Genomic DNA, 72089 nt, shown 5'->3' with positions numbered 1-72089 from the left:
TTGGGGCTAAAGATAGGGTTAGGGTTTGGATTACATTTACGGTTGGGAATAGAGTTGGGTGTGTCTGGGTTAGAGGAGTGGTTAGGGTTACTGTTGGGATTAGGGTAAGGGGTGTGTTTGGATTAGGGTTTCAGTTATAATTGGGGGGTTTCCACTGTTTAGGCACATCAGGGGCTCTCCAAACGGGATATGGCATCCGATCTGAATTCCAGCCAATTCTGCGTTGAAAAAGGAAAACAGTGCTCCTTCCCTTCAGAGCTCTCCCGTGTGCCCAAACAGGGGTTTACCCCAACATATGGGGTATCAGCGTACTCAGGACAAATTGGACATCAGCTTCTGGGGTCCAATTTCTCCTGCTACCCTTGGGAAAATACAAAACTGGGGGCCAAAAAATAAGTTTTGTGGGAAAAAAAGGATTTTTTATTTTCACGGCTCTGCGTTGTAAACTGTAGTGAAACACTTGGGGGTTCAAAGTTCTCACAACACATCTAGATAAGTTCCTTGGGGGGTCTAGTTTCCGATATGGGGTCATTTGTGGGGGGTTTGTACTGTTTGGGTACATCAGGGGCTCTGCAAATGCAACGTGACGCCTGCAGACCAATCCATTTAAGTCTGCATTCCAAATGGCGCTCCTTCCCTTCCGAGCTTTGTCATGCGCCCAAACAGTGGTTCCCCCCCACATATGGGGTATCAGCGTACTCAGGACAAATTGGACATCATCTTTTGGGGTCCAATTTCTCCTGCTACCCTTGGGAAAATACAAAACTGGGGGCCAAAAAATAAGTTTTGTGGGAAAAAAAAGATTTTTTATTTTCACGGCTCTGCGTTGTAAACTGTAGTGAAACACTTGGGGGTTCAAAGTTCTCACAACACATCTCGATAAGTTCCTTGGGGGGTCTAGTTTCCGATATGGGGTAATTTGTGGGGGGTTTGTACTGTTTGGGTACATCAGGGGCTCTGCAAATGCAGCGTGACACCTGCAGACCAATCCATTTAAGTCTGCATTCCAAATGGCGCTCCTTCCCTTCCGAGCTGTCATGCGCCCAAACAGTGGTTCCCCCCCACATATGGGGTATCAGTGTACTCAGGACAAATTGGACAACAACTTTTGGGGTCCAATTTATCCTGATACTCTTGTGAAAATACAAAACTGGGGGCTAAAAAATCATTTTTGTGAAAAAAAAAAGAATTTTTATTTTCACGGCTCTGCGTTATAAACTGTAGTGAAACACTTGGGGGTTCAAAGCTCTCAAAACACATCTAGATAAGTTCCTTAGGGGGTCTACTTTCCAAAATGGTGTCACTTGCGGGGTTTTTTAATGTTTAGGCACATCAGGGGCTCTCCAAACGCAAACAGTGCTTTACCCCCACATATGGGGTATCGTCGTACTCAGGACAAATTGCACAACAACTTTTGTGGTCTAATTTCTTCTCTTACCCTTGGGGAAGTAAAAAAATGGGGGCGAAAAGATCATTTTTGTGAAAAAATATGATTTGGTATTTTTACGGCTCTGCATTATAAACTTCTGTGAAGCACTTGTTGGGTCAAAGTGCTCAACACACATCTAGACAAGTTCCTTTAGGGGTCTACTTTCCAAAATGGTGTCACTTGTGGGGGGTTTCAATGTTTAGGCACATCAGGGGCTCTCCAAACGCAACATGGCGTCCCATCTCAATTCCAGTCAATTTTGCATTGAAAAGTCAAATGGCTCTCCTTCCCTTCCAAGCTCTGCCATGCGCCCAAACAGTGGTTTACCCCCACATATGGGGTATCAGCGTACTCAGGACAAATTGTACAACAAATTTTGGGGTCTATTTTCTCCTGTTACCCTTGGTAAAATAAAACAAATTGGAGCTGAAATAAATTTTGTGTGAAAAAAAGTTAAATGTTTATTTTTATTTAAACATTCCAAAAATTCCTGTGAAACACCTGAAGGGTTAATAAACTTCTTGAAAGTGGTTTTGAGTACCTTGAGGGGTGCAGTTTTTAGAATGGTGTCACACTTGGGTATTTTCTATCATTTAGACCCCTCAAAATGACTTCAAATGAGATGTGGTCCCTAAAAAAAAATGGTGTTTTTTGGCCATCCTAGTCCCCAGACCTGAATATCATTGAACATCTGTGGGATCATTTGAAGAGGGCTGTCCATGCTCGGCGACCATCAAACTTAACTGAACTGGAATTGTTTTGTAAATAGGAATGGTCAAAAATACCTTCATCCAGGATCCAGGAACTCATTAAAAGCTACAGGAAGCGACTACAGGCTGTTATTTTTGCAAAAGGAGGATCTACTAAATATTAATGTCACTTTTCTGGTGAGGTGCCCATACTTATGCACCTGTCAAATTGTGTTTGAATGCAGATTGCACATTTTCTGTTAGTACAATAAACCTCATTTCAAGGCAGAAACATTACTGTGTTCAACAGTTATTAGATATATGAAACTGAAATAGCTGTTGCAAAAAAAACAATTTTTATAAAACATTAAGCTTAAGATTAATAGAGGTGCCCAAACTTTTTCATATAGCTGTATGTGCTGTTTTATAAATAAAAGTATTATTAATATTAATGAACAATAATGAGTTATTGAAAATTGTGATTAAATTCTTAACAATCTGATGCAACAAACCTTCAACAAATCCGATGCATTTGGAATTATCTGACAGATGAAATTCGTTTTTTGGCTGGCATAAGCAGTTGGACATTCTTTTTTTAACGTTTTTCTTTAATTAATGGGCCCAAAAGACAACTACAGTTTGAATGTTTTCTATTGGTGCGAAAAGATAAATATTTCAAAATCTTATGTAAATCTAAAGCATATTAGATTTAATTTGTGATAAAATTAGACTTAAAATCATAAATATTGCACAACATTTCATAATACAGAAATTTAGTTTTATTTTGTTGGTACGAGAATGGTTTCCTTACCCCCTTCCCAACATTTACAAGATATAGATGTCATGGTTGGGAAGTACCTCCAAACCAAAGCAGTATACATACGTCATGGCGATCTCCGACACACAGAAGGCTGTGCACGGGCGATTGCCGCCATGTGTCAGCTAATTCTGACCGCTGACAATCAGCAGTGCCAGGAGCTGTGCCCGGACTGGATTGACTGATGTAAAGATGAGCTGTTCAGTAGTTTTCCCCACACATGGACTATCTGTGTACTCAGGAGAAGCTGCACAACAAATTTTGGGGTCCATTTTCTCCAGTTACCCTTATGAAAAATGAAAAAATTGGGGCTAAAAGAGCATTTTTATGGGAAAAATTTGATTTTTTTTTTATTTTCACGGCTCTATGTTATAAAGTTCTGTGAAGCACCTGGGGTTTCAATGCGCTCACCACACATCTAGATGAGTTCTCTGAGGGGTCACATTTCCAAAATAGTGTCACTTGTGGGGGTTTCTACTTTTTAGGCACATCAGGGGCTCTGCAAATGCGACATGACTTCCGCTAATTATTCCAGCTAATTTTACATTCAAACAAATTTTGGGGTCCATGTTCTCCTGTTACCCTTGTGAAAATAAAAAAATTTGGGTCTCAAATTAAAGTTTTGTGAAAAAAATGTAAATGTTAATTTTTTCTTTCACAATCCATTAATTCCTCTGAAGCACCTGAAGGATTAATTAACTTCTTGAATGTGGTTTTGAGAACCTTTTGGAATACAGTTTTTAGAATGGTGTCACTTTTGGATATTTTCTGTCATATAGACCCCTCAAAGTCACTTCAAATGTAATGTGGTCCCTAAAAAAATGGTTTTGTAAATTTTGTTGCAAAAGTGAGAAATCGCTAGTCAACTTTTAACTCTTATAACTTCCTAACGAAAAAAAATAGTTTCAAAAATTGTGTAAGTTTGACAATTTTCACCAAATTTCCATTTTTTTCTAATAAACGCGAGTCATATTGAACAAATTTTATCACTATCATGAATTAGTATATGTCACAAAACAGTCTCATAATCAGTGTGATTGGTAGAAGCATTCCAGAGTTATTACCTCATAAAGTGACACTGGTCAGAATTGAAAAATTAGGCTTTGTCACGAAGGTGAAAACAGGCTCGGACGTAAAGGGTTAAAGGAAACCTCTCATGTCCCCAAACACTGTTAACATGCAGATATGGGGTCAATTGCGTTCTAAAGCTCTACCACTGAAGTACTGTAAATCCTGCTACCAAGAGGTAATTAACTCTATCCCTCCCAATTTTTTTACCTTAAAAAAGGTGCCAGTCCAGCATCAAAACGCGCTGTTGTAATAAAAACCTTCATTTTACACTATATCGCCACTACCAGGACTCCTTGTTCTTCTGTAGATTGAAGGTAGTTCTTAAAGGCAATCTTTCACCAGGTTCTTGCTACCCCTTCTGAGAGCAGCTTATATACACGTCATCCCTCGACCTTACCCCCACTGTACTACAGAACGCCACTGACTGTCTGTCTGCAGTCTCCAACATTATGTCCGCTCTATCTGAAACTCAACATCTTGAAAACTGAGCTTCTTCTGCTCCCGCCATTTACTAACCTCCCTAAACCTGACATTTCCCTCTCCGTGGGTGGCACCATAATAACACCCCGGCAGCAGGCGCGCTGTCTGGGTGTTACGTTTGACACCAATCTCTTCTTCACATCCCATATACAATCCCTTGCCCGCTCGTGCCGCTGACACCTAAAGAACATCTCTAGAATCCGCCCTCTTCTCACCATGGAAACAACAAAACCCCTCACTGTCGCATTGATCCACTCCTGCCTGGACTACTGCAGCGCTCTATTAATTGGCCACCCTGTTACTCGACTTTCCCCTCTCCAGTTCATACTTAATGCAGCAGCCAGGGTCATCCCTCTGGCTAATCAGCACTCGGACGTGTCCGCTCTTCGCCAGTCATTACACTGGCTGCCCATTCATTATAGAATCCAATTCAAAGTACTTGTTCTCACCCACAAAGCTCTCCACAGTGCGGCACCCCCTTACATCTCCTCCCTCATTTCTGTCTATTGGCCTAACCCAACCACTGCGCTCTGCAATGACTTTCGACTAACCTCTGCACTAATCCGTACCTCTCACTCCCGACTATAAGACTTCTCCTGTGCTGTGCCAATCCTCTGGCATGCTCTACCCCAACAAATTAGGACCATCCACAATTTGCATAGTTTTAGACACTCCCTCAAAACGCATTTGTTCAGAGTGACCTATCACGTTCACTAATCTAAATCATTTTATGTCTAAGTGTGCATGTGTAGCCCATTCACCAGCTCCATCTATCCCTCAAGATGGCTGGACCATCATTGTATATACACCATTATAAATACACACCTGTACTTTGTATCTCCCCCACCTCATTGTAGATTGTAGGCTCTCACAAGCTTATTTTGCTTTAATGATTGTATTGCTAACATTGTTACTTATGACTTGTGTTTTGAAACTGTTAAACTTTAAAGTGCTGTGTAATATGTTGGTGCTATCTAAATAAAGATTATTATTATTATTATTTTTGGGGCAGACATTCTGATTCTAGTAATGTATCACTTACTTCACTGGGTGCTACAGTTTTGATTAAAGGGAATCTGTCACTCCAAAAATCGTATATGAGATAAGGCCACGGGCATCAGGGGCTTATCTACAGCATTCTATAATGCTGTAGATAAGCCCCCACTGTAACCTGAGAGGTAAGAAAAAGACGTTAGATTATACTCACCTGGGTGGGAGGTCCAGCTGCAATCCGGTCCGATGGGTGTCGCGGTCCGGGTTCAGCGCCTCCTATCTTCATGCGATGACCTCCTCTTCTTGTCTTCCTGCCGTGGCTCCGGCGCAGGCGTACTTTGACCTGTTGAGGACAGAGCAAAGTACTGCAGTGCGCAGGCACTGGTAAAGTCAGAGAGGCCCGGCGCCTGCGCACTGGATATAATATAACCTGTTTTTCTTACCTTTCAGAATACATCGGGGGCTTATCTACAGCATTACAGAATGCTGTAGATAAGCCCCTGATGCCGGTGGCCTTATCTCATATATGATTTTTGGGGTGACAGATTCCCTCTAAAAACTGTTTTATAATAAGGTCTTAAAGTGCTTTGGAATTAATGGTGCTACATAAGTGAGTAAAATAAATAAATAAAATCTGCTGAAGATCTACCAGTTCTCTGAATGATGAGTTCGGTATAAGCCTGCCCCCACGGGCGTAACTACAACAGGTGCAGGGGTTGCAATTGCACCCGGGCCCTGGAGCCTAGGGGGCCCTAAAAGTTCCTTTGGCCTATAGAAAAAAACTATTGCTATTAAAGATTTAAAATATTTGGGGGCCCTGTTGAAGCTTTCACATCGGGGCCCATGAGTTTCAAGTTACGCCACTGCCTGCCCCCATCACAGATTGGCAGCTTTATGTGTAGATTGTGCATAAGCAGAAAGCTGCCAATCAGTGGTGAGGATGGGGTTGGACAACCTGGCAGCAGGTTAAGTAGTCCCCTACTGATAATCTCATGCTGATAATTGATTTTATAGAAACTACACTAAAGGTACCTTCACACTAAACGATATCGCTAGCGATCCGTGACGTTGCAGCGTCCTGGCTAAGCGATATCGTTGAGTTTGACACGCAGCAGCGATCAGGATCCCGCTGTGATATCGCTGGTCGTTTAGGAAAGTTCAGAACTTTATTTGGTCGTCAGATCGCCGTGTATCGTTGTGTTTGACAGCAAAAGCAACGATGCCAGCGATGTTTTACAATGGTAACCAAGGTAAATATCGGGTTACTAAGCGCAGGGCTGCGCTTAGTAACCCGATGTTTACCCTGGTTACCATCGTAAAAGTAAAAAAACAAACAGTACATACTCACCTTCTGATGTCCGTCACATCCCTCGCCGTCCGCTTCCTGCACTGACTGAGCGCCGGCCGTAAAGTGAAAGCAGAGCACAGCGGTGACGTCACCGCTCTGCTGTTAGGGCCGGCGCTCAGTCAGTGCAGGGAAGCGGACGCCGGGGGACGCGAAGGTGAGTATGTACTGTTTTTTTTTTTTACATTTTACACTGATAACCAGGGTAAACATCGGGTTACTAAGCGCGGTCCTGCGCTTAGTAACCCGATGTTTACCCTGGTTACCCGTGGACTTCGGCATCGTTGGTCGCTGGAGAGCGGTCTGTGTGACAGCTCTCCAGCGACCAAACAGCGACGCTGCAGCGATCGGGATCGCTGTCTGTATCGCTGCAGCGTCGTTTAGTGTGAAGGTACCTTAAGCAGCCTAGTAATTGACACATCACTGTAATCGGGGTCTCTATCTCTACATCATGCTGTGCTCAGATTAGGTAGCAAAACCTGTTGATAAATTCCATTTAATAACATTGGCACTATGAATCCGTATTATCAATTAACATATACATTCTGATGCTACTTTATTACAATCATTTATTATTTCTATTGGATTGCTGAATCTGTCTCAAACATTCTATCTTAATCTGATATTCTAAAGCACACATATTGCTGTATCATATTTAGCAGGGCATAAATCTCACAATATATGATATAACGAACAATTTAAGTTGTCATCTAGCAGAGGAATAGACAGCTCAAATCCTATAGGTTAAAATGTGGTGTCTTGTGAATGCAGAGGTTTGATGTTCATTACAGTTGCACGAACACATCACATGACTTTCCTGTAGTCTGCAGTCTCCGCAGAGCTCTCCTGAGGGATGCAATGAAGTGCTGGTAGAATTTTAGCAAGCTCGACCCTGGCTAATGCACAAAACCCTTCTTTGTAATGCCTCTGTGCTTCACTAATCCTAATGTAAAATTAGAGAGTGACTATAAGAGGAATACAAACAATACCCATAACGGGACACATAAAAGGAAAGCATATAATGACAATTCATAATTAGAGCATGGTTCAAATGTAATTAGGCTTTTTTTTAATACGGTTTATTGCTATGATGCTGATAAATCCCCAGAAATACAAGTGAAAATATTTAATACTTTGTTATGAGTTGTCAGATGGGTGTTTAAATACTGTAGGTGTCCTCATAGAGCAACATTGAATTTTAAAGGGAATCTGTCAGCAGGTTTTTGGTACCTCATCTGACAGCAGCCTGATGTAGGCAAAGAGAAGCTGATTCTAATGATGTATCACTTTTACATTACTGGATGCAGCCACTCTGACACATTATGACACAATCAGGATTCTTAGATATAGCAATGCAGCTGTCATGGGGAAACCGCAAGAAAATGGGATCAGACGATGGTAGCATCTGGTGACACATACACCTGCGGTAGTTACAACGGATTCACCGTTCAATTAGCAGTTCTGGCTTTCCTTGCTCTGGCGCTGCAAGGGTTAAACTTTTATTTGGAGTTCTGTGTCTTGGGTGATATCAGCTGTTATGAGTTTGATACTCCCACCATTTATAAGAACCCTCCTCCTTGCTTCTGACCTTGCCAGTGATAGTTCATTCTGCTTGGTTTGGTGTTGGAGGAGCAGTTTGTGTTTGGAGTAGGAGTTTAGAGAGTTATTCTGGAGATTGCTTAGTGGATTTGGTTTGAGTGCTCATCCTTATCCTCACTAGTGATAAGCAAACCTTTAGGCTATGTGCACACGTTCAGGATTTCTTGCAGAAATTTCCTGAGCAAAACAGGACATTTTCTGCATGAAATCCGCATGCGTTTTTACCACGTTTTTGGTGCGTTTTTTTGCGGATTTTTCTGGAGGTTCCCAATGCAATAATATAGTGGGAAATCCGCAAAAAATCCGCAAAATTAATGAACATGCTGCGTTTATTACCGCAATGCGTTTTTTTCGCGAAAAAAAAACGCATCATGTGCACAAAAATTGTGGAATGCATTCTAAATGGGATGCATAATGTATGTGTTTTTCTTCGCGTTTTTATAGCGAAAAAATGCAAAAAATCTGCAGCGTGTGCACAGCCTTAAAGTTCAGTTCGGTTCGCTAAACACTTTGTCAAACATACCCGAACCCCATTGAATTCAATTGGGGGCAAAACAAAACGCATAGACAACATCTTTAAAGGGGCCAAAAAGCTGCCAAAACAGCTCAAATTAGGGGCAGACACCAGGAAAACTGGCATCAATTGATCCAGAGTACAAATAGTAGACTTGCACAGCATGGATGCATGGTACAGGGCCTGGGACAGAGCTTGGATCAGTATTTCTAGCTTAAACATTGATCAGTAACAGGTGGATGAGTGACAGGTGTAGGCCTGGTGCTCTAAGTGTCCTGCTAAATTCAGGTAACACACATGAAGGACACTCAACTTGGAGTCCAAACATTTCCAAAAATTAGGGGCAGATACCAGGAAAAGTGGCATCAATTGACCCACAGTAGGAATTTGATAATGACACAGCAGCATTTAGGCTGGGATCACATTAGCGTTTCTGTGCGCTGTGTATGATCCGCATGCGTCATGCGTACATATCTTTAACATGGTGTATGCAGGGACATACGTACGCATGCGTCGTTTTGCATTGTGTGCCGGTGTCCGGCGAAAGCAACATGTTGCATTTTTTGAGGCGTCAAATACTGTGCAATCATCCGTATGCGGACGATTGCGGATGATTGTGTAAAAAAAAAAGCATCACTGTCTATGGGAACGCACTGGTACGCAAGGACATGCGTACGCATGCGTTCGATACGCAATGCGTACTTCACACTAATCATGTCCAGGAAATTATGTTAACACCTACAAAATCACTGATGTATAAAAGTGGGTCAGGAGACAGGTAAGTCCATTACTCTCAAGACTCTGGATGGAAGCACAAGACTGTGGACAAGACTCTGGATGTAAATATAGAAGCTTTGAAAATGTCTGTTTCTCTTTGCAGTCTGTACTTTGTACTATTTTTTTTCCTGTTCCTTGTCGACTGTTTTTTGCTCCGGTCCTGTTGCTGCCGTCCTGTGTACTCTGTACTAATATTTTTATTTTCCTTGTAGACTGTTTGCCGCTGTCGTCCTGGTGCTGCTGCTGTCCTGGTTCTGCTGCTGTCCTGGTGCTGCTGCAGTCCTGGTGCTGCCGTCTTGGTGCTGCCTGACTGTTGTGCTGTTGGACTAATGCCTGTAATGTAAGTATTGTTGTCCATTGTTCTTTTTTGTTGTGCTACATTGTGTTTGGCTCTTAGCAAGTTACATTTTTCTTATCTGTTCTTTTCTCTAGTGTTTCACTTGACTGTTGCCTGCTCTTCCAACAAGTCCTCCACTGAAGCTTCCGAAAGTGGACATGACACAGATTATGTAATCACATTTGATTTACTGATTGGTATGTATTGACTGTCAATACTAGACATGTGTTAAATCATCTATCTTCTTTACAGGTACCTGACAGTGCAGAAGGGCAGGAGCAGTCTAGTGGAAATGATTCTTCCCAGGGTCGTTGGCCTCAAGTTGCTGAGGAGGAAAGACGGGGTGTAAGTAGCCTTTATCTGAGTTGTAATTGAATTTGCTTTCAGTTTAACTTACGATATATTGTGTTTCATCTATAGGTTCCACAATGTGAGGAAGGACAACCGGGTATTGATAATGAAGTCCTTATTCATAGTAACATGGTAACATAGTTAGCAAGGCCGAAAAAAGACATTTGTCCATCCAGTTCAGCCTATATTCCATCAGAATAAATTCCCAGATCTACTTCCTTCTAAAGAATCTAATAACTGTAAGATACAAGGATGACATCCAGGCCTCTCTTGAACACCTCAACTGAGTTAGCCATCACCACCTCCTCAGGCAAGGAATTCCAAATTCTCACTGCCCTAACAGTAAAGAATCCTCTTCTATGCGAGCAGCGTTGTAGGACCCCAGTAATAGGAATCATTCCAACTCAGCCTTGATCCGACGACTCTGGGAAGAAGTGGCCAGATCGCTGTTGGATGATTGGGACTATGCAAGGCCACAAGTCAGAAAAGATTTTCGTAAGTATTGCAATGTGGTCTTTTACCCGTCGGTTTTGCTGTAAATGTTGGTATCTTTTTGCAATAATTTTTTTTTCTTCCCCCTTCACAGTGAAGAGAGTAAAAGTTCGTAGGCGTTCGATGAATGATAGCCTCAATAAGGACATGAGAGAGAAGATTTGGGTTCGACGTGGTGCTGCTCAAAAAGTCAGAAAATATAAGTACCATCAGCAGCTATTTTTTCTGATATCTGCGTTTGCTCAGCGAACGTGAGTATCTTTTGTGTTGTCTTACTATTATTTAAACTTTTAATCTTTTTACTAATTTTTTCATTTATTTTCCACACAGAACCTGGTGCAGCACCACAGAACCTGGATCGTCCTCTGTTGGAGAGGCCCCTCATCGACCAGCCAATGAACAGGCCCAGTCCCATTCATCCACCAGCGATGGAGCAACCAGGCAGGCTTCACAGGCTGGGGAACAGGAAGCCAGTCTTTCTGGCTTTCCCCTCTCCCAGCCCTCTGCCACTACTTTACTTGGGTCTGCTCGCCAGCGGCAGAAGGCCTGTCAGAAGTCAGTCATGCCCGAGTTTATTCACTTAAGCTCAGTCTTCCAGGCTGGGATGAAGGCGGTTGTAGAAATACTGGAAAGTGGGTTCACTCATATGAACACACTTTTCCAGGGTGTCCACAGACGCCTTGACCACCTGGAAGCCGACCTTAATAGACCGGAGCAGCATTATTTTTCCTCTACAGAACGGGGCGTGACAGAAAACCTTAGTCCTGATCTCCATCTCTATGTGATGAAGGCCTGTCAGGATGCTTACACCGAGGCCATGCAGTGGTCCCGATATCAGCAGCAGGCACAAAGTTCTTTCCCTACAGGGCAACAGCTCCAGGACAGCATCAGTGGCACTATCCACCTCCACCACAACCACAGCTAGATATTAGGACTGTTCCAACAGTACCCAGCTATACCATGCAGCCAAGTGCAGCAGCCCAGCCTTCCCCTTCAACCATGCAGCCGAGTGCAGCAGCCCAGCCTTCCACTTCTACCATGCAGCCGAGTGGAGCAGCCCAGACTTCCACTCCCACCATGCAGCAACAGGAAGAAAAAGGCAGAGGAAGTAGCAAAACCAAGTCCAGGAAATGTAAAACTGCCAAAAAACATTAACCACCCCCTCCACCCTCACTTTCGAATGTGTCTTTTTTTTTCAAGTCTGTCCACACCTTCCCTTGGTTCTTTCCCATCAAGTGTGTCAATCCCTTCCAACTTGTTTTCCACTCCTAATGTGTCCTGTTCCCCCAATGTGTCCTCTGCCAATGTATCTGACCCAATCCTCTAATTGAAATGTCTGCCACTTCCACTTCCCCTACTTCCCCAACCACTCCAAGCCTACCATCACAGCACGACACACCCCAGGTCCACCATGTCACTTCCTCCCGCAGAACCCGAAAGTAATCACATTTTCATTTTTTAAAAAAATATATAAATTGTTTTTATTTTTGTTACTAAAAATTCTTTTGATTCACAATAACTCTCACTGTGTTTTCCTTAGCTCTATATTTAAACATGTGTGTATTGTTGAGTGTATTGTTGGGTGAAGTATTAACGGGTGTTACAGTTAAGGTGTATTAAAGTTACATTCAAGGTGTCAATATTACAGTCAGAAAAAAGTACAGGTACAGAACATTTCAGGTACATTTCATTTCATCTTGCCATGACACACGTCCAATATCAGAGACAAAGTAGGCAGCCAATTTTTTTGTCATTTGGGCAACTTCCACTGTAGTCCTTAGAGGGTGAGCATGATAATCCAGTAATGTGGTATTAACAGGTTCCCCAAGTTCAAAGTGGGGTTGCTCTTTTGCCATGATGTAATTGTGTAGAGCAACACATGCTTTGACAACCACATCAATTGTCTCTGCTTTTAGATTCATGGCTGTTCCCAAAATGCGCCATTTAGCTGCCAGCAAACCAAAGGCACACTCCACAGTTCTTCGTGCCCTTGTCAGTCTGTAGTTGAAAATCCTTTTGGTGTGCTTCAAGTCCCAACTTGAGTATGGTTTTATGAGGTTGGCACACATTTGAAACGCCTCATCCCCAACAACAACAAATGGCATTGGTGGTCCTTCAGTGTTCAGAAGAGGTTGTGGTGGTGGAAAATTAAAATTATTAGCATACAAACGTTGTCCCATTTCAGAGTTTTTGAAAGTCTGTGAATCATTTCCGTGTCCAAATGAGCCAATGTCAACGGTGACAAATCGACATTCAGCAATGCAATCCGCAATCGCCATGAGAACAATGGAAAAGTATTTTTTACGATTGAAGTACTCGGATCCACTTCCAGCAGGTTTTAGAATCCGAAGTTTACCGTCCACATCCCCCACACAGTTTGGAAAATTACAAATTTTTTTGAATTTTTCAGCCAGAGTTCAGTTGTGGGTTAGGAGAGGAGTTCTGCACGCAGAACGTCACACAATGCACGGCAGGTGTCTCCAACAATCCCATAAAGAGTGGACAATCCAATCCGAAATTTAAAATGTAAAGATCTTGGTGTCTCTCCGGTAGCCAGGAATCTGTGGAAAAGAAAATGGAGGAAAAAAATCAGTACATGGCTTTTACAAAAAGAATATTAATGACAGGTGTTTCTTATTCAACTTTACATACCTTAGGGTCATGAACAGATGTTCTTCAGCAGGAATTGCTCTACGTAATTGCGTGTCCTGCCTGGTGATGGATCCTCGCACACGATGCAACAATTCTTGAAAGCTCTGGTCAGACATCCTCGTGTATTCAAAAAACTTTTGCGGGTTTTCACGAAGCTCAGTGTACAATGAGTGGTAGGCTACACGGCTCTTTCGGACTTCAAAAATAGGGTGTTGCCAATAGCGACGATTACCTCTTCTCCGTCTTTCTCTTCTCCTTTCTTCCTCACAAGCCACAGCAAAAGTCAATTTCAATGATAAATCCAGACTTAGATTGAAGCTCTCCACGATAAGATCCATCTTGCAGCAGGATACAGCATCAAAAGAAGAGAATTTAATCTGTGCAGGGTCTATATATACAAATTCTAGAAGCCTTGTCCATTGGTAAAGAACGTATGCATGAGCATAAACAACGCAAGCGCATGCATAAACGCATACAAACGCATGCACACACAGCGTTTTTTGGCCATCATGCGTAAGATCATGCGGATAGAAAACGCTGAGTAAATATGCATTTGCATGCGTTTTGTCATGCGTTTGCGCATGAAGATGATACGCTGTGCACAGAAACGCTAGCCTTAGAGTTTTGAATAAGTTTAAATTAAGATGTGGTGGGTGAGGGACCGGTGTAAGCCTGCTTTGTGGGGAGCCCTGATACCTAATGCAACCGCTCAAACTGCTTTTCTGCTCAGCCACACTTAGGAGACACAAATATCAGCTTCATAGACTGCTACTGTTTAAAAAATTTAAGGAGAGTAACACAGGTGGTTGACTAAAAGTAAGTGCAGGCCTGTCAGTCTGGGTGCCCTACTGCTACAGGCAGCTCACATGAAGGAGACCCAACTTGGAGTCCAAATATTTCCAAAAATTAGGGGCAGACACCACTAAAGTGGCATCGATTTCCCCAGAGTAGAAATAGTATAATGGGGCTCTGACACCCCTTTCACTACAGGTAACCCACCAGATGGAGACCCAACTTGGAGTCTCCATATTTAAAAAAGTTATTATCAAACATCACTAAAATGGCATCAATTTCTCCAGAAATAGTGCAATTGCGCAGCATTTTGACAACTTCTGTTACTGAACGGGGTACTCGACTTCCGTTCTTTAGCAGCCACACAGCTGTATTATTATTATTTATTGTAATAGTGCAATTTATTCCATGGTGTTATACATGTTAAAATGGGGAATACATAAAAACATGTACAATAATCTTAAACAATACAAGTCATCTACTGGTACAGGAGGAAAGAGGACCCTGCCCGTGATGGCTCACAGTCTACAAGGGATGGGTGAGGATACAATAAGCGAGGGTAGAGCTGGTGATGCAGCGGTATGGTGGAACGATGGCTACTGTAGGTAGTAGGCATGTCGGAAGAGATGGTTCTTCAGGTTCCTTTTGAAGATTTCCATGGTATCATAGTATGCAAGAGTCTGATATGTTGGAGTAGAGAATTCCAGAGAAGAGAGGATGCTTGGGAGTAATCTTGAATGCGATTGTGGGAAGAGGAGATAAAAGAGAAGTAGTAAAGTAGATCTTGTGAGGATCGGAGGTTGCATGCTATTAAGTACCGAGAGAGTAGGTCACAGATATATGGAGGAGACAGGTTGTGGATGGATTTATATGCCATGGTTAGAGTTTTGAACTGGAGTGTCTGGATAATGAGGAGCCAGTGAAGGGATTGACGGAGAGGAGAGACTGGGAAATAGCGTGGGTATAGGTCTATTAGTCAGGCAGCAGACTTTAGAATAGATTGGAGGGGTGCAAGACTGTTGGAAGGGAGGCCCTCATCACCAGATGTTAACCCCCGGGGGTGGAGGTAAACCTGATGAGACTCAAATACCTGAGGCACATGCGGACTGTATGGTGCTCTCAGGGCAGGAAGACGAGGAGGGTGACTCTCAGGGAGAGGAGTGGGAGAACAGAGAGGATGATAATGAGTTTGCAGATCCCACTTGGCGTGAACCCAGAGGCACACTGCTGAGGAGGAGGAAGACAAGAAGGTAATGTTCCACCTTCCCGCACAGACATAGAGTAATGCAACCATGACAAGCACAGTACCCTCAGCCACAATTCTGCTGTGGCCAGCAGCGGTTTTAGGACCGTACTTCGCATGGGCAGAAAGGGTTACCTATCCTGGGCCTTTTTTTAAACCAAAAAGGATGACCCAACTCAAGTTGCCTGACAACTTTGTAAAAAAAGACTCAGTAGAGGCAAAAAATCCAGTAATTTAACTACTACATGCATGAACTGGCAAATGCACGATCAACATGCATTGGTCTGGGAATCTCACTGCGCTAAAATGCAGCCTAGTGGACCTCGGCATCCACTGGCTGCTCTATCAACTGCATCTGCTGCTTCTTCCTCCTCCATCACAGTGGCAAGTGTTATTACACTGGTCTCCAGCCGCAGAACCTCCACCTGTTTGCCCACTAGAGTCTGGGTGAGTGAGAGCTCTTCAGCTGTTATGGAAATGGACATGCTTGCTGTTTTTGGTCACGTAATAAAAGATTGTTTCCTCCTAGACAACATTAAGAGCTTGAACTTCACCATCTCCAATCTGTTGGCCAAGGAAATGCAACATTTCTGCTTGGTGTATACAGCCACTTTCCAAAAGCTGATGCCCATTTCAGTCTCCCAGTACCAGTTGCCCATTCGTCATTACTTTTAAAAAAGATGAGCCTGCGCTACACCAGCATGTCACAGACAACATCGCCTGTTCCTTGAAAAAATCTATATATGCCAGGGTGCACTTCACCACTGACACCTGGATGAGCAAGCATAGCCAGGGGTGTTACATCTTGGTGACTGGGCACTGAGTGACTCTGGTAGCTGTGGGACAGGCAGGGAAGGGTCTGCTTCACAAGTATTGGAATCCCCAAGGCTTATATGGCACTTGGGGATGGTGAACTAAACCACTACACACCAGAGGATGAAGAACGAAACTACTAGGCAACACTGGTTGGAGAACTAACCTATTAAACACTTAGGTTTGGATAACTAAATCACTACACAACAGGGGATGGAGAACTAAACTACTAGACACCAAGTCTTCGAATCCCCAAAGGGACTAACTTCTGTATCTAACACTTCTTCCATTGCTTCTGTCTCCTCCATCTCTCCCAAGGCCTCCACCTGCGCTTTCAATCTCTCCCTTAATGAGACATACATTCCAACAGTGTAGAGAAAATCCTCTGTACTGCACAGCCAGTGCTCACTGCAACCAGGTAGTGTTTAAATGAATATGCATTGGAGATCCCAGTCACACAGCTCAAGAGTTGTGGAAAGCTATCCAGGCTGAGTTTGAGCAATGGCAATCTTCACTGAATCTGAAGGCAGAGAAGGCCGTGTGCGATAACAGTGCAAACCTGGTGGCGGCTGTACACCGGGGTAACTTCATACACAAGCCTTGTATGACTCACATCCTCAATCTGTTGGTACAACAATTTCTCCATCATTATTCTAGTCTGGATGCGCTGCAGCAGAAAACAGGGTTGCTGTTTGTTCACTTCCACCGTTCGCACAACGCGAGTCATTAAATTGCATTGCTACAGAGGTCTTTCTGGCTACCGGTTAACCCTTTGATATGTGATGTGTCGACACAATAGATTTCCACTCTGCATATGTTGCAGTGAATGTGGCAGCAGTGATGAGCCCTAATGCAGTATGTCATGTCTTATAGCCATGGACAACGCAGAATGGAGTGAGCACAGATGAAGGACCTCTGCACCGTTCTGCGCAGATTCAAAATGGCTACTAAGATGGTTAGCATTGACGATGCCATCAACAGCATCATTAATCCAGTCATCTACCTACAGGAGCACACTTTGAATAGTCTGCGGGAAGAGGTGGTTTTCACAGAGGAAGTGGTGGAAGCAGAGGAGGATGCAGAAGGGATAACAATATTTTTAAGTTCCGGACTGTCATCGCACAGGCGTGTGCCATGGAAGGGTAGATTACAGCAATCAAGGGGGGCTCATGGTACCAGACAAACTGTTATTAAAGGTGCAGGAGCTGAAGAACAAATAGAGGAGGATGAGGGAGGAAGTGGTAATGGGCGCATAACAGTCACGAGATGAAGAAAGCGGATAATAATCCCCTGTCTGTTGTCCGTGGTTGGTGGTGAGGATGGAAGAAGCAAGCTTGAGTGTTACCCCACCACCAGCACACCAAGGACTTGGACCTCATGTAAGTGCCCACCATATGAGCACCTTAATGCTGTACTATGTGCAACATGATGTCCGTTTTGTTTGGATTAGAAATATTGTTGACTACTGGATTGCCACTACAGGATTGCCACTCTGATCCAAGGTACAATAGTAAATTTTGTGAGATGATTCCCCCCCCTGGAAATGGACGACCACATGATGGAGCATTGAAACACGCTTGTAGACAATATTAAGAGTGGTTTTACCCAAAACAGCAGTGATGCACACAGTGTGCATCACAGTTATAGACTTCCAAAGTCAGGAACGTCGAGTCATCAATGCAAAAACATTAGCAGCAGTGTAAGTGTAAGCAATTTCTGTGAGTTGTTTTACGCAGTTTTTATACCAGCTTGCGCATCAGCAGAACAGAGTACAAGTCTGAAACATAGTGAACAACTAGAGAGGATGGTGCAGGAGTATCTCGAGCTCAATACCAATGCCATCATGGGGAGTTTGGACCCTTTTACATTTTGGTCTTCAAAAATGGAAGAGTGGCCTGAGCTCACCTGTCACACCTTGAAGATTTTTTCATGCCCGGCAGCCATTGTTCTCTCAGAACATGTCTTCAGCACTACTGGTGGTGTCCTGAGGGATAAGAGCATATGGCTGCTGCCTGAAAGTGTAGATCACCTGACTTTCATCAAGATGAACAATTTAAGGATATCCAATGACTTTTGCAGCCCAATCACAGACTGAACAGACTAGGCGATGATGTAGTTTTTAGCCTGCTGCGTTATTGCAGTCTGTGACACCTTTGTCGTGGTTTTTGTGCCTGCTGTTGCTACTGCTGCTGGTGTTGCAAACAATTTTTTGAAATGTGTGTCTCTATCTGGTGGGTTGCCTGTAATGGAAGGGGTGATATTTGTGCCACCTGAGTATGGCTGAGCAGAAAACCAATTTGAGCTGTTGCATATGGTATCAGGACTCTCATCATAGAAGGTTTAGGCTAGTTTCACATTAGCATTCGGCTGAGCTGTGGAGGGCTGCGTACTTCCTTCGTTAAGCTCCGTCTACTTCCACACTTCTTCCATTTAGCTCTGCCTACTTCTGCATGCCTCCTGCGTACCTATCTTTAACATTGAGTATGCAGGACATGCGGATGGATACGGATGAGTACGGATGCGTCATTTTGACGTGCCCGCCGAATGCACAGAAACACTACACTACAGAGTGTCACCCTTCTGCTGACTCGCCTGGATAAGAGCAGCTGTGACTTCAGAGCTTCCAGGGCTGTCTACCCCACTTGTGGCACACACATCAAGAGGAGGTAACAACAAGCTTAGGAAGATGACAGTCCATTAAGGTACAAGGCCAGTTGACCAGAGTGTCACAACCTGGTTTCAGCTTCCAGGGCCGACTACTCCACCTGTGGCACGCACAGAGAGAAGGTAACGGAAAGCTTAGGAAGATTACAGTCCATTCAGGTACAAGGTCAGTTTACCCACAACTTGGCTTTTCCAAACATTTCCATAGAGCCAGGCGACTGGCGTGTCCCATTCCTGGCCCACACAAACGTATCCATGGGGCCCAGGCAACCAGTGGGTCCAAATCCTGACTACCCCAAATGTATTCATGGATTCATGATGGTCAATGGAGCAGATCTGTATTCTTCCAGCTGGGGCTGAAGTCCCCTAAGCTGGCATCCTGTAGAATGACAAATATATGTCTCTCATGATGAAGCCATGATGTATTGGCTGCTGTCCTGTAAAGAGTCTCTGTTTCTTTGGATCTCTTGGCTGTCTGGATGTCTTTCTCTTTATATCTGGAGGTATCTCTCCTTTTTATATTTAACAAGTGTCCTTCAAACCAGCATTCTCAGGTAAAGAGGAAGACTGATGATCTATTTGCATAGTTTTTCCTCCTCTGTTTTGCAAGTCAGCAATCTAGCTGGCCTGGACAATGTGTAATTAGCATATCAGCAAACATCATTATTCAAACAATGACCCTGCATGAAAGACGAGTCAACATTTCAGACTCTCGCCCAAATGAAGAAAAAAAGCATACATTCAAAAGTCAGCATATAGATAACAGTCTTTTCTTCCTGGCTTGCTGAAAATAGGCGTCTGGTTAATTAAGATAAAATTTTGTATCCCCACACCTTGTGTCTCTCTATATGTTGTGGATCATTTCTGCGTTCAGATTGACAGCCGGAATCTCCACAAATTAAGTTAAAAAAGCCTACAGTCGGGCGCCCCTCATCAAACATGTCCCCCTCGCTCATCATACATCACCACTATCCTAGCCAAAGTCCTAACAAAAGCTTTAGAGGAAACGCGATCATTTACTGAACTGTGGCCAAATTTTGCTGACTTTGAGGAAAAATACTTGGGAATCCAAATCCGAATCCAAATGTGCTATGTTCATGCCTAATATGAGATTGGTGAAAGTTTTCCTAACAAGTATACTCATCTCTAATCCTCACCTATATGGTTTTTGCTACCTATCCTTCCTCTGTGTTCCACTCTTTTGTTTTGTGAGTGTAAGATTGTAGTTTTCTTTTATCCCTGTTTGTCTGGTTACTATAACACAGGTCAACAAAAAACATTTTTTTTTCTGGTGTCCAAAATATTTTAATGAATTTGGGGTATTTTTGGGGTGCTGATTCTGAATATGCTATCAGTTTTGCCAGATTGGCTCAAGTTTTTGACATTTTTGGTATCTTATTTATAGCACTTGTTGGTAAATGTGACGCATCATCTCATTAATTTCTTTGGATTAGTACTTGAACTGAGCAGTTCTCAATATAGTTTTGTGTTAATTAGTGTTCTAAAAGTTTGTTCATAGCTTGATTTTTGCACTAACTTTATGTTGTTGTCTGTTTTCCAGTGAAAAGCATGAACTCATCAAGAAGAAGTTGTCTTAACGATCCAGACTCATTCTGTTACATTTGTGGTGAATACACACTGCCAAAACATAGAAGAAACATAACAGACTTCGTAAAAAAAGTGTATTTTGCCTATTTTGGGGTTATGCTTGGGGACCAAGACAAGTTTTGGGCACCACACATAGTGTGCAAAGCATGTATCGAATTATTACGAAAATGGAGCAAAGGACAAAGAAAAAGCTTCAAATTTGGTGTTCCAATGGTGTGGAGAGAGCCAAAAAATCATCATGATGACTGTTATTTCTGTGCAGTGCAAGTGCAAGGATTCAATAAGCATAAGAAACGAAAATGGGAGTAACATGGAATCTGCAAGAAGGCCTGTCCCTCATTGTGAAGATGTGCCTGTACCTGTGTTTACCATAAATAACAGTCATCATGATGATTTTTTGGCTCTCTCCACACCATTGGAACACCAAATTTGAAGCTTTTTCTTTGTCCTTTGCTCCATTTTCGTAATAATTCGATACATGCTTTGCACACTATGTGTGGTGCCCAAAACTTGTCTAGGTCCCCAAGCATAACCCCAAAATAGGCAAAATACACTTTTTTTACGAAGTCTGTTATGTTTCTTCTATGTTTTGGCAGTGTGTATTCACCACAAATGTAACAGAATGAGTCTGGATCGCTAAGACAACTTCTTGATGAGTTCATGCTTTTCACTGGAAAACAGACAACAACATAAAGTTAGTGCAAAAATCAAGCTATGAACAAACTTTTAGAACACTAATTAACACAAAACTATATTGAGAACTGCTCAGTTCAAGTACTAATCCAAAGAAATTAATGAGATGATGCGTCGCATTTACCAACAAGTGCTATAAATAAGATACCAAAAATCTCAAAAACTTGAGCCAATCTGGCAAAACTGATGACATATTCAGAATCAGCACCCCAAAAATACCCTAAATTCGATGAAATATCTTTGGCACCAAAAATGCTGTTGACCAGTGTAATCTTACACATTTCTGCCTCACACCTACCTTAGTGGGGAGGAAAAAGTTAAGAGCTAAGATAGGAGCATAGCAAGGTATGTGACCCTGGCATCTGCAACTCCTGTGGTAGTCCAGGGAACAGGGAAAGACTAGGGTGCCCCCTAGTTTGAGGGATCAGGTAAGCGCTCATAGTCCTTAGGGTACCGTCACACATTGAAATTTTCATCGCTGCGACGGCACGATTTGTGACGTCGCAGCGTCGTATGATCATCGCTCCAGCGTCGTAGACTGCGGTCACACGTTGCAATCACGGCGCTGGAGCGATGCCGAAGTCCCCGGGTAACCAGGGTAAACATCGGGTAACTAAGCGCAGGGCCGCGCTTAGTAACCCGATGTTTACCCTGGTTACCAGCGTAAACGTAAAAAAAACAAACAGTACATACTCACCCGTCGGTGTCCTTCAGGTCCCTTGCCGTCTGCTTCCTGCTCTGAGTGCAGCCGTACAGTGAGAGCAGAGCGCAGCACCGCTGTGATCTGCTCTCACTTTCCGGCCGGCACTCAGAGCAGGAAGCAGACGGCAAGGGACCTGAAGGACACCGACGGGTGAGTATGTACGGTTTGTTTTTTTACGTTTACGCTTGTAACCAGGGTAAACATCAGGTTACTAAGCGTGGCCCTGCGCTTAGTTACCCGATGTTTACCCTGGTTACAAGCGAAGACATCGCTGGATCGCTGTCACACACAACGATCCAGCGATGTCAGCGGGTGATCAAGCGACGAAAGAAAGTTCCAAACGATCTGCTACGACGTACGATTCTCAGCAGGGTGTCTGATCGCAGTAGCGTGTCAGACACAGCGATATCGTAACGATATCGCTAGAACGTCACGAATCGTAACGTCGTAGCGATGGAAATTTCAATGTGTGACGGTACCCTTAGTCACTGCATGACAGCAGGAGAGCTGAGAAAGCTAACCACGCCCACACCAGGCTTTGTATATAGGTGCCTATCACAGGAGAGGGCGTGTCAGACTGCCAGGCAGGATCCAAACTTAGAAAGGCAGGAGCTGCTGTGTCCCAGCAATGATCAGCTCCTGGTGGTAAAACAATCACTGCAAGCAAACAAAACCAGGAGCTTGATAAGAGAGGCATCCCTGAAATCTGTGTTTTAACCCCACCTCCTGCTGTCTTCAGATCACATAGCAAACAAAATCCTGCTGTTAGAGACCTTTTAAGGGACACAGTGCACTATACCCAAAACTGATAAAGCTAGTGTTAGGGGTCGAGTTCCCACCTCTGCACAGGGGGAATCTTGGGCCATCTCCGCTGCGGTCTCCCATTCTTCTCCTGCCGCAGTGGAGCCTGCTCAGCGGAGACATCGGTCCCAGCATCTCGCTCAGTCTGACTCTGTACAGAGAATTACTGCTGCTTTTCCTGCTTCTGCCATTGGAGTCAGTGCTGGGCAGCGGCGAGACGACGCTTCTGGGACTAAGTCCTGCTTTTCTCGTTCTGAGCATGCCCAGAGTAAGATCTCTCAGTGGAGATCGAGGGTCACATGATCAGACACTGCAGCTAAGGCCATTGGTCCTTCAGGAAGGTCCTGTAGGTGCTCACGCTCTGTGGCAGCCTCTCATTGGTCCTTCTAGGAAGGTCCTGTACGTGCTGCAACTATTTAAGGCTCGCATGGCCGCACGGCCATGCGCTAGTATTGTTCTATGTTGTACTTTGCGCCAGTGTGGTCACATATGATAGTGTTCAGGGACCCGGCTGAAATAAGCCCCTAGAATGCTGGCACCTCCGGCGAGGAGTTTGTGTGTTTGAGTATTCAGGGACCTGGCTGAAATAAGCCCCTAGAATGCTGGCACCTCCGGCGAGGAGTATTGTGTGCATGCATGACCACTGACTGCTCTCGTTTGGGTAGTTAGCCTGTGCCACTGTGAAGGTTAACAGGGCGCAGTGCTTTGAGTTCACGGCTACTCTGTGAAGTAACAGAGGTAGCTCATACCGCAGTTTAGTTCCGCCATTTGCTGGCAGCGGGTTCTCCTGCACGGTGGACCCTGGGCTGCGAACGCATATATTATAATAAAGTCTCTATATCCATTTGGTGCATTCCGCTAGCCCTAACATAATACTAGCGCCAGGGTCTGGCTTTTAAATGGCGGACATTCAGCAATCTTTGCGGTATATCCAGCAGCTGGAGGGTAGGTTGGCGGCTCTCGAGAGCTCAACCTCAGCTGTGGATGTTACCGCAGTAGCTGTACAGGCTGCTAGCGTGGCTGCAGCAACCCTGTCTACTGCCACCCCTGTTCCGACATTATCTCGCCTTCCGCTGCCAGAGAAATTTTCTGGTGACAGCAAGTCCTGTAGGTGATTCGTGAGTCAGTGCTCTATTCACCTCGAGCTCCTGGCTGCACGTTTTCCCACAGAGCGAGCTAAGGTGGGATTTATTGTGTCCCTCTTGTCGGACAGGGCATTGGAGTGGCCTACACCGCTGTGGGAACGTGGTGATCATGTGGTGCAGAGTGCTCCGCTGTTCCTGAGCACTCTGAAACAGGTCTTTTTAGGACCTTGAGTCACCCATGACATGGCGCTCCAACTGCTGGCATTAACTCAGGGTGAGTCCTTGGTCAGCCAATTTGCCGTCCACTTCCGTACTTTAGCTTCTGAGCTGGAGTGGTCGGATAGAGCCCTTATCCCCATATTTTGGAGGGGGCTGGCTGGTCATGTTAAGGACACTCTGGCCACTAGGGAGATTCCTGCCACACTGGAGGAGTTAATATCTGTCTCCACTCGTATTGACCTTCATTTTAACGAGTGGAGGTTAGAGCGAGCTCAGTGTAGGCAGAGGTTTCGGCTGGCTCCCACCTTTGCCAAACCTCTGGAATCTCCGGTCCTGGTTCCTGAGTCACATGAGGCCATGGAAGTGTCACATGAGGGATCTAAGTCCCGGACCGCTTGTGCACACAAGGTCTGTCAAGTTTGCCAGCAGTCAGGACATCTTGCCACCAGATGTCCCCAGCGGTCGAGGAAACATCAGCGTCTAGTGGTAGTAGGTGGAGGTACACTAGACACGGCGATGTTTGCCTCCAAATTGTCTTTAAAGGGGACAATAATTATTGGCTCATCCACCCACTCGGTAGAGCTCTGCGTGGATTCTGGGGCGGAGGGCAATTTTATGTCTTCAGCCTTCACCCAACGTCACGCAATACCCCTGGTTATGCTAGCTCAACCAGTAACGGTACGAGTGGTGAATGGGTCGACACTGCCCTCACAGATAACACACCAGACCATCCCTCTTATTCTGTCCATGTCGCCATCCCATCAGATTATTTCTCTGCTCGTCATTCCTGAAGGAATTGATGAGGTCCTGTTGGGGATACCATGGCTACGGTACCACTCTCCTCATATCGAGTGGTCCTCAGGCAGAATTTTGGGTTGGGGTGAATCTTGTGGGGGTAGGTGTCAGAGGGAGTGCATTCAGGTTGCTACAACAGAGGTACCCGCAGATCTATCCTCTCTCCCCAAGCAATATTGGTCTTATGCTGACGTGTTCTCCAAAAAGGCGGCAGAGACTCTTCTGCCCCATCGCCCCTATGACTGTCCTATTGATCTCTTGCCTGGTGCTGAGCCTCCCCGGGGTCGAGTTTATCCGTTATCTCTCCCGGAGATGGAGGCAATGTCTCAGTACATTCAAGAGAATCTGGCAAGAGGGTTCATCAGGAAGTCAGTGTCATCTGCTGGGGCTGGGTTCTTCTTCGTGCAGAAGAAGAGTGGGGAACTGCGTCCATGCATAGACTACAGGGGTCTTAACGCCATCACCGTTAAAAATAAGTATCCTTTGCCTTTGATATCTGAGCTCTTCGATAGGCTTCAGGGAGCAAGGGTGTTTACTAAACTAGATTTGTGGGGTGCTTACAACCTGATTCGCATCCGTGAGGGGGGCGAATGAAAGATGGCTTTTAACACCAGGGATGGGCACTATGAATATCTGGTGATGCCCTTCGGGCTCTGTAATGCCCCAGCCGTTTTCCAAGACTTTGTGAATGACATCTTCCGGGATATGCTCACCACCTCGGTCGTAGTCTATCTGGATGATATTCTCATCTACTCTCCAGATATTGACTCCCACCGAAGAGATGTTTGCAAAGTCTTCGACCTCCTACAAGCAAACTCCCTCTATGCCAAGTTGGAGAAGTGTATGTTCAAGCAGGAGTCCTTACCTTTCCTAGGCTATATCATCTCCGCCCAGGGATTGGCTATGGATCCTGCCAAACTACAGGCTGTGATGGACTGGCAGGAACCCCATTATCTTAAAGCGGTGCAGCGCTTTATGCGGTTCATTAATTATTATCGTCAGTTCATTCCGCACTTCTCAACTTTGGTAGCTCCCTTGGTTGCCCTCACCAAGAAGGGGGCAAATCCCAAATTGTGGTCTGAGGAGGTCTCCAAGGCCTTTAACTCCATAAAGACACACTTCGCTAGCACTCCCATCCTACATCGCCCCGATGTAGATAAGCCATTTATCATGGAGGTGGATGCCTGATCTGTTGGTGCTGGAGCAGTTCTCTTCCAAAAGGATGCTCAAGGTCAGAAGCATCCTTGCTTCTTCTTTTCAAAGACCTTCTCACCAGCAGAGAGGAATTATTCCATCGGGGACAGGGAGTTGCTAGCCATGAAGTTGGCCTTCTCGGAGTGGAGACATCTCTTGGAGGGAGCTCGTTTTCCATTCCAAGTCTTCACAGATCATAAAAATTTGGTGCACCTGCAGACAGCCCAGCGGTTAAATTCTCGCCAGGCCAGATGGTCCTTGTTCTTCTCCCGCTTTCATTTCACCCTCCATTTTCTTTCTGGGGAGAAGAACATTCGTGCCGACGCTCTCTCTCGCTCCGTTGTGTCATCTGTGGAGGAGGAAGAGGAGCCTCGGCTTATTGTCCCCACTGAGAGCCTGAGAACTGTGGCCCCAGTTTTGCTAGAGTCTGTGCCTCCGGGCAAGACTTTTGTACCATCCAGTTTGCGACCGGTGGTTCTCTCTTGGGCACACTCGTCCAGGGTGGGTGGACATTTTGCTTCCAAACGGACATCTGAGTTGCTGGCGAGGACATACTGGTGGCCGCATATGGCTCGTGATGTCGCAGACTATGTTCGGGCGTGTGTCTCTTGCACCAAGAACAAGTCTCCTCGGCAACGGCCAGCTGGGTTGCTTTATCCTCTGCCAGTGGTGGATAGGCCCTGGGAGATGGTCGGGATGGACTTTGTGGTGGGCTTACCCAAGTCTCGTAACTGCACCATTATCTGGGTGATCACCGATCATTTTTCCAAAATGGTTAATTTGGTGCCTCTTCCACGGCTACCGTCTGCACGGGCTCTGGCAGCCTTGTTCATCAAGCATATCTTTCGCTTACACGGTATGCCGGACAAGATTGTCAGTGACCGGGGTACCCAGTTTGCGTCTCGATTCTGGAGGGAGCTTTGTCGTCTACTCAGTATTGAGTTAAATCTCTCCTCGGCTTATCATCCCAAGACGAATGGGTTGGTTGAGAGGGCCAATCAGACTCTGGTCACTTATTTGTGACATTTTGTTTCTGCCAGGCAGGATGACTGGGCATCCTTGTTACTGTGGGCTGAGTTTGCCCTTAACAACGCTATAGCCGACTCCACCGGTCAGACTCCTTTCCTCCTTAATTACGGCCAACATCCGAGGGGTTCCAGTGCCTATGCCCGTGTCCTCTGCTGATTCCAGGGTGGCAGACTGGGCAGTGGAGGCACGAGACATTTGGGACCGCACTCAGGATGCTATCCAGGCCTCCAAGGAGAGAATGAGGTCCTCCACTGATGCACATCAGCTCCCTGCCCCGACCTTTGCTCCTGGCGACTTAGTGTGGATCTCCGCCCGTAACATCAGGCTGCGTGTTGAGTCCACTAAGTTTGCACCTCGCTACTTAGGTCCCTTCAAGGTCCTCGAACAGGTTAACCCTGTGGTCTACCGTCTAGCCCTTCCTCCACGTCTAGGTATCACCGACACCTTTCATGTGTCCCTCAAGCCCGTATACATGTCCCGGTTTTCTGAGTCATCTGCCGGGACATCGGGTTCGTCTACGGACGATTACGAGGTGAACGCTATTTTGGGGTGCAAGGTGGTTCGTGGCAAAACATTTTATTTGGTGGACTGGAAGGGTTACGGTCCTGAGGATAGGTCCTGGGAGCCTGCTGAGCACATTCGGGCTCCGCAGCTCATTGCTGCCTTCAAGCGTAGCGAGGCCCAAGGAGGGGGGGTAATGTTAGGGGTCGAGTTCCCACCTCTGCACAGGGGGAATCTCAGGCCCATTCTTCTCCTGCCGCAGTGGAGCCTGCTCAGCAGAGACGTAGGTCCCAGCATCTCGCTCAGTCTGACTCTGTACAGAGAATTACTGCTGATTTTACTGCTTCTGCCATTGGAGTCAGTGCTGGGCAGCGGCGAGCAGACGCTTCTGGGACTAAGTCCTGCTTTTCTCGTTCTGAGCATGCCCAGAGTAAGATCTCTCAGTGGAGATCGAGGGTCACATGATCAGACACTGCAGCTAAGGCCATTGGTCCTTCAGGAAGGTCCTGTAGGTGCTCACGCTCTGTGGCAGCCTCTCATTGGTCCTTCTAGGAAGGTCCTGTACGTGCTGCAACTATTTAAGGCTCGCATGGCCATGCGCTAGTATTGTTCTATGTTGTACTTTGCGTGAGTGTGGTCACGTATGATAGTGTTCAGGGACCCGGCTGAAATAAACCCCTAGAATGCTGGCACCTCCGGCGAGGAGTTTGTGCGTTTGAGTATTCAGGGACCTGGCTGAAATAAGCCCCTAGAATGCTGGCACCTCCGGCGAGGAGTTTTGTGTGCATGCATGACCACTGACTGCTCTCGTTTGGGTAGTTAGCCTGTGCCACTGTGAAGGTTAACAGGGTGCAGTGCTTTGAATTCACGGCTACTCTGTGAAGTAACAGAGGTAGCTCATACCGCAGTTTAGTTCCACCATTTTCTGGCAGCGGGCTCTCCTGCACGGTGGACCCCGGGCTGCGAACGCATATATTATAATAAAGTCTCTATATCCATTTGGTGCATTCCGCTAGCCCTAACAGCTAGTTTACCTCTAGTGTTTGGCAGGGCTGCGGATGGCAGACTTCTTCCTCTGCTAAGCCCCACCCACTGCCGCACCTCTTCCTTCAGCTCCGCCTACGTCTGCATGGTTCCTGCATACCTATCTTTAACAGTGGGTACGCAGGCCATGCGGATGTCTCCACATGCATCATTTTGACGCTGCGCTGAACTGCGTCGAACGCAACATGTTGCATTTTGTTGTGGTCGGCATAGTGTCAAAACGACGGATGCGGAGGCATTCGCATACATCCGCATCCCAATGTTAAAGATAGGGTACGCTGGATGCATGCAGATGTAGGCGGAGCTGAAGAAAGTGGTGCTGCAGTGGGTGGGGCTTAACAGAGGTAGAAGTCTGCCATCCGCAGCCCTGCCGAATGCTAGTGTGAAACTAGCCTAAGTGAAACAGCAGGTAAGAAGCATTAAACATCTATGCAATGTTCTCTTCTACCTGTTGATAACAAAATTGTTATATTATTCTGTGGAAATATATTTATAGGGAACTGGTAAATACCTCTGAAACGCATCAATTATTTTTTTATTGCTTATTTTAAAATTAAATTTGCAGTGTTTTATCAACAAAAACCCAACTGCTTTTACTGGCTGACATACAGTAAGTGTTTCTATAGATGCATACAGGAAAGTTATATATATTGGTACCGTTTTAGCCAGTGGACATGAAATTACTTGTATTAAAAGGTAGCTTCAAATCTCAGAGAGACAGAAGTATATGGGAATATAAACTGATGATGACCTATGACACCCTTAGTGCAGGAATGAATGTTTCGCATGGATTTATGTCTTTTTACATCAACTAAGGAACTAAGAAATTTGCCCCTCAGACCATGTGGGGTCATCACAACATAACCAGACCCCAATCAGAGGACAATAAAACACTCCTTATCTAAGAACTGGTCCAATATTTATGGACATAACTGTTTATATATTCTGCTTCATGTCACCTGTCTTATCCATGTTTTTCTCTTTTTTTTTTTTTTTTGGGGGGGGGGGGTTCTGTGATGTGTTGTGCATAAATATGTGATTCTCCAGAATTTCTTTTAGTCTATCGCCGGCGTCACACTGGCGAGTTTTACGGACGTAAGAGCGCAGAAAATACGTCCGTAAAACTCGCAAAATAAATGGCACAATTATTCTCAATGGGGCTGCTCCTATCAGCCGTATATTACGGTTCAGTATTATACGGCTTTCTACGGCCGTACAAAATCGCAGCATGCTGCGTTTGTCAGCGTATTGCGCAAAAAAATCGCCAATGAAAGTCTATGGGGGCGAGAAAAATACGGATTCCACACGGACCAGCAGTGTGACTTGCGAGAAATACGCAGCGGTGTTAGTGAAAAGTCGGTAATTCAATTGCCGGCTTTTCATTTCTCCTGCCTAAACCCGACAGGATATGAGACATGGTTTACATACAGTAAACCATCTCATATCCCCTTTTTTTTTTGCATATTCCACACTACTAATGTTAGTAGTGTGTATGTGCAAAATTTCAGCGCTGTAGCTGCTAAAATAAAGGGTTAAATGGCGGAAAACATTGGCGTGGGCTCCCGCGCAATTTTCTCCACCAGAGTAAATAATTTACAAGCAGGAGCCCTGCAAATGCAGCTGTGCTCGTGCTTGTAATTCCCCGGCGAATGAAGGAAATGTAGGTCATTGACCTACATTTCCTTCAGTCGCGGTGATGCGCCCCCTGGTGGATGTCCTCATATGACCTGGAGCGTGGGAAAAAGTTCCCAGGCTGCAGTTCATGAGAACATCCAGCAGGGGCGCATCACCGCGACTGAAGGAAATGTTGGTCAATGACCTACATTTCCTTCATTCACCGGGGAATTACAAGCACGAGCACAGCTGCATTTGCAGGGCTCCTGCTTGTAAATTATTTTAACCCCTTCAGATGGATTACCTCGTGGGACGTGACGGGTCAGCAGAAGGTATGTATATTGTGGGTTTATTGTTTTGCCAAGCGAGGGTCTGCAAATGGATTGAGAGAGCAATAAAATATTAAAACAACCGCTGTGTTTATTTCATTAAAATACTTTTAAATCATGTGTGTGTGTGTTTTTTAACCCTTTCAAACAATTGGATTAATAATGGATAGGTGACATAATTGACGCCTCTCCATTATTAATCTGGCTTAATGTCACCTTACAATAGCAAGGTGGTATTAACCCTTCATTACCCCATATCCCACCGCTACACGGGAATGGGAAGAGAGTGGCCAAGTGCCAGAACAGGCGCATCTTCCAGATGTGCCTTTTCTGGGGTGGCTGGGGGCAGATGTTTTTAGCCACGGGGGGCCAATAACCATGGACCCTCTCCTGGCTATTAATATCTGCCGTCAGTCACTGGCTTTACCACTCTGGCGGAGAAAATTGCGCGGGAGCCCACGCCAATTTTTTCCGCCATTTAACCCTTTATTTTAGCAGCTACAGCGCCCAAATTTTGCATACACACACTACTAACATTAGTAGTGTGGAATATGCAAAAAAAATGGGGATATGAGATGGTTTACTGTATGTAAACCATGTCTCATATCCTGTCGGGTTTGGGAAGGAGAAATGAAAAGCCGGCAATTGAATTACCGGCTTTTCACAGATATCGCGCTGTAGTAAATATAAATACAGACTATAAATATATATGTGTCTCAATGACATATATATATATATATATATATATACTGTATATATGTTTTCCCGAACATTTGAGCACATAAATCCATTAGATGTCGGTTTTTCAAGCCTGCGAGAAAATATCGCAGTACGGATGCCATACGGATTACATACGGAGGATGCCATGCGCAAAATACGCTGACACACCCTGCCTACGGATCACTATTTTGGGAACATTTCTCCGTATTACGGCTGTATTACGGCCGTAAAGTACGGACCGTATTGTCTTACGCCGAGTGTGATGCCGGCCTATGCCTGATGAAGAGACCTGTGTAGTCTCGAAAGCTTGCAATTTGTTACCATCTTTTCAGTTAGCCATTGAAAGGTATCAACTACTGAGGACTCTCAATTCTAATTTTTTTTATATAGATGCACTTACTTTAGTTGTGCTACATTGCAACCCTATTAGGGTACGTTTCCACAAAGCATTTCCGCTGCAGACATGTACAGTGGAAAGGCCACAGTGAAATCCTTATCAGTAGATAGCAATGTAGGTGGTGTTAAGCAGCACACTTCATCCTTCACATTTCTAATCCGCAGTGCTGACTGTAGTAGAAATATGTATTTGAAGGCGATGTATGCAGTAAATTAGCATCTGTTCTTAGGCTTCAGCTCTTCACAAAGGTCATAGCCTATGTTATCATGAGAAAAGACAGCTTTCCTGGTCATAGGGTCTCAGACCCCAGAGTGCCTTCCTGAGAACATAGAGTTTGAAACATTTCACACCTCTGATGCCTTTGAAGGAAGACGCCAAATGGGACCTAGTGCAGCCTGACAATTTCTATTTGCTATGGGAAAGAAAGGTTATGACAAAAAGCCTTTATAGGAAAAAAATTATGTATTAATTGGTAAAGTAGCCATGGTCCAGTCATAAACCAGGAATTAAAAGACTATAAGACTATTAAAATGAAAGGCTGGTCTAGAAATCTGATCTCCATGCTAAACCTATAACTTGGGCTCTACACAAAGAAAGTTGTTCACAATTGAGGGCAGCCAAGCTGATGTGATCCATTTCATACCCTTTCCCTCTCAGGGAACAGAATACCAGACTTCAAAGTTTAGATGTTTCTGTAAGTTTCTCCCTTTTATTTTATAACTGTTTTGCATATTTGTATGTCACTTTTTATTTCCATATTTTTATATCCTTTTATTGTAAGTACTGTATCTTTTCCATTAAAGCTTAAAACTTTAATAAGTTTGAACCTTGTATACTCTAAAAGAATCCATAGCCCTAAAGTGTGTGACCCTGCTGATTAGCAGAAAGTATTAGCAGTATTACCGGAACTCATCGTCTGGATGTTCAGTGAGTGGTGGCAGCGTGTGTGAAGCGGGGTGCGTGGTCCCTGTCGGGGTGTGACTTATGCTCCCATTGCAGCATAGGACAGAGGTTGAATGCTGGATTGAGTGAGCGCAGATAGATTAACCCTTGCAGGTGCAACTCCTAGTCACGTTCTGAGAAGTGGGTACGTGACACTGACCATTAATGCTGTGAATATGCTCCGCAGCACGTGTATGAGAGTGTGGGAACATACAGAGAGATCTTGACCTCACCAGCAATGAGGCTTTGCTGCAATATATGGTCACAACTCCATGTACAAGAGAGGCACTAGAACAGAATTTTTTCATCACATGCATCTCCTTTAGGTAATGAAGTTATGTAATTTCAGTGTATCACTAGGTCATTGCTTGCTTTCATTTTGATCCAGAATTTCTCTTGCTTGCAATATCCCTCCTATTCTATTACTATCCATCATTTAATGGCATGATGAGAGAAGCTACTATAACGCATTACTGCATTGCTATTAGCAGTACATTTGATAACGGACTACTAATAAATGGAGAATCTGGTGCTCACGCAGCCTTATTATGTAACCATATATTACTAGCCAGACTACGCAGCCACCACTAGTTGGTGTGTCAGGTCTCCTTTACGGATGGAAGTGTGCTGGGATACGCTCCAGTCCTTTCCACTGTGCTTTTGATTGGCTGCCTTGAACAATTTGTATGCTGTGCTTCACTGGGTTATGACAGCCTTCCCTAGAGATGCTTTCCATTTATTGAACTAACCGTGCCTGCGGCAATTACCTTAACCTATTCAGTGCCAGAAAATCCTGCCAGGAATTGCAATGTATTAAAAAGGAAATGTACACGTCCAAGAGTGATTCCCAAGAAATACTTCCTATAATCTCCCTATGACTGTTCAAGTTCTGTTACTGTGAATATAACAAGTACCTACCATGTATAGCTGCAGTAATGTTGGTTGTTTCCAGGGTTTTTGAATAAATCCTTCACCCATTTTGCACACAAACCACTAAAGAACATAAAATAATGATTGCAAATTTATTACATGTTGTTGGGCTTTGGACTACGAAAGACAATGTCTGGTTAGTATTGAAACCATCTCATTCTAGACTGCAAAGGATGCATAAACTATAGATAATACATGTATTTTATGAGTTTCCAACTGGATTCAGATGATTGTATGAAAATTCATCTGATTGTTATCCAGAAAAAAAAACGGACGCAGTCTCTATGGGGCCCGTCAGGCAGGGGGGCCCGCCTGCCGCCAGAACCAACTTTCCCCGCTGCCACCGCATTGAACTGTACCGGCGTCATAGTACAGTTCAAAGCAATGATGGAGGAGACAACATCAGCTGATGCTCCCTATCCCATCATTCTCTGACACTGCGGGTGCACGATGACATCATATCATTACGCACCCACTGTGCAGCCGCTGAGACCGGAGCCGGGAGCAGCGCGGTGCATGAGGAGAGGTGAGGATTGTGGGTTTTTTGTTTTTAATATATACCTGAGTAATGGACTGTGGCACTATTGGAAGGGGGGAATACATTATATTCAATGGAGGAGGCTGTGTTATATACTATGGGGGGTACATTATATTCTATGGAGAAGGCTGTGTTATATACCATGGGGGTACATTATATTCTATGGAGGAGGCTGTGTTATATACTATGGGGGACATTATATTCTATGGAGGAGGCTGTGTTATATACTATGGGGGCACATTATATTCTATGGAGGAGGCTGTGTTATATACTATGGGGGTACATTATATTCTATGGAGGAGGCTGTGTTATACGCTGTGTTATATACTATGGGGGCACATAATGCATTATATTCTATGGGGGAAGTTGTGGTATATACTATGGAGGGTACATTATATTCTATGGAGGAGGCTGTGTTATATACTATGGAGGGTACATTATATTCTATGGAGGAGGCTGTGTTATATACTATGGGGGGCACATTATATTCTATGGATGAGGCTGTGTTATATACTATGGGGGGCACATTATATTCTTTGGAGGAGGCTGTGTTATATACTATGGGTGAAGCATATTATATTCTATGGAGGAGGCTGTGTTATATACACTGCTCAAAAAAATAAAGGGAACACATCTCAGTACCAATGCTTTCTGGCTGATGTTTTGGTCACTTTTGAATGTTGGTTGTGCTTTCACACTCGTTGTAGCATGAGATGGATTCATCCAGGATGGCACATCAATGCGAGCTGTGGCAAGAAGGTTTGCTGTGTCTGTCAGGGTAGTGTCCAGAGGCTGGAGACACTACCAGGAGACAGGCCAGTACACAGTAGATGTGGAGGGTGCAGTAGGAGGGCAACAACCCAACAGCAGGACCAGTACCTCAGCCTACGTGGCAGGAAGGAACAGGAGGAGCACTGCCAGAACCCTGCAAAATGACCTCCAACAGGCCACAAATGTGCATGTGTCTGCACAAACGATTAGAAACCGACTCCATGAGGATGGTCTGAGTGCCCGACATCCACAGATAGGGGCTATGCTCACAGCCCAACACCGTTTAGGGCACTTGGCATTTGGCACAGAACACCAGGATTGGCAAATTCGCCACTGGTGCCCTGTGCTCTTCACAGATGAAAGCAGGTTCACACTGAGCACATGTGACAGATGTGACAGAGTCTGAAGACGCCGTAGAGAGCGATCTGCTGTCTGCAACATCCTTCAGCATGACCGGTTTGGGAGTGGGTCAGTAATGGTGTGGGGTGGCATTTCTTTGGAGGGCCGCACAGCCCTCCATTTGCTCACCAGAGATAGCCTGACTGCCATTAGGTACCGAGATGAGATCCTCTGACCCCTTGTGAGACCATATCTTGGTGCGGTTTCCCCTGGGTTCCTCCTAATGCAGGACAATGTCAGACCTCATGTGGCTGGAGCGTCAGCAGTTCCTGCAAGATGAAGGCATTGAAGCTATGGACTGGCCCGCCCGTTCCTCAAACCTGAATCCGATTGAACACATCTGGGACATCATGTCTCGCACCATCCACCAGCGTCACATTGCACTACAGACTGTCCAGGAGTTGGTGGATGCTTTAGTCCAGGTCTGGGAGGAGATCCCTCAGGAGACCATCCGCTGCCTCATCAGGAATATGCCCAGGCATTGTAGGGAGGTCATACAGGCAAGTGGAGGCCACACACACTACTGAGCATCATTTCATTGTCTTGAGGCATTTCCACTGAAGTTTTATCAGCCTGTAACTTCGTTTTCCACTTTTATTTTGAGCATCATTCCAACTCCAGATCTCCGTGGGATATTAGTTGTGATTTTTATTGTTCTCAACACATTCCACTATGTAATGAATAAAGATTTACAACTGGAATATTTCATTCAGTGATATCTAGGATGTGGGTTTTAGTGTTCCCTTTATTTTTTTGAGCAGTGAATATATAGATAGATAGATAGATAGATAGATAGATAGATAGATAGATAGATAGATAGATATACCTATTCTATGTGTATATATCTATTCTATTCTAACATGTCAGTGTGATTTTACTGTACGCCGCGCATGAATTACCGGCTTTTCAAAGGACACCGGTGCGTAAAAATCGGACAGCACTCACATGGTGTGAGTGCTGTGCGATTTTTTTTTTTCCCCTCACACCCATTGACTTACATTGGCGAGTCTCGTCCCAGAATCGCAGCAATACGCAGCATGCTGCGATTTTTTTTCTCAGTCCAATTTCGGCTGAGAAAAAAATTGCAAATGAGATGTCACCTACTGAATAAGATTGGTCCGAGTGCAATCCGATTTTTTTATCGGATTGCACTCGTCCGTTTCTCACACAAATGAGTATGAGCTCTTAATGAAATTCTCGTGCCTTAAGGCGGGGTTCATGTATGTGGTGCTCTGAATATAAAATCATAATGCAGACTGCTGACAGGTCACTAATCCCTCAGTGACCTGCCCCCTAGTTTGCATAATGAATATATGTACATAGTGGAGGAAAAGTGCTTTTGCAGGCAGATGCCGGCAGAGGCACCTGCGCTGCAGCATAATCACATGTGTACTTTGCACTTAATCCCTTTTGCTGATTTAATAGAGCGAGGACAAAAAAAAGGCAATCTGAAAATGGCGCCTGCCGCAGCTGTGCAGTAGCAGCTATTGGTGTGTATAGATTTCATAGCTGCTATTGAGCACGCGCCGGCGGTGCCATCTTGCTGGATAAGAAAAAAAAAGTTTCCTCCTCTAAGAAGGCATTTTCAAATTGCCCTTTTTTGCAGCCAATTTTTTTGTACCATACTTTAGCTTCTCGGAGTCTTTGGGACTTGTGTTGTGGTACCTCAGACAGTGACAAGGGAGCTGTTCTCACGGTGTATGGTGATGAAGATCAGGACATCCCCTTGTCCTTATACTTGACCACCAGCATGTTGTCACTGAGTTTGGCTCTGCAGTCGCCTTTTCTCTGCAGTTACCCAATTAGCAGCTTAGGGAGACCTCTCTGATTTTTTTCACATGGTCCGCATACAACTGTACATCTGGTATAGAGGGTCCTGAAGGGTAGGATGCTGGTGTAAAGGTTATCTATGTAGAGGTGATGATAACCTTAATCCAGCAGTGGGTGAAGCAATTCCTTCACAATTTTCCCACGCACCCCCTAGACAAGGGGGCATTCAAAGGAGTAAATCTGGGATTTTTTCCCTTTATAGACCCTAAATCTCTGGGTGTACCCTGAGGTACTCTCACACAGCTTGTACAGTTTAAGGCTGCCGTCACACTAGCAGTATTTGGTCAGTATTTTACATCAGTATTTGTAAGCCAAAACCAGGAGTGGATGATAAATACAGAAGTGGTGCATATGTTTCTGTTATACTTTTCCTCTATTTGTTCCACTCCTGGTTTTGGCTTACAAATACTGATGTAAAATACTGACCAACTAATAATAATAATCTTTATTTTTATATAGCGCTAACATATTACGCAGCGCTTTACAGTTTGTACACATTATCATAGCTGTCCCTGATGGGGCTCACAATCAAAATTCCCTATCAGTATGTCTTTGGAATGTGGGAGGAAACCGGAGTGCCCGGAGGAAACCCACACAAACACGGAGAGAACATACAAACTCTTTTGCAGATGTTGTCCAAGGTGGGATTAGAACCCAGGACTCCAGCGCTGCAAGGCTGCTGTGCTAACCACTGCGCCACCGTGCTGCCCAACTACTGATCGTGTGACCGCAGCCTAATTCCGCACCCAGCCCTCTCACTGGGCAGGTATTGGTGGAACTTTAGCCTCCCTCTGAAGAGAACCAGAGATTCATCTATAAAGATGTCACCTTTGAGGATTGTACTCGTCAGCAAATTTGCTGCTGAAGTGGTCAACTACTGGCCGAATTTCATATAGACGATCAAAGTTTGGATTGTCTCGGAGAGGACAGTGCGCATTATCACTATGATGCAAAAATTTTTGGATCGCTTCAAATCGAGTCATTGTCATGGCCATATGGAATACTGGTGTGATGTAGAGAATATCAGTACTCCAACATTGCCGAAACTCTGTCTTTTTTTACTGTGCCCATATGCAGTACAATGCCCCCAAATGTCATAATTTCTCCTTTATTGACAGGGGTCCATCTGGCATATGATGATGTGGGATTTTGGGTAAAAAATTGATGGGCATATAAATTTGTGTGGGCCACCATAAGATTTCTTATTTCCTCGCTGAAAAGTAATTAAAAAAAAAAACAATTTTAGTGAGGGACGTAACATCAAATTGGATTCTTGAGCTGCCCATGAAATCCAGAATAAAAGCCTGATAATTTTCTGGGGGTTGAGTCCATAGGGGATCAATTGCTGTAGGGGCTGTCTGGGTTCTAGGGTGCCTTTCTGGGAGTCCCTCCTCAGTAGATGAAGAGGAGGATGAAGAGGCATAGAAGAATGTTGGATCTTCCTCACTGGCTGAATCCTTACTGGAGGCAAGGAAAGTGTATGCTTCCTCTGGTGAATAGCGTCTTGACGAATTAGGCCATTTTTATTTTATTTTTCAAAACACTGGGGATGTATACAGTATGTAAGTCGAGCATTTACACTTGTATTCTGTATTTATTATAAAAGTAGAGAAGAAAGAAGTAGATAAAAAAATTAAAAAGGAAACATTTAGACGAAGCACTTAGAAGAAAAAAAAAATCAGTAGATGTAAAAAAAACAAAAAGTTTGTATTAAAAAAATACAGGGATGTTCACCACACTAATGCCACACCGATAAAGTTACTCAGCGCTAACAATTTTTAATTTTTCCAAAAGAAAAATGGACGTCACTAACAATGCAAGGTATGCTCCCCTAATGCACTAGCCAAAAATTTACTCGACGCAAACAATTCTTTTTTTTTTGCTGAAGAAAAATGGACATTACTAACAATGCAACGTATGCTCCCTTAATGCAATACCTAAAATGTACTCAATTCAAATAATTCTTTTTTTTTTTTAAAAGAAACAGACGTCACTAACAATGCGACTTAAGCTCCCTTAATGCATGCTAACGCTAACTCCCTATAAAGCTACTCTGTGCTAACTTTTTTTTCTAAAAGAAAATTGGACGTCACTTACACTGTGATGTCTGCTACTCGAAAAGGCTACACCACTATCTATGAAGCTACACTGTGCTATCTTTCTAAAATAAAAAAATCAGACTTCACTTACACTTCAACATCTGCTAATCGAATTATTTAAATAACAAAAAAGTCCCTTGGCACACTCTCTGATCAGCAATGATACTAATCAGAGCGCCGCAGCCACGGAAAGATCATGAATGCCCAGTGCAGGACGCAGTGCACATGGAAAAAGTGCAAAAAAAAGTGTGCAAAAAATACAATTGGAAGTGGTGGGGATTGGGGAGGGGAGAATGGGAAAGAGGGGACTGGAACTGGGATTGGGGAACTGCCGCAATCACAGATCAGTCACACAGAACAGATCGCAGCAGGCACAGATGTCAAGATGCACTGGAGGACATAGATTACAGGAGGATCACACCGGCCGCCAATGATTTTTCTTTCTCTTAGGTACTACACAATTACTCTGCACTCCAACTCTAAGGTAAAGATTGCACGCAGAGGTGGACATCGCTATTTGAGATGAACTCTTGGTGCTGATTGATCAAGAACGATTGTTCAGCTAATCAGCGCCAAAGGGGTTAATCAGGAGAGGTGATGTAGTGATCACCCCATCCATTGTGACTGCTGTGTGTGTGTGGTGCTGTGTCAGACAGCACCAATCACAGCAAGCCGATGTTTTTTTTTTTTACAACTTTATTGTCACATCTGGGGTGACTTGCAGGGATGGCCTTCTGTCAGAGACAGCAGCCATCTTCACTCCATTGCGCTGTGACTGGAAATAGTGGCACCGTATATATACTGCGCTTTGCGGGAATGCAGCTCCCGCCGTATATATACAACACATGTCGGGGAATAGTTACCGTATATACTCGAGTATAAGCCGAGATTTTCAGCCCATTTTTTGGGGCTGAAAGTCCCCCTCTCGGCTTATACTCGAGTCATACCCGCGGGTCGGCAGGTGAGGGGGGGCGGGGGCTGTGTAATTATACTTACCTGCTCCCGGCGCGGTCCCTGGACGTCCCTGCTTCTTCCAGCGCTGCAGCTTCTTCCTGTACTGAGCGGTCACATGGTCCCGCTCATTACAGAAATGAATATGCGGCTCCACCTCCCATAGAGGCTATATGCCCTGAAGAAGAGAGCAAGATAGCTCTTGAAACGCGTAGGCTTCAATAAACCACCTTAAATCTACCTCGTGTGCGCGGTCTTCAGTTCGCCTAAGACTATTACCTCCAGCATCCCTTTGGATTCTTGTGGAGACCTGCTGCTACGATTATGCCTTCTTGGGAGTTGTGACCCAGTTTCACAACACCAATAGGTGAGCACATTCCCTACAAAGGACTGTATGTGTGTTTTTTAAACAGTGTGACACATTAGGGGCGCCTTGTTTTTTCTCTTTTTTCATATTGTGCATTATGAAAGATTGAACTGCAAAGGGCCCAAATATTGTTTTTGCATAGGGGTCTTCTTCTGTGTGTGTTCACCCTTGATGCAGACAGAAGTGAATGTGCACATGTTCTGAGGCAAAGGTTTCACAAATTATTTCCACCAGTAAATCCCAAGATCCAGCAGATTCCTAGATTCTAAGGACTTCTTCGCGAACATAAAATCAGTGCACGAAACACATGTATTAACAGGGATTGGCTGCAGTTATTAGAGATGTTAGATCTTGGAGAAAAGCATAAAACACTGCAAATGGAACAGCTGCTAAATCAATCTAACCATTAAGATGTAGGAAATTGAATTTTACATATGAACAATGAAGTTTTAAATTCTAGAAATCTGATGTGTCGTGATTTGTGAACAACTATTTCAGCCCTAAGTGCTGCATATGCGGTATTTCTGCAGACTTATTAAATAAGAGCTGACATCTGGGCTCTGACCAGACTGCTTAATTATTAAAGGAATCCCTTCACAGCCACAACTCATTTTCGGAGCATAAGAATCTAGTGCTTTCTCCCAGTTTCTGTGTTATTGCCTCTAGCTGCAACTAGCTTATATAATCAGTATGTATGTCATATTTGTATTACACACACATAACTTTTAATTAAATATAAAAACAGTTGCACAGGTAGAACAATACATCTACAGGGCATTTACCAGCATGATTAATCGTATCTGATTTGTTTGCACAATAATGTACAGTAAACATAGTTATAATAGCTATGACTAAAGAGTATTGTTAACATACTATATATTAAAATCATTAAAATGTGTTCCCTCTAGTACTGATCCAAGGGACCACAGCTGTGAGAGACAATGGGCCCGATTTATTAAGACGTCAGTCTTAATGAATGGGACCATTAAATAACGTTGGTCTAATTCATTAAGTGGTGCACACTACTTATAATTAGGTGTATCTTACAACTGGTGTGAATCTCTGCCAGTATTATAAAGTTCTGGTTAAATTAATGCCACTAAAGTGGTAAACATTTTGAATAATTCGTTGGGATGGCTTAGTCACGCTCTGCCAATTTTGGTAAAGCTAGCAAAGGCTAAAATATACACTTTCGCACAACTATGAGTTGTTTCTTTATTTCTGCACTAATACTTACACAGTTTCCAATATGTTAAAGGCAGAGTGCCTGTAGATATACTTGACTTATTCTACGGGAAACCACAGCAAACTAGTTTAACTCCACAACTGAAAATTCATTACACACAAGGCTGATTCTGCAAAATGTGCAAGTATTTTTACAAACTTCATTCATATTGCTTCTAGGATAGAAACAATCCATACATGCATACATACAGTGCCTGAAGGAAAATGTTTGGAAGCACACTGATGCTGCTACAGAGCTGCGGTTCATGCTCCGTGTATGCAGCTGTGCTGTATTCATGAAGTTTAAGAGTTCATTATTGTTCTTCCAAAAATGGTTCTCAATTCATGCAGGTAGGTAGGCATTAGGTAGAGTTCGCACAGGCACTGAATTCTTTAGTCCAAACAATATAACGTTTAGTTCCACAAGTTGCACAGCACCAGGGCTGGCGTCAGCACCCGGCAAGTGCCGGGGCCCCGAGCAGGCAAGGGGGCCCACTCACTGTCGGGGACACCAGTACGCTACGGGGTCCTGTGCCTGTGCCAGTGCCGAAGACCACAAGTGGGCCCCCCACTTACTCCAAGCCCCAGTATTTGCGATACTCACCACTCCCTTTCCCACCGCTATGGCGTCTTCTATCAGAGGGCGCGATGACGTGACTAGTGTGTGCCCTCTGCCTGTGCAGTCACAGTGCAGAGAGCCAGAAGATTGCGGCGCTTAGGAGTCCAGAGCAGAGCAGCGTCCAACGAGGAGAGGTATTTATTTATTTTTTAATGTTTGGAGCAATATATGGGGCCAATTACATATGGATCAATATATGAGGCCAATTACATATGGATCATCTTATGGGGCCAATAACATATGGAGCAGTATATGGGGCCCATCATATACTACACAGCAAGATTTGTCAGAAGTATATTCTGTATGGAGCATTATATGGGGCCAATTCTATGTGGAGTAATATGTAGGGCCCATCATATACTGTATGGTGCATTATATGGGGCTCATTATTCTGTATGCAGCATTATATGAGGTCCATTATTCTGTATGGAGCAATATATGGGGCTCCTTATTCTGTATTGAGCACTATATGGTGCCCATAATACTGTATGGAGGACTACAGTGTGGGCCTCCGTACTGGAAGGCCTCCGGATGCTGGATGCCTGTGCTAGCGTTTCTTCTGCGGTGTTGCTATCAGTGTGTCAAGAGTGGGAGAAGAGGGTTGCATTGGCAATCCAACACAATGGGCAGCACTTTGAACACATTTTATAAGTTGTCATAAACTTGTAAATAACTCATAAAAGAATAAAGTTACATTAAAACCATGCACACCATTGCTTTACTTGTGAAATTCTCAATAGGTTTGATGTGTCACAAACTCACATGACTCTCTTCCCACTGAAAAAAATAAAGTTGGATCCAAAATGACCGACTTCAAATAGGCCGCCATGGTAACCACCCATCTTGAAAAGTTTACCACCTCCCATATCCTAATGTGCCACAAACAGGAAGTTGATATAACCAACATTCCCATTTTATTTAGGTGTATCCATAGAAATGGCCTGGCCTGACCTAGTAAAAAAGCCAAAAAACAAGTGTGGGATTGCGCTTTTTTGCAATTTCATTTTACTTGGAATTTTTTCCCGTTTTCTAGTACACTACATGGTAAAACCAATGGTGTCATTCAAAAGTACAACTTGTCCCGCAAAACATAAGCCCTTACACGGCCATATTGATGGAAAAATAAAAATGTTATGGCTCTGGGAAAGAGAGGGGAGTGAAAAACGAAAACGCAAAGCTGAAAAAAGCTCCGGGGGTTAAGGGGTTAATACACTTGCATTTTCCATAGTAAATTTTAATTTTATGTTCCTGAGCTGGTCAGTCTTTTAATAATTCTGGCACTCCTCCAGGTCAGTGATATTGGATTTAGGGGATGCTTATTAATGCGCCTTTCAAACTAGGACAGTGAATGGAAATTTACCGTTTACATCATGTGACTGTTAGCCGACTCCTGGGGACATACATAGCCCATAAGTCCCGTAATAAAGGAAAATCTCAACCGATAACAAAAGCATGCAACAAGTCCTTTTCCACTGTCACTTAGAGTGACATGTCAACCTGGGCCATAGGATAGTTCATGAGTCATGACGTCTCTTCATGGATACATTTTACCCCCACACCTATTTAAGGGACTAGCACATGTGGAAGTGTGGCCCTTACAAGGGAACTGTTACCAAACTCCCTGAGTCCAGGAGTCCCATCACTTGGACTCAGCTCACAGTCAGCTTGCATTCCTGAAGCCCCTCGCCAGGATGAGGAACAGCATTAAAGGCAGGAAAGGCAAAGTAGGAGTGGCACTGGCCTATGCTGCAGTCCATTGGATCCAAGGTCAAGGGGCAATTGGCTGATATATCACTCGGGACTTGACACCTCCAACAGACAATTGTACAAGATGTACCCTTTGAACTCGGGACCCGTACGGCCGTCGTCTCCTGGAACCATTGTTCTCCCGATATGGTCCTGCTATTGACTTAAAGGGGTTGTCCACTACTTTCAATTAACCCCCCCAATGTATCCCCCGTGGCCCGATGAATTGTGCAAATACCTTCTGTTGCCGTTTTCGCCTGTGAGCGGCGCTATAGCGGCGGCTGAGTCCGGGTCACGTGATCCCCAGGCTGCAGCCACCGCTTATTTCCGCTGACGTCACGTCAATTTCCAGACTCTGGAAATTGACGTGACGTCAGCAGCAGGCGTGACCCAGCTGCACAGTCAGCAGTCACTCATCAAGAGTGACTGGGCTGTGGGCAGGGCTGAGGGCTGACTGTGGGGCTGTGCTGGGGGCGGCTAGGCAGGGATCATGATTGTGCAGGCGCTGGTGTCTACATGCCGGGGCTCTGCGTGCCGGTGCCAGGGCTCTGCGTGCCGGTGCCGGGGCTCTGCATGCCGGCGCCGGTGTCTGCGTGCCGGTGCCGGGGCTCTGCTTGCCGGTGCCGGTATGTGGGGGCCGGCGCCAGTATGTGCTGGGTCTGCTGCGGGGGGGTGGTCTTTGGGGTGTGTCTCTCTCTCTGTGTGCAGGCATTGTCCGATGGGACTACAAGTCCCATCAGGCTCTGCCTGCTACAGTGACAGTGAGTGACACATTAGCCAATGATGGGACAGTAGTAGTCCCATCATCCGGCTAATGTGTTGAATGTAAAAAAAAACAAACACACATATACAGTACATACATACATAGAACACACATACAGGACATGCGATGACATGCACCATGCTGCGACATGTGAAGACATGCGACAACATGCGACGACATGCACCATGCGACGCCATGCTACGAAATGCGGCATGCAACGAAATGCTGCATGCAACATGCGACGACATGCGCCATGCGACGACATGCGCCATGCGCCATGCGCCGAAATGCGCCATGCGCTGACATGAGCCATGCAGCATGCGACGACATGCGCCATGCAGCATGCGACAACATGCGACATGCAGCATGCAACGACATGCACCATGCGACGCCATGCGACGAAATGCGCCATGCGACGAAATGCGACATGCGCCATGCGACGACATGCAACATGCGATGACATGCGCCATGTGACGACATTCGACAACATGCGCCATGCGACAACATGCGATGACATGCAGCATGCGCCATGCGCCGACATGCGCCGACATGCCCCATGCGACGACATGCGCCATGCAACATGCGACGACATGCAGCATGCGCCATGCGCCATGCGATGACTTGCGCCATGCGACATGCAGCATGCGACATGCAGCATGCGACATCATGCGACGACATGCAGCATGTGACATTATGCGGCATGCGACATTATGCGACATGCACCATGCGACATGTGAAGGCATGCGACGACATGCACCATGCGATGACATGCAACATGTGACATCATGCGACATGCCACATACAGTACATACATACAACATACATATAGACATACAGTACATGTAACATAGAGTACATACTCACCATCACTTATCACTTTGTTCCCCGAAGCCAGTGTCATCTGTAAAAAAGATTAAAATAATAAACAAACAATATACTCCCTGATCCGCAGAAATCCAATTAAAAGGAGTGTCCCTCGACGATCTCCCGTGGAGAACAGGAGCATCAGCTGATGCGACCGCTCACCAGGGGCTCCAGGAACACAATGAGAGGAGGAAGGTATCCTTCCACAATGTATTCCCCACAATGTATTCCTACGCCCCTGTGAGAAAATAGTCCCTAGTCTCACTTTATGGCATTGCTCTATGAGAAAGTTCCCCCACAGCTTTTTGCCATAAAGTGAGACCAGTGAACTATAGTAACCTCAGTGATGCACTGCATTGTCTCCTGTCAGTGTGTCACTGAAGGTCCTATAGAGCAGTGACATCACCCGATGTCACTGTTCTATAGGGGAGATCGTCGTGGGACACTTGTTATTAGTTGGACTACGGCGGACAGGTAGTATACGGTTTATTATTTTACGTTTTTTGCAGGCGCTGAAGTATGGTAAGTATGGTTAAATGAAGAATAATAAAATACATTTTTCCTAATGTGTGCGTGTTTTATTAGCCCTTTCTTACTATTGGATTAATAATGAATAGGTGTCTTATTGACTCCTCTCCGTTATTAACCCGGCTTAATGTCACCTTAAAATAGCAAGGTGACATTAACCCCTTATTACCCCATATCCCACCGCTACACGGGAGTGGGAAGAGAGGGGCTAAGTGCTGGAATTGGCGCATCTTACAGATGCGCCATTTCTGGGGCGGCTGCGGACTGGTATTTGTAGCCGGGGGGGGGGGGGCAATAACCATGGTCCCTCTCTAGGCTATGAATATCAGCCCGCAGCTGTCTGCGTAGCCTTTCTGGCTATAAAATATAGGGAGACCCCACGTCATTTTTTTTTGGGATCCCCCTATTTTAATAGCCAGTAAAGGCTACGCAGACAGCTGCGGGCTGATATTCATAGCAGGCTACAAATATTAGCCCCCGGCCGTCTGCTTTCCCCCTCTGGCACAGAAAATTTTGCGGGAGCCCACCCCATTTTTTTTTCTTTTTTTTTTTTTAACTGAAACATATTGTTCATTAACCCCTTTCTGCCAGCTGACGGAATAGTACGTCAGCTGGCAGTATCCCCCGCTTTGAGGTGGGCTTCGCGGTGAGCCCACTTCAAAGCCGCAACATGACAGCTGTTTTCAATACAAAAAAAAAATTTACATGATCGCTAAACAGAGTAGAGAGAAAAAAAAATCAAAAGACAAAATTACGTTTTTTTTGGTCGCCGCGACACTGCATTAAAATGCAATAACGGGCGATCAAAAGAACTTATCTGCACAAAAGTGGTATCATTAAAAACGTCAGCTCGGCACGCAAAAAATTAGCCCTCACCCGACCCGATAACTCAGAAAATATAGACGCTACGGGTATCGGAAAATGGCGCAATTATTTTATTTCTTTTTAGAAACTTTGGAATTTTTTTTCACCACTTAGATAAAAAATAACCTAGACGTGTTTGGTATCTATGAACTCGTAATGACCTGGAGAATCATAATAGCAGGTCAGTTTTAGGCTGTGTGCACACGTTGCAGATTTGGGTGCAGAATTTTCTGCACAAAATCTGCATCTCCTTGCAGAAAACGCCGCTGCGTTTTGGATGCATTTTTTTCACGTTTTTTTCATGTTTTTTGCGCGGTTTTGATGCGGGTTTTTTGTGTAGTTTTGATGCAGTTCTTGGTGCGGTTTTATTTGCGTTTTTTGTGCATTTTTGTATGCGTTTTTGAAAGCTAAATAAAGATGTATTATTGAACAAAAAAAAAGATTTGTGATGTCATTATTGTCCAACCCACACTTAATTACACACAGACATATAGATTATAGATGAAATGGATAGACAGAGCTACATATAGATAGATCTATAGATGCATACATCTACCTATTCCTATATCTATCTATAGATATATCTGGATAGATATATCTATTGATAGATGTATGGATAGTGTAGGGTGCGTGTCCACTGTCCGGATTACATCCGAATTAGCTGCAGATTGGATGCTGCATACTTGTAGTCCCATCGGATGATGCCTGCACACACACCCAAAAGACCCCCCCGCACAGGCCCGCACACATCCAAACAGTGCCGCACACATCCAAACAGTGCCGCACACATCCGAACAGCCCGCAGACCCCACACACACCTGAACAGTCCCGCACAGCGCCGCACACATCCGAACAGCCCGCAGACCCCGCACACACCTGAACAGTCCCGCACAGCGCCGCACACATCCGAACAGCCCGCAGACCCCGCACACACCTGAACAGTCCCGCACAGCGCCGCACACATCCGAACAGCCCGCAGACCCCGCCCGCACACACATACACGCACACCGTCACCGCCCACACACTTCCCTCCTCCCGAACTGCAGCGTTTCTTGGACCCACATCCGCATCTAAACTGCACATCTTTTTTACATCTGTGGTTTTGCTGCGGATGAGCCCGACTCAATGAAAGTCTAAAGGTACAGAAACGCTGCAGATCCGCACAAAAGAAGTATCATGCTGCAAGAAAAAAAAGATGCGTTTCGGTGCAGCCTTTTCCGCAGCATGTGCACAACAAGTCTGCGGCTCCCATAGACTTACATTGGTTGTGCACTACACTGTGGATTTGATGCAATTCTGTGCGGCAAAAAATGCTGCGGATCTGCAATCAAATCCACAACGTGTGCACACAGCCTTAGCATTTAGTGAACCTAGCAAAAAAGCCAAGCAAAAAACAAGTGTGGGATTGCACTTTTTTTGCAATTTCATCGCACTTTGACTTTTTTTCACATTTTCTGTTACACGACATGGTAAAACCAATGATGCCGTTCAAAAGTAGAACTTGTCCCGCAAAAGATAAGCCCTCACATTGCATATTGATGGAAAAATTATGGCTCTGGAAAGAAGGGGAGCGATAAACGAAAACAAAAAAGCTCCAGGGGTGGAGGGGTTTAGAAACATGGATATGGACATATCTATGGAAATAGACATAGATATATCTGTATGTATCTATCTATCCATCCATCCCATATCTATCTATCTGTCTATCTATCCCATATCTATCTATCTATCTATCTATCTACCTGTCTATCTATCCCATATCTATCTATCTATCTATCTATCTATCTATCCATCTATCTATCCATCTATCTGTGTGTAATGGAGTGTGGGTTGGACAAATGTAAAAGAGGAGGTTGGACAGAAATGACATCACAAATCTTTTTGAAGATAGAGGGGGGAGAGGAGGGAGGGGTTGGGGTGTGTTTTGGAGTGGGTGTGCCAGGTGCAGAGTTACAGGTGAGTGCAATGCATCATGGAACTTGTAGTATTAGAGCACAGTAAGTCAGGAGAAAGGAAGTTGTCGATTAACCCCATGAGAGCTGGATCCAGCACTGAAGATGTGCTGCTACAGCATGATAAAAGGTAATATTGCTAAAATAAAGACAGTGGATGTTTTCAGTGGTACATAATAGCTAGATTTATGAAAAAAAAATGTTTATTGTAGTGGAAAACTTCTTTAATGTCATAATAAAGACTGGAAAATATGCGGACGGTGAGTGCTCTTCTTCTTGACAGTTGATACATATTACCATGTGCCTTGTGCAGGCATGTACTACGGAGGACAAAGAATGAACTTCAATCCAATATTGCAGCCAGCATGCAGCCAGCGGGAAAGGAAAGGGTGAATCAAACAGCCAAAAACCCCGCCTCTATGGCTGAAAATTGTTCCCTCCAAATTCAGGTGACAGAGTCCCTTTAAGAGAACGGGACATCCTGATAGTTCCATATCTGGATGACCTCCTGGTAATTGGCGAATCCTCTCATCATTGCAGACAACAGCTGGACAAACTGATGAGATCCCTGACAAGCCTAGGATTCCAACTCAAGTACAAGAGTACTTGGGAATAATGATAGACTCAAACAGACAAGAATGCCGTCTCCTGGGGGAAAAAAAATTGAGCATGACAAAGCTGGTATCACAGCTGAGAAGATCCCCGGTCATTACTTTAACAGGGTGGGTGGGAATTGAATGAGACAGTATTCAATCATATAGTAGAGCTTTGGGGTCTCCTAGAAATAGATCTATTCGCAAACAGTCTAAACCGGAAAACATACATCTTCTGTTCAATCGACCCCTGGGGGAGCCCAATGACCATGTACGCCTTTTCAATTCCATGGGATTTTACCTAGCCTACACCTTTCCTCCAATAGCACTAATTCCCTTAGTGTTGAGGAAGATTCAGGAGGACAGAGAGAGAGAGTGATTGTAATAGCCCCCTTTTGGCCAAAGAGAGCATGGTTTTCGTGGCTAAGGATAATGTCCGTAACAGACCCTTGGGTTCTCCGAAACATTCCGAACCTACTGTCTCAGGGGCCGGTAGTTCATCCGCAAATAGAAAACTTGCATATGACGGCCTGGAATTTGAAAGGAAGCTTCTGATTAAGAGAGGGTTCTCTTCAAACCTAGTCTCCACTCTTCTGCTAAGTAGGAAACCTGTGACTACCAGGGCATATGGGAAGGTTTGGAGGAAATTCTTGTCAGTCTCGGGTGCCAGTTTAGTTGGGCAGATTCCAATCAAAAAAATTCTGGAGTTCCTTCAGAAGGGGCTAGAAAAGGGCTTAGCAACAAGTATTATACAAGCATATGCCCCTATTTTGAGGAAGCCACAGAGGCGAAACGGCGCTGTCGGGGTGACTGAGGAGCACGCAGGCCGGAAAGCATACTTTTGTAAATGATATGCCGTTTAGGATCTAGTTAAGAGTAATGGTTGTTACTTGCCATTAGAAATAATGATATGACATAGCATTTTACCTTATATGCACTAGACACTTTCTAATAGTGTTATGCTGCTCAGGAGAACTATTTTTGAGATTATGGGCCCCCATTAAGGATAGGTAATTTTTTTCTTTGGGGAGCTTTATATAGAAATCTTTTCTTGTAGTAATTTGAGCAGAGGGCATTAAATTGTGTATGTTTATTTTTCAATTGGCTGATTTAATATATATGGTAATTTATTTCAACTGCACTAGGCACTTTTTGATATAGTTGGTGCGTTTTGTACGGCTTTAATTACTCATTAGTATGCTGTTATACTGTCCTGCTTTGCCTGCAATCAGTCTTGCATGAATATCCTTGTCTTGTTTGTTTTATCAGTTGCTAATAAAGTATATATGTTTTTATATTTGCCTATGCCTCTTTTTCACCTACTATTAGTATGGTGTTTGCTGGTTAATGTTGTCTTTTGAGGTGGTGAGTCCACTATTGGATTTTGTTTATGTACAGAAATCATATTGCAGACTGATGAGCAAAAAATAATTAAACAGAACTTAGCTTCTCTTGAAGAGACTGAAACCGAAGATAATCAGGAGTAATCAGAATAGCACTGAGTACATTGACAGCCGGCAACAAGTGGAAGTGAAACAGAGCTAAATAGGAAACTCCCAAGTGAATAACGAGGCAGCTGATCAGCCACAGACCCGCAAGGATAACAAACAAAGCCACCAGGGGGAGCCCAAAACAAAAGTCACACAATACCACCTGTGACCACAAGAGGGAGCCTGAAAACAGAGTTCACAACAGTACCCCCCCTTGAGGAGGGGTCACCAAACCCTCATCTAAACCCCCAGAGCGATCAGGGTGAGCCACATGGAAGGCACGAACCAAATCGGCCGCATGAACATCAGAGGCGACAACCCAGGAATAATACTCCTGACCATAGCCCTTCCATTTAACCAAATACTGAAGCCTCCGTCTAGAAATACGAGAATCCAAGATCTTCTCCACCACGTATTCCAATTCTCCCTCAACCAGCACAGGGGCAGGAGGCTCAACCGGAGGACCCACAGGCACCACATACCTCCGCAACAACGACCGATGAAACACATTATGAATAGCAAACGATGGGAGGTCCAAACGAAATGACACAGGGTTAAGGACTTCCAAAATCTTATAAGGACCGATAAACCGAGGCTTGAACTTAGGAGAGGAGACCTTCATAGGAACAAAGCGAGAAGACAACCACACCAAGTCCCCAACGTGAAGTCGGGGACCCACACAGCGACGGCGGTTGGCAAAGCGCTGAGCCTTCTCTTGTGACAGCTTCAAATTGTCCACAACATGATTCCAAATCTGATGCAACCTATCCACCACAACATCCACTCCAGGACAGTCAGAAGGCTCCACCTGACCCGAGGAAAAACGAGGATGAAACCCCGAATTACAAAAAAAGGAGAAACCAAAGTAGCAGAACTAGCCCGATTATTAAGGGCAAACTCGGCCAATGGTAAAAAAGTCACCCAGTCATCCTGATCAGCAGAAACAAAACATCTCAAATAGGTTTCAAGGTCTGATTAGTTCGTTCGGTTTGGCCATTCGTCTGAGGATGGAAGGCCGACGAAAAAGACAAATCAATGCCCATCTTAGCGCAAAAGGTCCGCCAAAATCTAGACACAAACTGGGATCCTCTGTCGGAAACAATATTTTCAGGGATCCCATGCAAACGAACCACATTTTGAAAAAACAGCGGAACCAACTCGGAGGAGGAAGGCAACTTAGGCAAGGGCACCAAATGGACCATCTTAGAAAAACGATCACACACCACCCAGATGACAGACATTCTCTGAGAGACAGGGAGATCCGAAATAAAATCCATGGAAATGTGCATCCAAGGCCTCTTCGGGACAGGCAAAGGTAACAGCAAACCACTGGCACGAGAACAGCAAGGCTTAGCCCGAGCACAAATTCCACAAGACTGCACAAAGGAACGCACATCCCGCGACAAGGAAGGCCACCAAAAGGACCTGGCCACCAAATCTCTGGTACCAAATATTCCAGGATGGCCCGCCAACACCGAAGAATGAACCTCGGAAATAACTCTGCTGGTCCATCTATCCGGGACAAACAGTCTCTCCGGTGGACAACGGTCAGGTCTATCCGCCTGAAACTCCTGCATCACTCGTCGCAAATCTGGGGAGATGGCAGACAAAATCACCCCTTCTCTGAGAATACCAGCCAGCTCTGAATCTCCAGGAGAGTCAGGCACAAAACTCCTAGAAAGAGCATCAGCCTTTACATTCTTCGAACCAGGCAGGTACGAGACCACAAAATCAAAACGAGAAAAAAACAATGACCAACGAGCCTGTCTAGGATTCAGCCGCTTGGCCGACTCGAGATAAATCAGATTCTTGTGATCAGTCAAGACCACCACACGATGCTTAGCTCCCTCGAGCCAATGTCGCCACTCCTCAAATGCCCACTTCATAGCCAACAACTCCCGATTACCGACATCATAATTCCGCTCGGCAGGCGAAAACTTTCTTGAAAAGAAAGCACATGGCTTCATCACAGAGCCATCGGCGCTTCTCTGTGACAAAACAGCCCCCGCTTCAATCTCGGAAGCATCAACCTCGACCTGGAAAGGAAGAGAGACATCTGGCTGACATAAGACCGGAGCCGAAGAAAACCGGCGCTTCAGCTCCCGAAAGGCCTCCACAGCCGCAGGAGACCAGTTAGTAACATCAGAACCTTTCTTGGTCAAATCTGTCAAAGGCTTAACAACACCAGAAAAATTAGCGATGAAGCGACGGTAAAAATTAGCAAAACCCAAGAACTTCTGAAGACTCTTAACAGATGTAGGCTGCATCCAGTCATGAATAGCCTGAACCTTGACTGGGTCCATCTCAATAGTAGAAGGAGAAAAAATGAAACCCAAAAAAGAAACCTTCTGGACTCCAAAAAGACATTTTGAGCCCTTTACAAATAAAGCATTGGCACGCAGGACCTGAAACACCATCCTGACCTGCTTAACATGGGACTCCCAATCATCAGAAAAAAACAGAATATCATCCAGATACACAATCATAAACTTATCCAGATATTCGCGGAAGATGTCGTGCATAAAAGACTGAAAGACAGAAGGAGCGTTAGAAAGTCCAAAAGGCATCACCAAGTACTCAAAATGGCCTTCGGGCGTATTAAATGCAGTTTTTCATTCATCACCCTGCTTAATACGCACAAGGTTATACGCACCACGAAGATCTATCTTGGTGAACCAACTAGACCCCTTAATGCGAGCAAACAGATCAGATAACAATGGCAAAGGATACTGAAATTTGACCGTGATTTTATTTAGAAGGCGATAATCAATACAAGGTCTCAGAGAACCATCCTTCTTAGCCACAAAAAAGAACCCCGCACCAAGAGGGGAGGAGGAGGGGCGAATAAGTCCTTTCTCCAAAGACTCCTTTATATAACTCCGCATGGCAGCATGCTCCGGCACTGACAAATTGAAAAGTCGTCCCTTAGGAAACTTACTACCAGGAATCAAATTTATAGCACAATCACAATCCCTATGAGGAGGTAGAGAACTGAGTTTGGGCTCATCAAATACATCTTGGTAGTCTGACAAAAACGCAGGGACTTCAGAAGGAGTGGATGAAGCAATTGACACCACCGGAGCGTCGCCATGAATTCCCTGACAACCCCAACTTGACACAGACATTGCTTTCCAATCCAGGACTGGATTATGAGTCTGCAACCATGGCAGACCCAACACGACAACATCATGCAAATTATGCAGCACAAGAAAGCAAATCACCTCCTGATGAACAGGAGTCATGCACATGGTCACTTGTGTCCAGTACTGAGGTTTATTCGTAGCCAATGGCGTAGCATCAATTCCCCTTAGTGGAATAGGGAATTTTAAAGGCTCCAAAACAAAACCACAGTGCCTGGCAAATGACAAGTCCATCAGACTCAGGGCAGCACCTGAATCTACAAAAGCCATAACCGGGTAAGATGACAAGGAACAAATCAGGGTAACAGACAAAATGAACTTAGGCTGTAAAGTACCAATGGTGACAGATTTATCAACCTTTTTTTTGCGCTTAGAGCATGCTGAGATAACATGAGCTGAGTCACCACAGTAAAAGCACAACCCATTTTGCCGTCTATAATTTTGCCGTTCACTTCTGGTCAGAATTCTATCACATTGCATAGACTCAGGTGTCTGTTCAGAAGACACCGCCAAATAGTGCGCAGGTTTGCGCTCCCGCAAACGCCGATCAATCTGAATGGCCAGAGTCATTGACTCATTCAGACCTGCAGGCGTAGGGAACCCCACCATGACATTCTTAATGGCCTCAGAAAGACCTTTTCTGAAATTTGCAGCCAGGGCACACTCATTCCACTGAGTAAGCACCGACCATTTCTGAAATTTCTGGCAGTACACCTCTGCTTCATCTTGCCCCTGAGAGAGGGCCAACAACGCTTTTTCAGCCTGGTTCTCAAGATTAGGTTCCTCATAGAGCAATCCAAGGGCCAGAAAAAACGCATCAACACTGAGCAATGCCGGATCCCCTGGCGCCAATGCGAAGGCCCAATCTTGAGGGTCACCACGCAAGAAAGAAATTATAATTTTAACTTGCTGAACGGAATCACCAGAGGAACGAGGTTTCAAAGAAAGAAACAATTTACAATTGTTCTTAAAATTCAGGAACCTAGATCTATCTCCAGAAAACAACTCCGGAATAGGTATTCTAGGCTCTGACATAGGACTGTGAACAACAAAATCCTGAATACTTTGTACCCTTGCAGCAAGATGATCTACACTGGAGGCCAAACTCTGAATATCCATATCAGCAGCTGAGTTCAGAGCCACACCAAGATTAAGAGGAGAGAAGCTAGACACACAGCAGCTAGACACACGGCAAAAAAAAAAAAAAAATTCTCAAGGCTTCTTTTCTCCTGCTTCTGCCATGCAATTAACACTTTACCAGCCAGCTGTACTGTTATGATCCTAGTGGCAAGGATCGCAAGTAGGACTAGCTAAGTAACTAAACCGACTACAAACTCTGGGGAAGTGGTAACTGAATTGACCGCAACCTGATCCTATCCGCAAACAACTATAGGCAGCCGTTGAACGTTACCTGAAAATCCTAGACGTCTCTTCACGGCCTGAGAAACTGACTATTCCTAGAGGGAACGAAAGTCCTCACTTGCCTCAGTGAAATGACCCCAAAGATATAGAATAGCCCCCCACAAATATTAACGGTGAGTTAAGGGGAAAGCACAAACGCAGAGCTGAAATTAGATTTAGCAAATGAGGCCCGCTAACACTAGAAAGCAGAAAATAGAAAGGGAACTGTGCGGTCAATTAAAAACCCTATTCAAAATATCCACGCAGAGATCGCTCGAGCCCCCGCACCAACTAACGGTGCGGGGGAAGCAACTCTGTACCCCAGAGCAAACCAGCAGAAGAAATCACATATTAGCAAGCTGGACTAAACTCATCATACACAGAAATCATATTGCAGACTGATGAGCAAAAAATAATTAAACAGAACTTAGCTTCTCCTGAAGAGACTGAAACCGAAGATAATCAGGAGTAATCAGAATAGCACTGAGTACATTGACAGCCGGCAACAAGTGGAAGTGAAACAGAGCTAAATAGGAAACTCCCAAGTGAATAACGAGGCAGCTGATCAGCCACAGACCCGCAGGATAACAAACAAAGCCACCAGGGGGAGCCCAAAACAAAAGTCACACAATACCACCTGTGACCACAAGAGGGAGCCTGAAAACAGAGTTCACAACAGTTAACTATTATCATAGTTTTAGGTTTTGCTGTGTTATAGCACCACCCAGTGGTGTATACATTTATTACCTGTGTTTTTCTTAGTAATCATTAGAGTGTTGCATTCTGGGTTGCACCAAAGCATCATGGGATAGGGGAATTCCCCATTTTTCTCTGTGTATTTTCCTGTACACTCGTGTTAATCTGCTGTGTTGGAACTACTTCACTTACTTGCCACCCTGGTTAGTTTATCCGGTAAGATTGATATCCCTGTTCCTGCAATATAGTGTTCTATAGAATGTGATTACTGTATAGCAACTAGTACCCGGGAAATCTATTATCTGTCAGTTACTGTATGTAGTTGCATGTAGAAGTTGCATCATCCTGTATGCTTTCCCTGCTAGTTATAAGTATCAGTTGTGCTGTTATTTGCCCAATACTTACCCAAATCATTTGTATTCTTATAGTTTTACCGCATTTCAATACCTGTTACCAATAAACAAGTTAGACTACAGAGAACAGTCTGCTTATTTTGGAAGACAGAAGTGGTTTATGCTGTATGTTGGATCACACACCGTATCAACGTGTATGAAGACAGAACAGTAAAACGGAAGCTAGATGCCGGGATGATAGTAAAGGGAGGCTAGACGCCAGCGATAGCAAATACCACTTACACAGCCGCTTGTACCACACCGCACTGCCTGCAGATACCGCAGCGGCCGCCATACAGTCACAAGTACCAAGAGTGCAGCCCACCAAGCACCACACGTCTCAGTCCACGCTGAAGTCACCCCTACCCGCTCTGAGACGTCCTACAGCCTGCAAACGGACATAAAATGTCTGCAAGTCAAACATCTTCACTCAGGACGAGGTCCCAAACAAGCCGCTCTAGCAAGTCTTCCTCGAAAAGGTCTGTCACCCTCGCCCGAGCAGAAGCTGAGGCGGCGAAAGTAAGATCCTCCTTCGCTGCACAAGAGATGCAGCTAAAGCTAAGACAAGCAGACCAAGAAGTAGAAAGCGCCCGCCTGCAAGCAGAGCAAGAAGCAGAAAGAGCCCGCCAAGAAGCAGAAAGAGCTCGCCTGCAAGCGACCTTAGAAAGGCTTTCCGCTGAAAAAGAAGCAGTAGCCGCAATAGCCAAAGCTGAGTTTTTAGAAGCCGTGGAGTTTCCTGAATCCGAGCGAGGCAGCGACATACGCGGACCAGACCTTGATCATCAGGACCCTGCTCAACGTGTCTCAGAATATGTCCGCCAACATCCCAAAATAGAAGACAACTCTGATCCGTTACACCAACCAGCCTATACAGATTACCAGAGATCCTTCCTCCAAACACCGTACTGGAAGCAGGAAAGTATACTGCGAAACGACATTGATCACCACTACCGTCTTACGGAACAGAAGGTACGGCCTCCGCCCAGACTGACAGGGACACCCTTCGCCACTGAACGGGTTTACACAGACTTTCCTAAGCCAGAAGCTCCTACCAGGTATGAGGATGCACCACAAACACCGCATAACAACAGCACACCAGCTCACGTCGGCACTGACTCAGCCACTATGAACTTTGCAAGGTTCTTTACCCGCCGGGAGCTGGTGACCAAGGGACTTGTAAAGTTCACTGATCGAGCTGAAAGCTACAGAGCATGGCGAGCCTCTTTTCAGAATGCCATCAGAGACTTGCATCTTTCCATTAGTGAAGAGTTAGATCTACTGGTTAAGTGGCTTGGGAGCGAGTCAGCTGAACACGCCAAAAGAATCAGGAACATTAACATAAATTACCCACACACAGGACTTCGTATGGTGTGGGAGAGACTCGAAGAATGTTATGGGTCAATAGAAGCTATAGAAAATGCTTTGTATAAAAGAATTGATGATTTCCCCAAGATAGCAAATAAGGGTTATCAAAAGCTCAGGGAACTGAGCGACTTGTTAATGGAGGTACATGCTGCTCAGGCAGAAGGTGATCTACCAGGGTTGGCATTCCTGGACACTGCCAGAGGTGTCAACCCGATTGTCCAAAAGCTCCCTTAGGCCATGTGCACACGTTAAATATTTTTCGCGTTTTTTTCGCGTTTTTTCGCTATAAAAACGTGATAAAAACGCGAAAAAAACGCTTACATATGCCTCCTATTATTTTAAGTGTATTCCGCATTTTTTGTGCAAATGTAGCCTTTTTTTCCGTGAAAAAATCGCATCGCGGAAAAAAAAGCAAAATGTTCATTAAAATGCGGAATTGCAGGGGATTCCGCACACCTAGGGGTCCATTGATCTGCTTACTTCCCGCACGGGGCTGTGCCCACGATGCGGGAAGTAAGCAGATTATGTGCGGTTGGTACCCAGGGTGGAGGAGAGGAGACTCTCCTCCACGCACTGGGCACCATATAAGTGGTCAAAAAAAAAGAATTAAAATAAAAAATAGTCCTATACTCACCCTCGATGTCTTCCCGCCTCCACTGCATGCTGTCGCTTCGGTTCCTGTAGCTGATGTGCGGTGAAGGACCCTGCCGATGACGTCACTGTCCTGTGATTGGTCGTGAGCGGTCATGTGACCGCTCACGTGACCGTGACGTCACGGAAGGTCCTGTGCGCACAGACCAGCTATAGGAAGAGGAACGGACGCCGCTGAGGAGATGTCTGGGTGAGTATAAGCATTTTTTTATTTTTTTTATTATTTTTAAACATTCTATCTTTTACTATAGATGCTGCATAAGCTGCATCTATAGTAAAAAGTTGGTCACACTTGTCAAACGCTATGTTTGACAAGTGTGACCAACCTGTCAGTCAGTTTTCCAAGCGATGCTACAGATCGCTTGGAAAACTTTAGCATTCTGCAAGCTAATTACGCTTGCAGAATGCTAAAAAAACGCGAAAAAAACGGAAAAAAAACGCAAAAAAAAATGCGGATTTCTTGCAGAAAATTTCCGGTTTTCTTCAGGAAATTTCTGCAAGAAATCCGCAACGTGTGCACATACCCTTACAACTTACAAGAAAAGTGGGTCAGTCACGGGTCCCGTTACAAACAGGCTCATAAGGTACCATTTCCTCCTTTCAGGGTGTTTGTAGACTTTGTTGCTCAGCAGGCTAAAGTTAGAAATGACCCTAGTTTCGATTTCACTATGTCATGTACCACTGCCTCTGGTGTAAAACCCAGTAAAACACCAGTGGCAGTCCACAAAACTAATGTTGCCTCCACAGGTTTTCCTTACAGGGCAAGTAAGTCTTCTCCAGAAGAGGACAAACCGCAGGATCTCAGCAAACACTGCCCCCTACACAAGAAACCTCATCCTCTACTAAAATGTAGAGCCTTCAGGGAGAAGTCTCTAGAAGACCGTAAGAGTTTCCTAAAGGAAAACAAGATATGCTTCAGATGCTGCGCGCTGACCTCACACTTCGCCAAGAACTGTGAAACCAGTGTGAAGTGCACAGAATGTAGTAGTGTGGAGCACAACACGGCCTTACATCCTGGACCACCCTCAGGGGTATCGTCGCGAGTAGAAGAGTCTGCCGAAAAACAGATGGACACTGACATGGACACCCCAGTGGTCACCTCTCAGTGCACAGAGATCTGCAAGGAACTCGTAGGAGGAAGATCCTGCTCAAAGATCTGTCTTGTCAGAGTATTCCCAGCGAGCCAACGGGATAAGGCAATCAAGGTATATGCAATCTTGGACGATCAGAGCAACAGGTCTCTAGCTAAGTCCTTTCTCTTCGACACCTTCAACATTGCTGGTCCCGGCTCTCCGTACTCCTTGAAGACATGTGCAGGTACTGTCGAGACGGCGGGGAGGAGAGCAACTGGATTCAAAGTAGAGTCTATAGACGGTCAAACCTGCTTATCCTTGCCATCAATACTGGAGTGCAACCAGATTCCCGACAACAGGTCTGAGATACCTACACCAGAGGTAGCAGCTTATCACACCCACTTGAGATGTATAGCTCACCTGATACCAGAGCTTGACCAAGGAGCTCCTATCGTCTTACTTCTCGCAAGAGACATACTACGGGTCCACAAGGCTAGAGGACAGATCAACGGCCCACAAAACGCCCCATACGCTCAGAGACTTGACCTAGGATGGGTCATTGTGGGAGATGTCTGTTTGGGTGGAGCACACAGGCTGACATCAGTCAACAGCATGCTCACCAATACCCTCGAGAATGGACGCCCGTCTCTCTTCCAACCATGCGAGAGCAGTTTCCTGATTAAAGAATTGCCACACCACACCCCTCCACCTTGTCCGTTAGCTGATCCTTCCTGTGAAGACCATGCATGCGACGGTGAGCAAGATCATATAGGGTGCACAGTTTTCCACAGGACAAGAGAAGACAACCAGGTAGCAACGTCCATAGAGGACAGACTGTTCTTGGACATCATGGAGCGAGAGATAGTAAGAGATGAATCAAAGAGTTGGGTCGCACCTTTACCATTCAAACCACAGAGGCAACGCTTACCCAACAACAGAGAACTTGTCTACAGTCGATTTGTCTCCCTTACGCTCAAACTGCAGAAGGCACCAGAAACAAAACAACACTTCTTTACCTTCATGGAGAGAATATTCCAGAGTGGCCACGCGGAAATTGCACCTGTACTTCAAGATTCCGAGGAACGTTGGTACTTACCTATTTTTGGCGTGTATCATCCGAAGAAACCAGGTCAGATAAGAGTGGTATTTGACTCAAGTGCCAGATACGAAGGTGTTTCTTTAAACGACGTCTTCCTGTCTTGTCCAAACCTCAACAACAGACTTCTGGGAGTACTTCTTTGTTTCCGCAAAGATGCAGTAGCATTTATGGCTGACATACAACAGATGTTTCACTGCTTTCTTGTTAAAGAAGAACACAGAAACTACTTGAGGTTCTTCTGGTACCGCGATAATGACCCCTACAAGGACATCGTGGAATATCGTATGAAGGTACACATCTTCGGGAACAGCCCTTCCCCTGCTGTCGCTATCTATGGCCTTAGACATTCAGCCAGAGAGGGTGAAGCGAAGTATGGATCGGATGTAAGATCTTTTGTGGAAAAGGATTTCTACGTAGATGACTGCCTGAAATCCACACCCACAGAGGAGTCGGCAGTCAGTCTCCTGAAAAGGGCGCAAGAAATGCTCACTTCATCCAATTTGAGGTTGCACAAAATTGCTTCCAACAGCCAGAAACTAATGGCAGCCTTTCCCTCTCAAGATTACTCAACCGATTTAAAAGACTTGGATTTAAGCACGGACTCCCTTCCCATGCAGCGGAGCCTGGGTTTACTCTGGGATTTGAAAAAGGATGCATTCACCTTCCAGATCAGTGAAGAAGAGAAACCCTTCACGCGTAGAGGCGTCCTGTCCATTGTGAACAGCTTGTACGATCCTCTGGGATTTGTAACCCCTGTGACTATCCAAGGTAAAATGATGTTGAGAGACTTCACCCGAGAGACGTCCGATTGGGATGATCCGCTTCCCAGCGAAAAAAGAGACTTGTGGGTAAGATGGAAGAACTCTTTAGAAGCCTTGTCAAGTCTCTACGTGGCACGACCATATGCTTCTGTGCCATCAACAGAAATCAAGATGCAAAGGCTTTGTATCTTCTGCGATGCCTCAACCAAAGCAATTGCGGCAGTGGCATATTTGAAAACAACTGACATCAATGAACAATGCCACGTAAGGCTTGTTATGAGCCGGACAAAACTGGCCCCACTCCGTGAACACACAGTACCCAGACTGGAACTCTGTGCGGCCGAGCTAGCAGTAGAGTTAGCTGAGCTTATCTCGACAGAAATGGACCTGGAAATCAAAGAAGTCGAGTTCTACACTGACAGCAAGGTAGTGCTGGGGTACATTTGCAATGAAACTCGTCGCTTCTATGTCTATGTCAGCAATCGGGTGCTAAGGATCAGGAGACCCACCGAACCGAAACAGTGGCACTATGTGTCCACGCACCACAATCCGGCGGACCATGCAACCAGATCCGTTGAAGCAAGACACCTTAAGGACACAACCTGGTTTACTGGTCCTACATTCTTATACCGTTCGACGCCATACGTGGACGAGTCAAACATCTTTGAACTGGTAGATCCAGAGGCAGATGAGGAAATCCGCCCTCAGGTATCCGTTCTACGTACGGTGACTAAAGACAATCACCTTAAATCCCACCGTTTCAACAGGTTCTCAACTTGGAATTTGCTTGTTCGTGCCCTCGTTCGTTTAATTCCTCAGACCAGTTGCGGAACTTGTCTTACCGTTTTCGCCAAAAGAGCTGTGTGTGGCATCGGTTGATGCCAAGCGGGGAGTGTTCTGTCCTTCTAACAGGACAGGGGTTCGTTTCAAGCATTAAAAGGTTAACTATTATCATAGTTTTAGGTTTTGCTGTGTTATAGCACCACCCAGTGGTGGATACATTTATTACCTGTGTTTTTCTTAGTAATCATTAGAGTGTTGCATTCTGGGTTGCACCAAAGCATCATGGGATAGGGGAATTCCCCATTTTTCTCTCTGTGTATTTTCCTGTACACTCGTGTTAATCTGCTGTGTTGGAACTACTTCACTTACTTGCCACCCTGGTTAGTTTATCCGGTAAGATTGATATCCCTGTTCCTGCAATATAGTGTTCTATAGAATGTGATTACTGTATAGCAACTAGTACCCGGGAAATCTATTATCTGTCAGTTACTGTATGTAGTTGCATGTAGAAGTTGCATCATCCTGTATGCTTTCCCTGCTAGTTATAAGTATCAGTTGTGCTGTTATTTGCCCAATACTTACCCAAATCATTTGTATTCTTATAGTTTTACCGCATTTCAATACCTGTTACCAATAAACAAGTTAGACTACAGAGAACAGTCTGCTTATTTTGGAAGACAGAAGTGGTTTATGCTGTATGTTGGATCACACACCGTATCAACGTGTATGAAGACAGAACAGAAATTGAAAAGTTAGACATTTTTCCATTACATTTGAAAATATTAACTAACTTAGAAATAGATGGCAGCAACACATCTCAAAAAAGTTGACACACAGGGTTACCAAATGGCTTAGAAAGTGGTAATAATGAAAAACAGCTGGAAGGTTAATTTTCAAGTAAGATTGGTACATTCTTCATAAAAAAAAGAGCAAGTTGGTGAGCTTGGGAACTCAAAAACCTCTCTGGAGAGGTTCTCTTCATTCACCTACTAGATTAGGGAGTCCAAAACTTCTGTCGGCATCTGGAATTTTTATCTAGATCAACTGATCCATATCTCTGGACAAAAAGGATCTCCTTCTAAAGATGTCTAGTATGAATCAAGGCCAACTTGGATTGTGGCTGTCAAAGACATAATAGAGACCTTGCTCTCTTAACAAAGACTTCCTGAACCATCTGTATCCCTAAAATCTTCTGTCTCATTCTAATCATTTTTTCTTCAGGAGGAAAACAACATCCCCAAGTTGAGTCTATACAGATCCCGAGAAAAATTTGAATTTGTAGAGGTTTTATTTTTGATTTTCTTTTGTTGGTAATGTATCCTACTCCTGAAAGAATAATTAGGACCTGATCGACCGCTATTGCACAATTTTTCTCAGTTTCCTATTATTAGAAAGTCAAGCAAATAGGGTACAATTAGAGTGTCCTTTTCCTTATGTAAGATGAAACGTCTTTCCGATAGAAATCAGATAGAGGATATTGGAAACAGCAGTCATAGTTGGAAAAAGAATAGAACTAAAAACAGAGGATCCCTGCTTAATAGGCCTACAACAGACACAAGGGGTAAACCAAACCAGCCATAATGCGAGGCTTCAGGTAGGGGGAAGGTTGAGTTTCCTTTTAGATAAGTGGGACTTGCTGCCGGCCAGTCTGTGGGTGGAAGAAATGATTGGTCAGGATCTCAGGATTATTTTTCTACTAATCCTCCAAGAAAAGGGATAGAAACAAGAGTTGGGGCAAAAAATCAAACAGTATTAGTAAAAAGGAGGGAGAATCTTTTTTTTTTATCTGCTACCTTCTCCAGTAAGGCCCACTGTCAATACACGTGCGACAAAGTCTTTTATGATAGAAATATGTTCAATTTTCCTCTACACAAGACACATTCCTTAATTTTACTCATAGACAAAGTCTTCCTAGCCTAACCTTTAAAATATACAAATAAAACAATCAGCAACTGTATGATTGTATGATTCCCAATCCTGTGCAGTAGAACTACCGTGCTAGGAGAAGAGGAGAAGGGTTAGGGTCATCTGCCGTATCACCAGTAGGCATCACTGGTTCATCCATACTGAATCACAGCTTCCAAGCTCCTGTAAAGCAACCTCCACCAATGTAGTCAGCAATATCCTTTTTAAAACCAGCAGTGTGAGTGCTACTCTAATCGAAGATAGGCTTTTCCCAGGTATCCAGTGATTCTGACATGTCACATCCAATCTGGCCAAGCTTTGCATACAGCAAAATTACGTGAGTATGCACTGGTGCATCACATCAGGTTCCGCCTACTGACCCAAAAGGGACAAGTTACAATTACACACGCCCACTTGCCGCATCAGATCTGGCCCTAACTTCAAAATCTAGAAGCAGCCAGCCAGAGCAGATCAGCGCAACTTCCCCCCATTCCGGCAACTGCCTAGAAAGCAAGGCTGGGACGGAGATACCCCAGGTGAACCAGATTCAGTGATTCTTCTGGCCTGCCTACTCCATCCCTGGGGACGCCTCCTGTTGTACCGCTAGAGAAACTTCCCAAGGTAAGAAAACAAAAAAGGCGAATTCCATCCTGGTCACACTCTGTAGTGCAAGGCTGTAGGTCTTCCCTATGGGAACAGGACACCACACTTAGGCTTACGGAGGGGTTCAAGCTTTTTATTCAGTAGGTTTCCTGGGGACAGATCCTCTCTCTCTGCGTTGCTGTCAAGAGTATAGAGAAAATATTTGTTTTATTTTGCAATGCTATCACCATTTCAAATATAAAACCTACACCACTAATTTCTGAAATAAAACCGTTTTGTATTGTACTATCAAAATGATATATTATATTATACTGCTTTCTGCACGAATACAACATGCAGGGGCTGGTGGCTGTTGGATGCTTTAGTAAAAGAGCATACAATGAATTACATGCATATTTAAGGTACCGTAGTTATAATTGCTGTACTTTAGCATCTTGCTCTTTTTTTCTTGGCAGCACATTGAGGTTGGTTTTGGCATCTATGATATGTCACTGCAGCTACTCATGCTGTATCATTTTATCATGGCTGATATGAGCAAGTACTCTAACTCTTGTAAGCAATACAGTATGGAATTCTCTTTTACTTTTTGCAGAAGCAAAATGGACTGCTATATTCCAAGTGTAATTTGAACAGCAGAGAGAAACAGAAACTACATTGCAATATAAATGTATAATTCTAATTCTGGAAAAAAAAACATTCCTATTACAATAATGAGAGCATATTTACATGATAAAATAGACCTCCTCTTCATTAGCAAGAGTCCCTTGCAAAAATCATCGGCTCTAATGTGGCACAGAAATGTCAGCACTTTTTTTGTGATAAGAGTTGATTGGTAAAAGTCTCAGAAGTTTGAGCCATAATAATCAGCTGATAGCTATCAATACTTGAAATACCATGTTCACCCACTAATCCCATCTATGCAGATTTGGAGGTGAAAGCGCTCTCCTTTAAAGGCAACCTGTCACCTGAATTTGGCGGGACCAGTTTTGGGTCATAAGGGCGGGGTTTTCGGGTGTTTGATTCACCCTTTCCTTACCCGCTGGCTGCATGCTGGCCGCAATATTGGATTGCAGTTCATTCTCTGTCCTCCGGAGTACACGCCAGCGCAAGGCAATTCCCTTTAACAAATTCAATCCATTAACAAATAGCAAAGAGTTGCTGTATCCAGCCTTAACATAAAGTCCATAGGACAATTCATCAATACCTGCAAAAAAATTGTTCTAATATTGCCTTTTTTTATTTGTGCCTTATTTATTATTCATTTTGAGCCCTTTTTGTTTGTTCATTTTTTATTCTGTCACTATGGACATTGTTTTGGTTGGAAAAATCAAAGAAGCAGCACACCATCATTTTAGTGCAAAAAAAGATATTTTAATAGCCCATTTGTGCACGACGTTTCGGCTCTATGTGTGAACCTTTCTCAAGAGGAAGATGAGAGACACCAGACCCCACAATGCAGACGAGCTGAATGCTGCTATCAAACCTAGGCTTCTATAACACCTCAGCAGTGCCACAGGCTGATCGCCTCCATGCCACACCGCATTGATGCAGTAATTCATGCCAAAGGAGCCCCGACCAATTATTGAGTGAATTTACTGAATATACAGTACAGCCCAAAAGTTTGGACACACCTCCTCATCTAACGATTTATCTGTATTTTCATGACTATGAAAATTGTACATTCACACTGAAGGCATCAAAGCTATGAATTAACACATGTGGAATTATATACTTATCAAAAAAGTGTGAAACAACTGAAATTATGTCTTATATTCTAGGTTCTTCAAAGTAGCCACCTTTTGCATTGATGACTGCTTTGCACACTCTAAAAATCTTTAAATGAGAAGGTGTGTCCAAACTTTTGGTCTGCACTGTACCTTTCAGTATGCCAACATTTCTGATTTTAAAATCATTTTTTCAAGCTGGTGTTATAAAGTATTCTAATTTACTGAGACAATGACTTCTGGGTTTTCTCTGGCTGTAAGCCATAATCATCAACAATAACATAAATAAACACTTGAAATAGATCACTCTGTTTGTAATCACTCTAATATACGAGTTCCACTTTTTGTATTGAACAACTGAAATAAATTAACTATTTGATGATACTCTAATTTTGTGAGATGCACCTGTAAGTACAAGGATAAAGGAAAATTCAAACAAATATTCTCTCACATATAACAGAGGAGAATGCCAGGGAGTGAAGGAAGGGAAAAAACAAAGTAGATAAACAGGATTTGCATACAGCAAAAAGCAATAGTTTTTAGATAAATTCACCAAACGCCAGAGGCCAGTATATATAGGAGAGGAGAGTGGAAAACACTGAACAGCTGGGAGCAACACAGGTAAGCTTCCATGGGCTCTCAACTGAACAGACTAACCCCTCCACTGCTAAAATAAACCTGCTCTGTTTAATATGAAGGAGAAGTGCTTCTACTCAGTGAAAGAGTAGGAGAAATCAGACAACACGGTCTTCTGGTTCCACTCTGTCACAGTAAACCCGTGACAGGTGACAGATAATTCATTAAATTCACTTTCAAATTCAATAGCTTCCTTGAATTCGTCTCCCTCTGGAAAGTACTGGAAAGCCTTTAATTGCCCTAAAAAGGTGTGTAACAGTCTGAGGCATTACCCCCTCTGCCTTTCATCTTCCTGACCAGGCTAATTTTTTCAATTCTGGCCAGTGTCACTTTATGAGGCAATAACTCTGGAATGCTTCAACAAATCACACTGATTATGAGACTGTTTTGTGACATATAATAATTCATGATAGTGGTAAAATTTGTTCAATATGACTTGCGTTTATTAGAAAAAAAATGGAAATTTGGTGAAAATTTTAAAACTTACACAATTTTTGGAACAATTTTTTTTCATTAGGAAGTTATAAGAGTTAAAGTTAACTAGTGATTTCTCACTTTTGCAACAAAATTTACAAAACCATTTTGTTAGGGACCACATTACATTTGAAGTGACTTTGAGGGGTCTATATGACAGAAAAAAATCCAAAAATGACACCATTCTAAAAACTGCATCCCAAAAGATTCTCAAAACCACATTCAAGAAGTTTATTAACCCTTCGTTGCTTCAGAGGAATTAATGGATTGTGAAAGGAAAAAATTAACATTTACATTTTTTTCACAAAAATTAAATTTGAGACCCAAATTTTTTTATTTTCACAAGGGTAACAGGAGAACATGGACCCCAAAATTTGTTGTTCTATTTCTCCTGCATGCTGATACCCAATATATGGGGAAAAACACTGGGCATGCAGCAGGGCTCAGAAGGGAAACAGCGCCATTTGACATTTTGAATATAAAATTAGCTGGAATAATTAGCGGAAGTCATGTAACGTTTGCAGAGCCCCTGATGTGCCTAAAAAGTAGAAACCCCCACAAGTGACACCATTTTGGATATGTGACCCCTGAGAGAACTTATCTAGATGTGTGGTGAGCACATTGAAACCCCAGGTGCTTCACAGAAGTTTATAAGATAGAGCCGTGAAAATAAGAAAAAAAAAATCAAATTTTTCCCATAACACATACTCTTTTAGCCCCAATTTTTTCATTTTTCATAAAATAAACTGGAGAAAATGGACCCCAAAATTTGTTGTGCAACTTCTCCTGAGTACGCAGATAGTCCATGTGTGGGGAAAACTACTGAACAGCTCCTCTCTACATCAGTCAGTCCAGTCTGGACACAGCTCCTGGCACTGCTGGTACTGCTTCAACATATCCAGTGATTCTGAACATGAACAGTAAAATTTGTTTCAAATATAGGAAATTTGATGACAATTTTAGCATTTTTCAAACTTTTAAGTTTTATACCCTTAAACCGGAGAGCTATTGTAACATCCCTGCCGACATCACTGCATGGCTTCCCATCTTACTCACCACTCCGGGGCATGCTGTGAGTTCTGTCCCCTGCCGGCTCCTTGCTGTGAACCTCATGTACTTGCTTGCTGCATACTTTCTGGCTGTATGCTTAGGGCGGTGAACCTGGCACTTCCTGAGTCTTATATTCTGCGATAGGCAGCTGACACCCAGCCGCGATCGGCCGCGATCCCCCCGTGAGTGAGGCCGATCGCATATGACGTACTATCCAGTCGGTGGTCATACGGGCCCACCCCACATCGACGGGATAGTACGTCAGATATCAGAAAGGGGTTAAAATGGTATCACTTTTGTTTTTTTTCCAATATATACAGTGGATACGGAAAGTATTCAGACCCCTTTAAATGTTTCACTATGTTTCATTGCAGCCATTTCGTAAATTCAAAAAAGTTCATTTTTTTTCACAATAATATACACTCTGCACCCCCTCTTCACTGAAAAAAAATTTTTTTGGCAAATTTAATAAAAAAGAAAAACTGAAATATCACATGGTCATAAGTATTCAGACCATTTGCTCACTGATATTTAAGTTACATGCTGTCTATTTGCTTGTGATCCTCCTTGAGATGGTTCTACTCCTTCATTGAAGTCCAGCTGTTTTAACCCCTTTCTGACATTGGACGTACTATCCCGTCGAGGTGGGGTGGGCCCGTATGACCACCGACGGGATAGTACGTCCAGAGCGATCGGCGGCGCTCATGGGGGGAGCGCGGCCGATCGCGGCCGGGTGTCAGCTGCCTATCGTAGCTGACATCCGGCACTATGTGCCAGGAGCGGTCACGGACCGCCCCCGGCACATTAACCCCCGGCACACCGCGATCAAACATGATCGCGGTGTGCCGGCGGTATAGGGAAGCATCGCGCAGGGAGGGGGCTCCCTGCGGGCTTCCCTGAGACCCCCAGAGCAACGCGATGTGATCGCGTTGCTGCGAGGGTCTCTTACCTCCTCCTCCTTGCAGGCCCGGATCCAAGATGGCCGCGGCATCCGGGACCTGCAGGGAGGTGGCTTCACTGCGCCTGCTCGGAGCAGGCGCCGGGAAGCATAGAAAAAGTGCAAGTCAGATCGGTGATCTGACACCGTGCACAGCAAAGTGTCAGATCACCGATCTTACACTATAACATGATGCCCCCCCCTGGGGCAATGTTATAGTGTAAAAAAAAATATATTCCAATGTGTAAAAATTTTTTTTTAAAAATTCCAAAATTATATATATATATATATATATATATATATATATATATATATATATATATATATATATATATAAAGTTCCTGTAAATACATTTCTTAATCTAAATAAAATAAACCAAACAATAAAAGTACAATAAAAGTATCGCCGCGTCCGTAACAACCCCATCTATAAAACTATATCACTAGTTAACCCCTTCAGTGAACACCGCAAAAAAAAAAAAAAAAAAAACGAGGCAAAAAACAATGCTTTATTCTCATACCGCCAAACAAAAAGTGGAATAACACGCGATCAAAAAGATGAATATAAATAACCATGGTACCGCTGAAAAGTCATCTTGTGCCGTAAAAAACGAGCTGCCATACAGCATCATCAGCAAAAAAAATAAAAAAGTTATAGTCCTCAGAATAAAACGATGCCAAAATAATTATTTTTTCTATAAAAGTTTTTATCGTATAAAAGCGCCAAAACATAAAAAAATGATACAAATGAGGTATCGCTGTAATCGTACTGACCCGTAGAATAAAACTGCTTTATCAATTTTACCAAATGCGGAACGGTATAAATGCTTCCCCCAAAAGAAATTCATGAATAGCTGGTTTTTGGTCATTCTGCCTCACAAAAATCGGAATAAAAAGCGATCAAAAAATGTCACGTGCCCGAAAATGTTACCAATAAAAACGTCAACTCGTCCTGCAAAAAACAAGACCTCACATGACTCTGTGGACTCAAATATGGAAAAATTATAGCTCTCAAAATGTGGTAACGCAAAAAATATTTTTTGCAATAAAAAGCGTTTTTCAGTGTGTGACGGCTGCCAATCATAAAAATCCGATAAAAAAAAAAAAACGCTATAAAAGTAAATCAAACCCCCCTTCATCACCCCCTTAGTTAGGGAAAAATTAAAAAATGTAAAAAAATGTATTTATTTCCATTTTCCCATTAGGGTTAGGGTTAGGGCTAGGGTTGGGGCTACAGTTAGGGTTGGGGCTAAAGTTAGGGTTAGGGTTGGGGCTAAAGTTAGGGTTAGGGTTTGGATTACATTTACGGTTGGGAATAGGGTTGGGATTAGGGTTAGGGGTGTGTCTGGGATAGAGGTGTGGTTAGGGTTACCGTTGGGATTAGGGATGTGTTTGGATTAGGGTTTCAGTTATAATTGGGGGGTTTCCACTGTTTAGGCACATCAGGGGCTCTCCAAACGCGACATGGCGTCCGATCTCAATTCCAGCCAATTCAGCGTTGAAAAAGTAAAACCGTGCTCCCTCCTTTCCGAGCTCTCTCGTGTGCCCAAACAGGGGTTTTCCCCAACATATGGGGTATCAGCGTACTCAGGACAAATTGGACAACACCTTTTGGGGTCCAATTTCTCCTATTACCCTTGGGAAAATACAAAACTGGGGGCTAAAAAATAATTTTTGTGGGAAAAAAAAGGATTTTTTATTATCACGGCTCTGCGTTATAAACTGTAGTGAAACACTTGGGGGCTCAAAGTTCTCACAACACATCTAGATAAGTTCCTTGGGGGGTCTAGTTTCCAATATGGGGTCACTTGTCGGGGGTTTCTACTGTTTAGGTAAATTAGGGGCTCTGCAAACACAATGTGACGCCTGCAGACCAATCCATCTAAGTCTGCATTCCAAATGATGCTCCTTCCTTTCCGAGCTCTGCCATGCGCTCAAATGGTGGTTCCCCCCCACATATCGGGTATCAGCGTAGTCAGGACAAATTGGACAACAACATTTAGCGTCCAATTTCTCCTGTTACCCTTGGAAAAATACAAAACTGGGGGCTAAAAAATAATTTTTGTGGAAAAGAAAAATATTTTTTATTTGCACGGCTCTGCGTTATAAACTGTAGTGAAACACTTGGGGGTTCAAAGC

Source organism: Ranitomeya variabilis, chromosome 3 (genome assembly GCF_051348905.1).
Source record: "Ranitomeya variabilis isolate aRanVar5 chromosome 3, aRanVar5.hap1, whole genome shotgun sequence".
In the NCBI taxonomy this organism is placed as follows: Eukaryota; Metazoa; Chordata; class Amphibia; order Anura; family Dendrobatidae; genus Ranitomeya; species Ranitomeya variabilis.
The sequence above is the reverse complement of the archived record's forward strand: the minus strand, read 5'-3'. Positions refer to the sequence as shown.